Source organism: Akebia trifoliata, chromosome 12 (assembly GCF_017979445.1).
Source record: "Akebia trifoliata isolate Shusen 1 chromosome 12, ASM1797944v1, whole genome shotgun sequence".
NCBI lineage: Eukaryota > Viridiplantae > Streptophyta > Magnoliopsida > Ranunculales > Lardizabalaceae > Akebia > Akebia trifoliata.
In genome coordinates this window covers 1,741,466-1,812,760 of record NC_141386.1, presented here as the reverse complement: position 1 = coordinate 1,812,760, position 71,295 = coordinate 1,741,466, and the positions used below count along the sequence as shown (strand labels likewise).

Here is a 71,295-nt window from a genome sequence, read left to right as displayed (position 1 = left end):
AACATATGTAAAAACTTTCGTTTTTTATAAAATTTTAAAATATGGGTTAGAAATTTTGGATTGAGCTGATTTTTTGTGAGGATGATCTCTATGATGGGAAGATCATCCAAAAAAAAAAAAAAGCAGTCCAATCTGAAACTTCTAACTCCATTAAAAGTGATTTAGAATGTGGACCGTCGATTTTTTACCAATTTTTATCACTAATTTGTAAATCACTTTTGATGGATTTAGAAGTTTCTGATTGAGCTGATTTTTTGTGAGGATGATCTTTTCATCATAGTGACCATCCTTGCAAAAAATCAGCTCAATCCAAAACCTCTAACTCTTATTTTGAAAAACGAAAGTTTTTTCATATGTTTTCTCATATGGCCCTTGAACCGCCCCCATATATATATATATATATATATATATGGGAAATGTTCAGCGCAAAACATTTTGACAAACATTTTGGCGCCGTCCGATTTAACGAAAATGAACGGATCAGATTCTATTTCACTGTTTTAACGTATAACTTATCCGTTTTCAATTAATTACAGCGCCATCCTTATACTTTCCATTATTTAGTGTTACCTCCCTCTCTCATTAAACTAAAAAAAACAGAGAGTGAGACTCTCCATTCTCTCTCTCTCTCAAACCCTCTCTCTCTCTCTCTCTCACCCTCGCTCGACCTCTCTCATTCTCGCAAACCCTCGCTCGACCTCTCTCTCGCGAACTCTCTTGGTTTGATCTCGTTCTCGTTCTCACCAACGATAGAACTCTCTCTCTCTCACTCTCTCATTCTCAATCGTCTGTCCGATCTCACTCTGTCGAACCCTTTCTCCTCTGTCGAACCCTCTCATTCTCACTCTCGAGTCTCGACAGTACCTCACTCTCTCATTCTCACTCTCAAGTCTCGACAGTACCTCACTCTCTCAGATGAACGGATCGAACGAAATAAGGTTCTATTAGACAGAACTGAACCCTTTCTCCTCTGTCGAACCCTCTCTCATTTTCCATATACCTCCATTGATCATCTCCAACATTTTCACGATCCTATTCAGTTTCCTCACTATCTTCTTTTCCAGACACAGCTTTACTTGACCAATGCTTTTTCATTATATCCATATTAGGGGCGTCTTCAAAGCCGGCTTGGGTCTGCTTCGTTTAGGATTCTTAATATGGCCACTTTTTCTGGCATAAGCATCTTGATCACTGCCTTCATCAATGTCGTTATCAATTTCAAGAACATGTTTGCCATTCTCTTCTGGATTATGACCGAGATGCTTTCAATTCAAATGGATGTTCAGCTTTTATACATGAATGTAGGCTTTCTTGCACCCTTCGTAAGGACAGGAGAAAGGAAATTAAGAGGAAGCTGACCCATTAGCCACTGTCGAAGGTTTTGGAGCAATGGCTAACATCGAAGGTTTTGGAGCAGTGGCTAATGTCGAAGGTTTTGGAGCAGCAGCTAACTAACTTAAACATTTTGAAAGAGGAGAGCGACGTCGCACTAATTACGTTAAAAATGAGGGACGACGCTGTAATTAATTTAAACATTTTATAAAACAATCAAATTGAATCTGATCCGTTCATCTGCGTTAAATCTGACGGTTTAAAATTGTTTGCCAAAATGTTTGTCAAAATGTTTTGCGCTGAACGCCTCCCTATATATATATATATATATATATATATATATATATATATGGGAAATGTTCAGCAACAAACATTTTGACAAACATTTTGGCAAAACATTTTTCAATATGGGTTGCAGGTTTTGGAATGGGCTGATTTTTGGTGAGGATGATCTCTATGGTGAGGAGATCATCATCACCAAAAATCAGCCCATTCCAAAACTTCTAACCGATCAAAAATGGTTTATAAAAAATGGACGGTCCACGATTTTTCAACCTGTAAACATGGGGCTAGAAGTTTTGGAATGGGCTGATTTTTGGTGAGGATGATCTCCTCACCGTAGAGATCATCCTCACCAAAAATCAGCTCATTCCAAAACCTCTAACCCATGTTTTGAAAAATGTTTTGCCAAAATGTTTGTCAAAATGTTTGTTGCTGAAAGGGACCCTATATATATATATATATATATAGGGTAGCGTTCAAGGACAAACTTTTTAGCAAAACATTTTTCAAAACATGGGTTAGAGGTTTTGGAATGGGCTGATTTTTGGTGAGGATGATCTCTACAGTGAGGAGATCATCCTCACCACAAATCAGCCCATTCCAAAACTTCTACCCCCAGTCTTCAAGTTGAAAAATCATGGACCGTCCATTTTTTGTAAATCATTTTTGATGGGTTAGAAGTTTTGGAATGGGCTGATTTTTGGTGATGATGATCTCCTCACCGTAGAGATCATCCTCACCAAAAATCAGCCCATTCCAAAACCTCTAACCCATGTTTTGAAAAATATTTTGCCAAAATGTTTGTTGCTGAACATTTCACTATATATATTATATATATATATATAGGGAGGCGTTCGGAGCCATCTGTTTTAACAGTTGTTTTAACAAAAGAAGCTCCATCGTTGGATTTAGAGGCGTTGGACGGTCGAGATTGAATTAAATAGTATTTACGTTTAACTTATAAATTTATAGACTTTTTACAGCGCCATCCCTCATTTGTGAGCTTATTAGTGCCACCTCCCTGGTACAATTACAACTTGATAGTGAAAAAGAACAGAGAGTTCGTTCTCGTCTATTCTCTCTAACAGCTGAAACCCTCAAACCTCTCTCTCTCTCTCTCTCTCTATCTCTCTCTCTCTCTCTCTCTCGCTCGCTCGCTCCGCTGAAACCCTCGATCCATTTGAAGAAAAACATTGGTAGGGGAGGTTAATAAGAAATATTACATTCTCAAATGTGTACATGGAAAATACTCGGAAAGGAATACGGATTGCTGGGGATGTTGGAGACCATCCGGATGACAAATTTGATCCGAATGCTCTACCTGTCGTTAAGGGTGTTATAATTCGAAATGTGTGGGGTGAGAAGGTTCAGCAACCGGGCTCGATACAAGGGCTGAAGAACTCACCTTTTACGGGGATTTGTCTCTCCAATATTAAGCTTCACGGTGTGGCTGGACCGGTAACATCTTCTCCATGGAAGTGTTCTGATGTTAGTGGTACTGCTCTTGAAATGAACCCATGGCCATGCTCAGAATTGACAAGCTCTAATGGGTCTGGTTCTTGTTCTATTTCTTTTAAGGTTTGTTGTGTATTCTTTTGAACCATGTTCATGGTGTGATAAACAGTTTGAAATTATCTTTAATTTTTATTTTTTAATTATTAATTATTACGTCAGAGAGAGGTAGGTTCGAGGGTTTCAGCTGTTAAGAGAACAGACGAGAACTCTCTGTTCTTTTTCACTCTGAGGTTGTAATTGTGCCAGGGAGGTGGCACTAATAAGTCCAAAAATGAGGGATGGCGCTGTAAAAAGTCCATAAATTTATAAGTCTCTGTTCTTTTTCACTCTTAGGTTGTAATTGTGCCAGGGAGGTGGCACTAATAAGCCCAAAAATGAGGGATGGCACTGTAAAAAGTCCATAAATTTATAAGTTAAACGTATATGCTATTTAATTCAATCTCGACCGTCAAACGCCTCTAAATCCAACGATGGAGCTTCTTTTGTTAAAACAACTGTTAAAACAGATGGCTCCGAACGCCTCCCATATATATATATAGGGTCCCTTTCAGCAACAAACATTTTGGCAAAACATTTTTCAAAACATGGGTTAGAGGTTTTGGAATGGGCTGATTTTTGGTGAGGATGATCTCTACGGTGAGGAGATCATCCTCACCAAAAATCAGCCCATTCCAAAACTTTTAGCCCCATGTTTACAAGTTGAAAAATCGTGGACCGTCCATTTTTTGTAAACCATTTTTGATGGGTTAGAAGTTTTGGAATGGGCTGATTTTTGGTGATGATGATCTCCTCACCGTAGAGATCATCCTCACCAAAAATCAGCCCATTCCAAAACCTCTAACCCATATTTTGAAAAATGTTTTGCCAAAATGTTTGTCAAAATGTTTGTGCTGAACATTTCCCATATATATATATAGATATATATATATATATATATATTCCCGATCTTTCTCAATTTTGCCACTTTTTTCAAAATTTCCGCTTGCCAAATTTTTCTGAAGCCTAACTTGGTCACATTGATCAAACCCAATCTAGTTCCATGAAAAAATTTCATAGAACAACATCAAACTCTTGGTACAAAGGAAAATAACAAATTCAAGTCTAGACTCAATCCCAAACTGGCAATGATCCGGATTTGACCTGGCATCCGATCTATTCCGATAATATAAAAGAAGCATACAAAACTAGATATTTATTTATTTTATTAGATTTGAGTTGAACAATTCATATCCAAAAAAAATTTCGGAGAGCGGATTCAGTTAAACCCCAATCCAATCCGATAAAAATTGGATCCGGAGTTAATAATATTTTTCTTTAAAAAGAAAAATTATACTTTAATACCTCTCCCTTTCACTACCATATTTATTTTTTATTTCCATGTTTTAAGCAAAACCTAACTGTTCGATGCATCACCATCGGAAGACTTCTCCACCACCATCGAGGGGTTTCTGTAAAACATTGGAAATGATGGATCGAGGACGAGGTCAAAAATATTCTGAAGGTAAATAATTTGAGGATGATAAATTTTAATGATGATGATGTTTTTTGATAGAAAAATGAGTTAAGGGTTTTGTATAGGACAAAGTCTAGACTCTTCCTAGCCTTACATGCGGCATGAGTTGCAAGGACAAGAAGGATTGTGTTCCAAGTTAGCTCAACCTGAGGTACCTAAGTGCTATCCATCTTAGTTTGGCTAAGCCGAACTAGTTAATTATTAGAGTAATAGAGCCCAACTATCCCTCCAATTGGATTGTGAAGGCATCCAAAGAATCCAGGAATGATTGATCGTGTTAATCAAGTTCTTTACTAAAGAAACAAATTCCTATTTTGCAAGGGCGTTCCTTTAAAACATCGAGAATCCCTTTGAATAAGGGAAGGGGTGACTTGCCTTTGTGAGGATGGTTAAGGAAAGAAAATAGCTTATAAAAGGAAAAGAGACCATGAAGGAAAGGACTTTTCCGAGTGCTTCAATTAAATAAAAATTTATTTTTTCAACTTTGATTATAATTGTTTGTTAGATACTAATGGCCTAACTCAGTGAGAGAAGATGGATTCACCATTAAAATTTGCGTTGACATGTTTGAAGTAAATTCAGAAAAATACCTCTACAGGTTTACCGCAAGATAGTAAATATGATGGATTGTACACTAAATTGAATAAGTTAAAATTAGTTGTTGACAGATTTTTAGGCAGAGAAATCAAGGTTTTAAGTTGAGCTTAAAGGATAAGGCATTTAGGTCATTTAATGTTATTCTTGTTAAGAAAACAAATGTAATAAATAAAATAAAAAAAAATTGAAAAATCAAATACAAAATGCAATCACACAAAGAAATACAGAGATTTTACATGATTTCCTTTAGATTGAGAAAAAAACTAGTAGTTACAAATTACTCTTTCACCAAAAAACGATAAATATAAATACCTCAAAAAAAATTAATTAGGATTTTACATAATATTACTGAAATTACGACTATCTCGAACAAAGCACAACAATTATCTCATACAAAACTTGTGCAAGATATACATTTCATAAGTTTGAAAACAATGGAGTATATGCAAATTACCCTAAAAAAATGTTATCATACCTAATTTATTTCCAAGAAGAATTTTACAGAACTACATCGATTTTTTTTTTTTTTCTTTTTTCAAGCTGTAATTTAACCCGAATGCAAAGTTGTTTGGCAATGTGTAAAACCAACTGAGACTAAGCCCATTGACATCAAAATCTTGGTAGAAAATAAAATAGCAAATTCAACTTTATACTCAGTCATCCGCATTAACTGATATGGGATTAATCCTATTAGACAGAGATTGAGAGAGTGATCTAGTTGAAATCCTGATTTCACTTTAATTTGAGTCATCTTCCAAAATAATCAGTTAAGCTTTTACTTCAATTTGATTGGTACGATACTTGTGTTTTTGTGCTGTTGTGAATACTGGAAAACTAAATTTCTTTGATCTCTTCCTGTTTTATCAAAGAAAAATACTCATAATTTTGTTAATATAAATACCACAAATTACTATCCTTAATTAAAAAGTTATAAATAAATAAAAAAATTAACTAAATATAGAAGTTATAAAAAAAAATATATTTTTGAGAAAAATATTTTTTTTACTAAAAGAATCTTCTAAAATTACTAAAAGAATCTTCTAAAAATCTTGTTACAATGTAGTTATTTAGTTTCATTTTACATTTATAGTTATTTAGTTTCATCTAATAACTGATGTATCCAATTAACTGGATCCGACCAATTATGGAGTAACCTTTTTATTGGAATAAATTAGACATGGGTCGAATATTTTTTATTGGAATGGTCGAATATAGAATCAAATTGATAAGAAGAGGAACCGTTAAATTATATCTAATGGGTACTTGTAGACTTATTGGAAAATTATTTATTTTATATTTCTTTTTATGGTATATATATTATTTAATGAAACAATATCTTGGTTTTCTCCAATATCCAATTAAGTGGACTAATTGAAAAGAAAAAAAAAAAAAAAGAAATAAATTTAATAAATAAGATATAAAAAATGGTGTTAAATTAAAAGAAGATGTTCTTGTCATTGGGCGAGGAGTTGTAAAGCCAAAATAAAAAATTTATAACAAAGACACAATCATGTTTTCCTTTATCATGCAATATACATTGTGACTCTACTTCGTATGAAACATGATAAATACAGTGTTAAAATGCGTGATACTCACACAACAATGTGGGGCTGTTAAAGGATCAGATCCTGGTCAGGATTTATTTGGGACCAATCCGATAAGGACTGGATCAGATCTGGAACTAATCAGATATACCATCGGATTGAGTTTTTTAGGATCTGAATGATTATATGATAGAAAGATGGACAAATAATGATCATTAACCAAAATATATGATATAATTGACATACTTTTCACATGTTATCCAATCAGGACATGATTGATCCAGAACCAAATCTGATAAGTCGTCAAATTGAATCCTTTTTCGAACCGGAATCTTGGTAGTAGATAACGAAATTATCAAATCGGAATGATTTGGATTTTTTATTAGATCCAAGGGTTGTGTTGTGTAAATGTCTTGTATTCTTTCGGCTGTACAAAGAGTTGCAGGGTTGAGGAGTAGTGCCTTGTCCAAGGAGCTAGGGTCGGAGTTGTTGACTCAAATTTTTTAGGGTTACGAAAATGGTAATTATGTAATATTTTCTTAAAGATTTTTTCTATTTTTTAAGGGTTTCAATTTTTGGAGAAATAGAAGTGCGTTTTAATAACACCCGATTTTATACATAGAGATTAATAAGACTATAAAATTAGAGAGAAAATAATACTTGTTCTTGATCTGATCCGTGGATATAGGTACATTGTCAAATCACGTAAACCCTTGTATTTTGTGCGATTTTTTCATCTTTGCCCTAAGAGGCCCGAATACAAATAGTCACGCATGCACCACTTGTATCAACCATTGTCCAACATGGCATACTTCATTTTTCCATATCGCAAATGATCATCTTATCTACTACATTTTTTGCTTGTATATTAGAAATGTTTTTGGATAATCGATCCAAAAGGTAAATGCTTGTGTTTTATGTGCGATTGTCTATTCTTTGTTGTTTCATCATTTTCACATACAATTAACCACATTTTTTTGAATTAGGAATTCATTGTTTCATGGAGTTTTGAACAATTGACCTACCCTTTCTGAGGAGATTATCAAGACTCGACTTGCCACTAGGCGAACTCGTAATCAATTGGTGGCAAGCCGAGATAGTTTTGAATTAGCGAGTTCCACAAATACAAAATTGAATATCTACCATTTTTAAATTTTAATTTTAACAAAAAGCATGCCTTCTGTAATTCCTAATATACAACTTGTTATTTGAATTTTATCAATTGGTGGCGAGATAGTTTTAAAATCATGTTACGAAAAGTATTGCTCCGTCGTTGAATTAGCGAGTTCCACAAATACAAAATTGAATATCTACCATTTTTAAGTTTTAATTTTAACAAAAGACATGCCTTCCGTAATTCCTAATATACAACTTCTTGTTTGAATTTTGTCGTCTAATAAATTTATAAGGATATTTTTTCAGGACGATTTAAATCTTCTAAATTATGATTATATCTTTATCTGTTTCAGTCACCCTTACAAATAGTTTGAATGGATAGCATTACCATTGAAAAATTAATTATCTTAAAAGAGATGGAAAACGTTGAACCTCGCACTTCATATAGTGTCTACGTGACACTACCGTATTTCTTTCGAAACAAGGTCGTACGGTGCAAGGAGGTCAAATCCACTTGCAAGCTTGTAATAATGATCGTACACACCAAACATAACTAGCAAACAAGTAAACGAGACAACACGAGGTAGAGTCCTGATTACACAGGGTAACACATTACAAAAATATAAAGGTGCGTTACAAAGCAATAGATGATCTTATGACACACGGGACTTCCACGGAATTGGGCTTGAGGGCTTCAGTTAACGTGGGTGTAGGCCGGGGATTGGGAAGCACTAGACACCCTTCCTACAAAGAGTACGCTAAGTCTTTCCTTGGTTTCCAGAAGAAAACATCAAAAGTGGAGGTCGATCATACTCCATTATTACAGAAATGCCATTAAGCTAACAGATATGCCCTGGCACAGGCTGACATGTACCTCTAAGCTAACAGATATGCCTTGGTATGGGGGCTGACATGACTTCATATTGAACCTTACAAACTGTTACATGGGTGCTCCCGGGTAGCTCTGGGGTGAGCTTACACCTAACTCTAGGCGACAGATGTTATGGCCATTACAGACTCCCCCACTTATTCTGCAAACGTCCTTGTCGCATTGACCTGGCAAACTCTTCAATCTTCTGCTTGAAAGGTTGTAAGTTCTCTGCACTCTCCTGTGTAGCTTCAAATTCTGGCATGTTCTCCTGTGTGACGAAGTACTCCACGTGTTGCTGCTGCTATTGTTGACCTGAACTGCTGCTGAATTGACGTCTTCGATAACTTTATTAACAACACGTTTTTGCTGAATAGCTGAATGAGAAGATGTACGTGTTGGAATGTTGTGCGTGGGATCTCCTAGATCTGCATGGTACGGCTTGAGATTTCTTGCATAGATGACAGAGTAAATACTGCGTAACCTGTACGGTAACCAGAGTTTAGTAAACCTGTACGTCCTTGGACTATGTCTCCTGTAACCTGAAACAATAGTGTAAGAAGTTAAACCATGTCGGCCTGTGATAACTTCAAAAGTACTCTTGTTGGAGGAAGAGTTCTTCTGAAAGTTGAAATTGAACAAATTTGCCCAATTCTCATGATCGACATTGACAAGATGCCTAAAATACTTCAACGCAAAATAGAATATCTCCATTGGCCAATCTGCTTGAAGATGTCCTCTGATTGAAAAGTCAAACTGGAATCCAAGTAATCTGCACAGTTCGTCCCATAACTTCCCTGTTACACATTTTTGTAGAATGTTAAATACATCGATATACGTGCAATATAGAAAAGAGTTTGATTAGAAATCCCACACAAAATATCTTACTTGATCTTGATACTTTTTATATTATGTTAGTGAAATTCTGTTGGAGTTGGATTTGGGAAATCTGTACGTGTGTGGATTCAATATCTTGGTTTACTCCAATATCCAGGATTAAGTGAAAAAAATAATAATAAGAAATAAATTTAATAAATAAGATATAAAAAATGGTGTGAAATTAAAAGAAGATGTTATTGTCATTGTGGGGAGAGTCGTAAAGCCAAAAATAAAAATTTTATAAAAAAGACACAAGCATTTTTAACTGTTAGTTGTTTCATTTATCATGAATTATACAGTCTGACTCTACTTCGTGTGAAACATGATAAAATACAGTGTTAAAATGCATGATACTCTCACACAACAATGTAGGGCTGTTAACGGATTAGGTCCTGGTCAGGATTGATTTGGGACCAATCCGATAAGGACTGGATCAGATATGGAAATAATCAGATATACCATAGGATTGAGTTTTGTCGGATCTCAATAATTATATGATAGAAAGCTGAACAAATAATGATCATTAACCAAAAGATATGATGTAATTTACATACTTTTCACATTTTATCCAATCAGGACATGATTGATCCAGAACCAATTTGATAGCTCGTCAAATTGAATCATTTTTCGAACCTGAATCTTGTAGTAGATAACGAAATTATCAGACTGGAATGATTTGGATTTTGGATTAGATCCAAGGGTTGTGTTGTGTAAATGTCTTGTATTCTTTCGATTATACGAAGAGTTGTAGGGTGCTAGGAGCGGAGTAGTTGATCCAAATTTTTTAAGATTACGAAAAGGGTAATTATGTAATATTTTCTTAAGATTTTTTATTTTTATTTTTTAGGGGGTTTCAATTTTTGGGGAGATAGAATCGCGTTTTAACACCACCATATTTTATACATAGAGATTAATAGGACTGTAAAATTAGAGAGAAAATAGTAATTATTCTTAATCTAATATGTGGACATAGGTACATTGCCAAACTGTTTTGTGTGATTTTGTCATCTTTGCTTGCCCAACATGACATACTTCCTTTACGTATATCAAATGATCATCTTATTTACTATATTTTTTGCTTGTATATTAAAAATGTTTTTGGATTATGGATTCGAAAGGTAAATCCTTGTGTTTTATGTGCTATTGTTTGTTCTTTGCTGTTTCATCATTTTCACATACAATTAACCACATTTCATAATCATGCTACGAAAAGTATTGCACGTCGTTGAATTAGCAAGTTCGACACAAGTATAAAATTGAATGTCTACAATTTTTAAATTTTAATTTTAACAAAAGACATGTCTTCTGCAATTGCAAGTTTGTTAATCGTAGTATGCATCTCTTGTAATTTGAACTTTGACTGGCCTTGACAGATGGAGGGGGTTGGGGGGCAAAACGTGCTTTATAACATCAGTGCTCCCTAGGAGCATCAAGTGCCCTTTTGAAATTTCAACATCAATCCAACAGTGCAAATGGGTATATCTCTCATCTATAAAGCTGAGAGACCAAAAGCCAAAAAGAGATCCAAATGGGTCTTATCCCTTACATCTTTTTTGCGCTCAAAAGCTGTGAAACCAAAAAAGACTCATTGAGAGTCTGCTAGGACATGTGATTTCAATTGAATCCAAAAAACAAAAAAAAAAAGTTCAAAAGCTTTACAGCCCATCATACTTTAAACTTTGAATGAATCTGTCTTGTAGGAGTTAAGGCTGCCAATAGTTGGCATTGGGTTGGTAACATGGAGCCAAACTTTAACACAATGGGTGAATATGCCATCAATTCGGGTAAGGGTATCCGAGCGGTCAAAAAAACCTACTTAAAATAGAGAGATACTATTGGCACCCCAACTTTTACTTATTACACCTCAATTTCTTAAATTATTTACCATCCTAATTAAATATTAAAACTCCCATCCTTCAAACATTACAAAGCACTCAAATTATAATCTCAACGGTACAAAACATTATAAAACTCATTCAAACAATTTCATTAATCGCTTAAACAATTATGATTAGAAAATTATGATTAGGCTCATATAAAATCCTAAACCCAAAAAAGAGAAATCTAGTACACAACAAAAATAAATAAATAAAATAAGAGAGAGAGACAGAGAGAGAGCTTCTATGGGCACCCCAACTTTTACTTATACTCAACATTCATTTAATTTCAACTGGAGTGTAATAAGTAAAAGTTAGGGTGCCAATAGCAGCTCTTTTAAAATTAAGAGAAACTAAAACAGCAAAGATGGTACATATATTTAGTTAATGATACTCTTACATTGCCTTTGCAATATTTCTACAACATGAAAGTAGAAAGCAAACTCATACATCCCTCCTAGAAGAGAGAAGAAAATATTAAGGTTGTAAGCTACAATCATTGCCATGAGAAAGAAAAACCAACATATCAAATGAAAGACCTTGTTATCTCTTTTCCTTATTTCATTGCAGAGTCAAGTGGGGTGTTTTCTTGCTTGTTATTACCAACTGAGAAGAACCAAACAGAACTCAATATCAATTCAAAGTTAATGTCAGAATGAAAAGAAAAATATGCGAAGAGATGAAAAGTAACTCACGTCGTAATGTAGAAAGTTCGGAGCTCTTCAAAACTCGAAGCCTCTTAACCATGGAGGCAAACATACTGCAAAATATGTTAAAAATCAAAAACATTGATCTATATCATTATTTAAATTGATTTTTTAAAAGTAGTTCATGAAAGGCTTACAATGTAGAACTACAAGAGATTTGGAGGCAAAGTGGTGTTGTGGAGTCTGAGGTATTTTCGTAATTTCATTGATATTATGTAAAACCCTAATTAGGTGTCCTAGGGTATTTATATTTCTTGTTTTTGGTGAAAGGGTGTAATATGATAACTACGAGTTTTCTCTTCATAGTGGAATCGGTGTGATCCATGGATGTACCTTAATCTTGAGGGAACCATATAAAAATCTGTGCTTCTGTGTGTGATTTGTGTTTTGTTTTCGATTCAGTTCTTGGTTCGATTGTTCCTGTTTTCCCAACAACTGGCAACATGTTTTTATGCATCTTTAATTTAAAATGACATACTTTTGGCTCAAATATAAAATAATAAAACAAACAAATATTTGATCAACAATTAGAAAAATATGAATAAAAAAGGAACCTCAAATAAATTCAACCAAATGAAATTATTATAAGGTTTTTAAAACGCTCAGTTATGAATCTTTGAATATAATATGGGGTTAAAAAATAGGTTTATAGTGGGAAGATGCTTACTCCCATGGAACATCCCCAACTAGCATTCTGTCTCCTTCATTATCCTCATAAACCAAGGTATATTCTCCATTACCATCTAATAAACCTGTAATTTCCTCAACTTCCGCTATCTTGTTATGATTTCCAATAGCAGGAGAATCTCTTTGAGCTAAACAAATACATAAAAAATAAACACATTAGATTAATAAAAACCCAATCTTTGTTATTGAATCTATTTGCTATTAATGACATTAAAAATTTCACATAAAAGTATAAAAAAACAAGAGACAAGTAAGTAATCCCACACAAAACAAAATTAACAAACAGATCAAAAGAACAGAACCCAAAAATCCAATTGGGTAATTCTATATTAATGTTTTCAAATCTAAAAAAATTAAGAAGAGAACCTGCAAGAAGACCTCTGAAGAGCTCATCCACAGCAGAGGAGAGTTTTTCATAACTATCATAGACTTTGAGGTCAACTTTTCTTCCAATAGGTACTCCATCCATATTGATCTTTATAAGCAAACTTTTGTTGGCTTCTTTGGGTGTAATTTCATTCTCTGATTGGGAAGCTAGTTTTGAAGAGCTGTTGCTTGCAAGATTTTTCCTGGATGATCGAATTGGAGGCCAACCCACAATAGGAGCAGAAGCAACTCTGTTTTTTTTTTTTTTAGTAGAAAAGAAAACAAACCCAAGTTATAAAAATGCTCACAAATCTAATAGGGAAACCAAACCCAAACAGCCTTCACAATGACAGAAAGCATGGTAAAATAAATTCTAAAACAGTGAATAATAAGTTCAAATAGTTTCAAAAAAGAAATTTGAACTAAAACAGAGAAACCCAACCATAATTTATCAAAAAACACAACAAAAGTAAGGGTTGAGTACCTTTTATGAGAGCTATTGTTCACAGAAGATGGAGAACATGCCTTCTTCTCTGGGTTGTTCTTCAACTCTACTTTGGTGCTACATGTATGTGAGGATTCATTTTGCATAACAGCCACGCTTTGTGTGATAGATTGGAAATGAAAAGGAGATTGAGATGAAGTACCAGAACACCATGGAGAGGAGAAAGCAGTACCCATTGTTTGTTTCTCCAACAATGAAAGCTCTTGATTCTGGTTTCCATTGTTGTTCCCAAGAGAGAGAGGAGACTTGTATCTTACTCTGTTGTTATAGTTGTTGTTTATGATGTTTTTTTCATTTGTAAACCAGTTTTCTCCTGGTGGAGCCAACCTCAGCTCAAGATTTTTCTCCTCTGCAACTCCAAATCTTCCTTCATCTCCTCTCACAACCCATTGTTGTCTGTCTTTATGAATCAAATCAAACATATGGGCACAAGCCTCTCTGTTACTTGAATCTCCCTCCATTAAAAACCACACTATAGTTCAACTTCAACTCTCCAAAAAAACAAAATGAAAAGAACTAACTTCACTAAAACAAGCAAGAGAAATGGAAGAAACCCAAACTCAAAATAAAAGGGAAAAATTCCAACAGGAATGAGCCAAATGGAACTGAAAGAGAAAACCCAGATCACAAACCTTGTATAGAGATCCAAAACATCAAACCCCACTTGTTAAAATCACCGAAAAAAAGTTGCTTTTTAAGCTCAAAAACAAAATATCCAGACAGAAAGACAATCCTAAGGACTAGTAATTAGGAATTTCCCACCTACAACCTTCACAACTCATCAAAATCCTCAAAACCCAAACACATTTCAACGGCTCGAGACAATCTATCCCAAGAAAGTAATAAAGTTTAGAAAGAGATAGAGACAAAAGATAGTGACAGGTTCTCTGCACTGTCTTTTACGGGGCAGACCTCAAATTGATTTACTCCCCTAAAAGATGAAATAACTCCTTCTAAACCTTACTTTTCCAACATACTTGTAAAATTTCGCTCTTCAAAGTATTTATTTTTAAAAATAAAATCATACTTTATTTGAAAGGATTTATTGGAAATTATAGAAAGAATGCGGATTTTATAATTCAATCTGAACCGGTGACTCAAAAATTCACCGATGTCGCATGGGCAAAGAATCGTAGATTCTTTCACTCGGGATACACAATCGTCCTGTCATCTGTAATTATATATCCTAAGGGTGTAGTTGTGTATTCTGAGTTAGTGTCAAAGAAAAACATTAAACCTAAGGTATTGGACACTATTAAAATGGGTAAATTTGTATTACCCTCTTGTCGAATAGATGAAATTAGGATCATCCCCACAAAATTGAATGCGTTCTGCCCCCATAAACTTTCGTTGACCTAGTCAAGTTGTTATCTAAATAGTTTCTCCATTAATAGAAATCGTTAAAAGTTCAAAATACCCTCGAATATATAAAATGATAAAAATATTTTATTTAAAAGTTCAATCAATTGACCATCTCATTCATCTTCTTCCTCACTATTCTTTACTGTTGAAACAAATGGGAGATGAAATCCGAACTCTTTCAAAACTTTTATCTTCGATAACAATTGTAAATGGGTGGATTCTAAGAATGTTTTCATCATTTTCAAATAAAAAATAAATAACTCAATACTTCGGATCAACACTCAAGTTGTTGGTTAAATTAAGAAGAAATAAAAATTAGTAAAATCTCCCTTCTGTAAGTATACATGTGTTAGTATTATCCCCTCCCCTCACACGGGCAGAATAAACAAGCTATTTTTATATTTTTTTCAAACAAAATGAAGTTAATGGGCTCAAAAAAATCGAAATAACTCATATGAACCTTCTTGCCTTCACCATTGTATCAAAAGTTGTGTCTTGAAAAAGATCAACCTCAACACTTATTTATAATTAGGATTAGACTCATCTAAATCCTAAATCTAACATATAAAAATCTAAGGAGAGAGTTTCAAATGGCACTCTTATTTATTCTTAATCATAGATTTTTTTTTTTTTTTTTATAGGGGTGTAACAACTAAATGTCTGGGTGGAACCTTTACTTATTCTTAATCATTGATTTATTTTAATTGGGGTGTAACAGCTAAATGTCAGGGTGCAACTTTTACTTATTCTTAATCATTGATTTATTTTAATTTGGGTGCAACAAGTAAAGTTGGGGGTGCTAATAGTAAATTTATTAAAATACTAGAATTTGCTTATATCAACTGTCATGGGCATTCTCTTTGGGGTTAATAGTGTAGAAGAGGAAAAACAATTAAGTTGAAAGAGTATTATTTGAAAAGGGGTTAGTTGAAGGGATTTTTTTTTTTTTTTTTAAAAGTAGGGATAGAAGAGGAAAGGTATTAAAATTGGAGGAGTGTTTGTGAAAAAGGCAAAAAGGAAAAGATAATAAAATTAAAAATTGTGATCTAGATTCAAAAAAGTAATAAAGTAGGTGACATATTTTTGAAATGGAAATCGATAAAAGATAATAAAATTGAATGTTTCTCTATTGATTCATAGTAAGATTAGATCATAACCCTTTTTTTTTATCATAGGGAGGGCAAAGATTAAGATAAAGAAGGTAAAGGGGACAACCCTCTTGTTTATTATATAGATTTAAAAGATAATAATACTAAAAAGAAATTATAATTATCTTATTTATTTTACTAAAGATAAAAAGAATAAATGATGTGTCATTTGTATATTAAAAATCTAAAATCATGTTGATAAAAAAAATCTAGAAACAAGGTAGGTTTTCTTCTTCTTTTCACAATCAAATTGTCAGATAACAAACAAAAACACAACAAACAAGAATTTTTATATTTTTGTTTTCCACAAAAGTATTAGATATAGTTGAATATCTATGATCAAGTTTTCATCAAAAAATAAAAGAAAACATTTGATCTACCTATCGAAAATTCAATTCAGTTGAGTTAATTTGGCTAAATTTAGTGTCGAATCAACAAGTTTTAAAACTATGCTCTGAATCAGACTCAATGTTGTAATGACTAGACTAAGAATTGACTAGTTCAAATTTAATTGGACTTCAAACCTTCAATCCATCCCAACCTATTTCTTTTTTTATTCTTTTGGAATCGGGCTTTGGTTATATCTTTTGTATAATTTATGTTCATTTATTTTTTACTTTAAGGAAAAAATACTTAATAAATCCTACAGGAAGTACTATAGATACGAAATTGGCCAAGTAATTGTAGTTGGTGTAGTTTACAGAATCCAAATTGTCGAGACCAATCATTTAAATTGTTGATCTCCAAAATTCACGTTCAAATATTGAGATTAATGATTTATAACCATTAATCTCGATGGATATAAAATATTGATCTCAATGATTGGAGCAAACGTTGTTCATAGTTATATCAATTCTTGAATCATTCATCTCAATAATTGATAGGAGGGTGAGGGGGCATTAACAAAGAAAAAAAAAAAAGTTACTAATTGGACTACCCAAGAATTGGGTATTTAGAAAGAAATCCCTCCTTCAAGGTTGGTAAAGTAATTTTCCCTATTTGTGAATAGTTAAGAGAGAGACACAACGATGAGAGAGACAGTGGGAAGATTCGTATAATCCATCCAGTATACAGGCGCAGGCCTGCTGCAATGAAAACATGTGCAGATCCCATGATCTTGTCCGCACTCTCTCTCTCTATCAATGCCTCGTCCGTACAATGATTTCCTCGTCAATAAATCGGATGATGGGCAAATCGCTTAAAATTACATGACTAAAATACCCTCATCATTTGTAGAATTGACATTCTTTCCCCCTTGATAAATAGATAAGTTTAATTTCTTACCGTGAACATACTCTTTTAAAATATATATAAAAAAAAAAACCCTAGTAATAAAAATTATTTGATAATTCATTCATAGGCCATAGGAAAGAAGAGTAGTTAAGGAATATTATTGTAATATGATTTTAGAAAATGTTTAATGAATCATCTTGATATTATTTATGAACGAGACAAAATTAAATTATCGAATTTCTAATTTAATTGTTCTTATTTTTTTCTTCTTATTTTTTTTCAATTGTTATTGTCACGTCCGATTGAAATAATATGATGACTTGAATGAATTATATTAGTATCGATTATGCGTGAGCATAACTCAAAAATCAATCTGGTATTAACTTAATCATAGATATTTGTATCACATGATTCGATTTGATCTGAAAAATTCTGATAAGAAAAAAAACTAGAAAACCCTAAGTTAAATGGGTTGTTATAAGGATAGGAAGAAAGTATTTCCAACGGAGAAAAATTCTTCAACGCCCATATTTCATAATTAATGACGAAAATCAAGAAAATAATTAACAAATTTCAAAAATAAGAAAAAAATCACAAATATGGATAAAAATGTCCTTTAGTAAAAATGGAACATCATACTCATTTAAGTTCAGATATGAATTTTCATCTACAAAATTAAGATTTAATTTTTAACATCGAAGATTTTTTAATAGATATCACATTAATACCTAGATAAAATTAAGATCAAGATCAAGAGATTTAGAGAAAATCTTATTGTAAATCTTGAGGAGTTGGTGATTAGAAGTGATGATCGAGATAGAATCATTTTTCATAAGATTGAAAATCAATGAAAATAAAATAAATGAGTAACACATGCCAGAGAAGGGTAGTATAGTCAGTTTGCGTAACCTACTACATTTAGTGGCAGGGACTTGTAAGAAAAAAGTCGGCGAGTTTTATTTGGACACTAGGGTTATATTAACCGTTGTTGGTTATGTCAGCCTGTCAGGTGTTACGGATTAATTAGGTGTGCTTGCTTGTCATTGGGAAACAGAATCAACAATAGATCAAATCCCATGGAGAATCAACACGTGTCTCCTACTACTCTTATTGTGGGGACACGGCTTAGGACGACCGAACATGGCCCACAATTTATTGTCTCAGATGAATCTCCTTAGATATTTTTGAAGAGTTGAAATATCTTGATCAACAGACGTCACTTAATTCAGTGTCTCGCGTGGTACACTATCAAACGATATTGACGGTTGGGCGGATGAGTATGTCTACGAGGGAATAAGTGTTTGTTGACTCCTTTTGGAGAAAATAAAAGGAATATTGATTGAACATTTGAACAAGACCACTCTCTATCCCAATTGATGCGCATGCGCACTTTTGTCATTTTCATTGGTGGGTCCTACCTCTCTTTCTCTAAAAGATATGATCCCTTATTAGCCTTAATTGACTTAATATTAAATCTCAATTAATCCATTATTAATATCCTCATTCTCTGCCACGTGGCATAGAGAGACATATCCCTCTTATGGCACCTCCAACTCATTTCGAAAACTCTAAAGTTAGATAAAGAGACATCAGCCTAACTCCAATCGGTCTCTAAATCATTGTTCACACATCTACATATAAATATCTTGAGAAATTTTAGAAAATATCTCTGAATCATTTTTAAATACTTATTTGTCCAATTTTTTAATAGTAAATGTGATTTTAGATCTTCTCTCTTCGTGGATATGTTTTAAATATTATTTTTGTGCATTTTCAAATAAATGAACATTGTTTTAAAGATTTTAAAGGATAAATGATATTTTAAAGAATTATTGATTGGAGTTCAAATTAGTTTGGAGGTGAATATCTTCTCTAAATTTGTAGAAGATACCATCTTAAAAGGAGAAATTTAGAAACATGAGTTAGAATTTGCTCTTAAAAGTTTAATAGAAAAATAATATAATAATGCTTATTCAATTGAAAGCATATCTCTAGTGCAAGTTTCTACTATCATTTGTCTATGCAGAAATATCTTAATTTAGATAGGGTTTTCTTAACATGCACTCTAAGGGCACACAATAAAGTGCATTAAATGAACTTGAAAAATTAAAATTGTATCGAAAATGCCCTCAAATATTTTATTTTTATTTTATCAAAATACCCCAAATATTGATATATTTATTGCATTTTAATGTGTGCATTAATAAAATCCATTTATATAATAAGATACAACAATAGATCTCACTTCTCTGTCTTACTCATTATATCTCACAAAGAATGTATCTTGAGGACATAATTTTTGTTGTATTTTTCTCTTCTTCCACTTTTTAAGGATACCCAAATTTCATTGTTTTACATTTTCTATTCCTTTTCTTTGAATTATCCATTCAAATTTAAATATTCTCCTAATTTTATTTTATATATATATATATATATATATATATATATAATATATATATATATATATATATATATATATATATACTTACTCTTAATTCCAAAAAGAATTGTATTTCTAGTATAATAATACAACACAAACATTTATAAAATCTAAATGAAGGCACACTTCAATGTAAGATGAATGGTTGCCCTTCTATCTTATTTTATGTGTTGGCTTCCTTCTACCCATGCGCCGCTTTCCAAAATCTCTTCCCAGTGATGTCTTTTCTTTTCTTTTTTAATTTATTATTGGACACAAGTGACGGGCAAAAGATTTGATGGCTCTTAATCCCAAATGATTGTATGAGATTTGGAGTCCACGTTTTCCCCCACTATTAATAGGGTGTTTTAGAAATACAACCCCATAAATTTGGTGATATTAGAATTGTCCACTTCGAAATACAATATTAGGTTTACCCCTCTTGACTTAAGTTAAGATTATTTTTTCTTGACAACTCAAGGGTAAAATTTTGATTTTTATCAAAATACTCTTCAAATATGTAAATTATTAAATCAAAATTTCATCAAGAAGACTTACAATCAAGGAGGTAAATATAATCTTGTATTTTGAAAGGAGATAAATCTAATTCCATAAATATTGAAAAGATCATAAAGTGCTGTGCCTCCCTTGTATGAGAGAAGTTGGAGATATCTTTTGTTAGGGTTTTCTGAGGATACAAAATACATAGACCATGGACTGTGTACATGTGACACAAATCCCCATGAAAAAATCAGCCTCACAATGCATACAAGGAATTGTTTGCCTCCTCCCTATTGCAAATGAAAGAATGATCCAAAGTTGAGAAAACCACGATTTCAAAAGGACTCAAGATCAATATGGCATCCTGTTCCTATAATGAAGGTGAAGTGTCTGCCTGGCATGTTTTTGTCAAAGTTTGGAACAACAAGGCTCTTAAACAAGTCGAGCATGGAGCCTGATGTGTTTGAAATCCAACAAAAATGTACCACATACACACCTAACGTTGTTATAGGAACGGGACACCGTCCTGGATCACGACCCTTTCAAAAGAAGTAAGAAAGGCTGATGAGAGCCCCATGATACATGGAAAACATGTTTGAGAAGACCACAAAAAATCCCCAATAGCATGTGACCATCCTACTAAGCAACCAATGCACATGCAATCCTTATTGGTTGGATTCTATGAGATAGACATCAATTGATGGTACCCAACGGAGATTAGTTGAGATGGTAAGAAGCGATTGGGTTTGCTTTGCAGGTCGTGACTTCAAGTCTCTACATGACTTCCACATAAATGTGGTTATTTATTTATCGTAACACATAAATTTGGGTTTCCAAATTTTTTTTTATATTAATTGATGTTAATTGTTATTAATTTGCCATGTGCCTATCATATGCAATTCTATTTGAACAAAGTCAATGTTGTGCAAATATTAAAAACTAACTTGAGCGTTAGAATGTTGTTAACAAACAAAAACACTCATCAGAGTAAACATATTCAGAGAAAAAATTTCATTAGTACCAAAATTCACATCATATATCTTGAAACGTTGGAAAAAAAAAAAATCTTACATCACAAATTGAATGAAAAGTTTGACCACAATCTCAGATGAAGAGAATCCATATCAGCTGAAAATAGTGGTTGAAGACATCCTTTCACCCTCCACTTATCAATAAATCAGATTTCTTCAATGTATATCACAAATATCTGGAATCGGGCATGGACCATAGACAATAAATATTTCGATAGATTTGGACAAATAAAATTTATATACAAAAGAGGAGAATTTTTCTCAAAGTAACTTAAAAGAAAAAAAAAATCAATTAAAAGGGAAAGATTGTAATATGAACGGAAAGGGAAAGATTCATTTAATTTCGGTAGGGTATATTAATTCAGTTTTGAAGGCTATCCCATTGATGACTAATTGAGATTCGAAGGCACTAAAGTAAAGAATACGTGGACAACCCTTGTCCTTCTCTTCCACCTACCCATCAAATCCAATCAGAGACAAATATTAGAAGATGAACTTTATTTGAAGGAAAATATCGTTTCCACTCTCTCCATCATAAAAAGAAATGAGATGATAGAAGATTCTTATGGTTAAGGATTCTTTAAAATAAAAAAATTGTCATTAAAAGATATTCATTGATCCTAGAAAATAAGTAATAGTCTTTAGGAAATCTATGTTTTTTCTAGTTATCCGAACTAGGGATGTTAAGGGGTCGGCTCCACATGTACCCATAATCAGAACCTAAATAAAATTTCGATTTTAATTCTTATTGCTTTCGGCTCAGAGTATGAGATCCTTGGACCCATAACCGACCCTATAAATATCCAATGCCCATTAGGTACTCACTAAGTAGATAATATATTTTTTTTCTAATGAGAAAAAAAAAATGAGTATCAATAATAAACAATTATTTATAAATATAAACATTTAACTTGTAATTCCTCAATAGAAAATTATGATAAATGATAAAATTTTCAAGCAAATCAAACTTTTGATAATAAAATTGTTGAAAATTATAGTATGAACGCTTTATCTAACGTTAAAATTATATAAAAATATGAAAAAGGAATGGAAGTTCATCTAGAGAAAAGGTAAAAATCAATGACTTTACATTTTCTGTATATTTTAATTTTACTTCAACTACATTTACATCAAGATATCTTGAAGAATTTAATTAGAACATTAATTTTATTATAATGTTACAAATGTATATGATGGGTACTCTTAAGGAAATTTTATATTTTAATTTTACTTTTACTTCAACTACATTTACGTTGCGATATGTCCAAGAATTTAATTAGAACACTAATTTTATTATAATGTTATAAATGTATCCGATAGGTACCCCAAGGAGACCAAATTCTTATCGGAATTTACATGTATTTCAACAATACATATTTCACAGACATATTCTGACCAGCCCGAACTTACCCAAATACTTGCAAGCCAGCTTGGGCTAGGATTTTGAGGCCCAATTAGCAATAAGCCATTCACAGCCCAACCCATTGTCTGCTCTAGTAAGATAGCACAACTTTGTCATTATAAGAGATTGAATAATATACTCCACACCTTCTGTGCCACATGCCACACTTTCAGACCCATTGAATCACCTATGGCCCATTCTCCTGATGCACCCACCCACACCCACCAGCCCACATACACTCTACACCTAATATACTCCACCTTCTGTGCCACATACCACACTTTCAGACCCCTTGAATCACCTATGGCCCATTCTCCAGATGCACCCACCCACACCCACCAGCCCACATACACTCTACACCTAATATACTCCACCTTCTGTGCCACATACCACACTTTCAGACCCCTTGAATCACCTATGGCCCATTCTCCAGATGCACCCACCCACACCCATCACCCCACATACACCCCATGGCCCCTGCCGCATGCCCGCACACATACAAATGGATCCAAACAGTATTAGTGATGACTGTAACCAATCTACAGACACCATGAATGTGGAAAGGAAAACCCAACATTTTTATAATAGGAACAAAATTTAACCAATTGCACAGTGCCAACCTAAGTTACCAGATTCGGTCCTCTAATATTGAACCACAAACCAGTATAAAGAGAGAGAATTCATGTTAGTGAAATTTGAAAAACCAAAGTATCAACAGATTTGTGAATCCAATCCTTGCGGTTTGCTGCGTTTTTTCACCAAGTCCAGTGAACTTAATGTAACATTAGGACAAACAGAAATGTGAAGGTACAGCGTACTTGAAAAATACAATTACTTCTCTTCATATCTGATATATACATAAAAGAGAGAACCAAAGAGACACTCTATTATGTCTTACGTGTTTTCCTTCTCCACAGACATCTTCAATCCTAACTTTGCTTCTTTTTATTAGAGCAGGTCATCATCAATGAAGAATCTAGGTTTTTTTCTTCTTTTTTGCATGTCTTCTCTATGGTTATAGTTTTTATTAATAAGACACTTTAATTTGTAAGGCAGATTTCTAAATATGATACTTTTCTGTATGTATATATATATATATATATATAGAGAGAGAGAGAGAGAGAGAGAGAGAGAGTTTCATTTTGTTATTTCAATATGCAATAAGTATATAAAATTTTCTAATAATTATTTATATATTTCATATTTAGAGCATGGATCATAATATGTATTTTCCTTGAGTGGTGAACCCCAAACCCGAATTCGAATGGTTTGCTAGACTGGATTGCTACAATCATCTGATCAAGTCAATTGGGGGCAGACATGCACCCCATCATGCTAAATATGCCAATCCATGACTCTATTCACCAATCAGACTTTAGACTCCTAATTAATGGATGATTGAAGAGTTGAAAAACAGAAGATTAATTCATCCAAAACTCATAACGAAGTTTCCTCAATTACCCAAAATAAAAAAAAACTGACATGTGCAGAGGGCAATGATACATTGAATGCAGAAAACTAAGATTAGAGAATGACTTACACTGAAAATTAATTTAATGATCTAAATCCCCAACATAGAAGTCATCAATCATGTCAAAGACCCGGGTAGCATGTTGTGGCCTGCCATGCACAAGAAAAATTGCCGAGAAACATATATATTAATAGTAGAAAAACAGTTCAGCATAGTTGTCAAACTAAAGGCAACATGCAGCTATATATAAAACAAATTGAATGGATGATTTGTCTGTCCTCTCCACACACACTATACCACAAATAGAAATAAGAGAAAAGCTAAGAGAAGAAAGGTTTCATTTCTCGGACCTACTCAAAGTAATATACTTCTTATCGGGAAATGAGTAATGTGGGGGAAATCCATCTAAACAGATAAAAACACATACCCAAAAAATCCTTCAGTTGAATCATCCCCAGCATGCAATAGGATGGCATCACCGCCTGGGTGTTCCTCGACATATGGAGTAACGTCATAGACCTACAATTGACAAACAACCATAATAATTAATGGGACTTTTAGTGTTTAATGGAAGCATCAGATTGGTCATTGAGGAAAGTGATGCAACCTTGTCTTTGATGATGATCCAACAATCAGTCCTCTTGTTATGCAAAGAGATTTCAGCTCTAGTGTATAGCCTTGATGCCTGAGTGCAAATAAGGAACATATAAAGGGGGGGAAAATGAAATTGTGAAACAAATTTTTAATTGAACAAATACCATGACATAGCTGAAATATAGATGTCACTAGAATTTGCCTGAGCCGTTTGGGATTAAGAGGATAAAAGAGAAAAAATAATAAAGTTGGAAGGGTATTATTAAAAAGTCTTTAGGGTTAAGAGGGTAAAAGAGGAGAAATAATAAAGTTGGAGAGGTATTATTAAGAAAGAAGGGGAGAAGAAGAAAGAGAATAAAGTTAGGGGTATTTTGGGAAAGAGGAAGAAGAGAAGGTAAACATGGCCTCAAGATATGTTGTTTATTAGGGTATAAATCTTGAGACTGAGAGTGGGACCCACTGTTGTGTTTTATTATATATATGTTTGTGTGTTTACTGGGGAGGGGAGGGATGGGGGGGATTACGTCCACTCTGCACCATGCTTTCGTACTTTTCAATGGAAAGGAATATATTAGAAGTACTAATTGTGCCTATGTTCTGTTTTTCCAAATGATAATTTAATAGTACAAGATGATCAAAGGATTCAAAATTGCAAAAAGAAAAAAAAAATCTCCAAAATATTGGAGGGATAAATAAGGTCATTTGAACATACATGATGAAGAGGTAATCAAGGAAATAAGGAGCTAATAAGGCTAGCTTATCGGAACTCTATAAAAGAAACACCACTTGAACTCTCATGCACTTTGTGTACTCAAAATAATTTTGGGATGTTTGGTTCAAAGAAGATAACTAATCAAAGTTCAATGATCTCTTAGCTGTGCAAGTGTAATAGTTTTGAACAATGTGACAAATAAAAATGTCCTATAGACTAGGAGATGTGATAGCTCTGTGGCTAATTACAATATAATGACCCATATTTTGAATAGTATATTTAGAGTACAGGCTAATTTGCTCCAGCGTATCCCGTTGATGAGGAACATATTGGAATCACTACAGCCCCAAAATAATTTGTCTGATAACCCTAGCACTGTTTAGTAACTAGTAAAAGAAGAAATTCATCGAAGGCAGAGGCTGATTTGGATGATAACCATTTAGAGGTGGCAAAGCATACATGATGAAATAACTAAGACGTCGTTGTTTCTTACTACAGTTTCCTTGCGCGAGAATCTTTGATTTCTCATTCTTGCCATATTTCTCAATCCTGCATAAGACAAGTATGTCTATTTGTATCAAACTTGTCTTTTTCCCCCCACACGTGCAAGTAAACCACTCATTTACCATTAAATTCAAAATGTAGAAATTCCCATCATCTTGACCATTCTCACTGACATTTTCTAAGTTATCGTACTCAAGTAGAAATAATGGTTAACCATATTTGACACTTACCTTCTTTATAGGTAAAACATTTCTTCTTCAACCAACCATTTGTTAAGGAGACTTCAACAAACAATGAGGTGGTAGAATCCTCCCATATGAAGACTTCTTTTAGTCTTTCATCCAATCCCATAAATTTATGCATTGAATGAAGACTTCTTCAAGTCTTTCATCCAATCCCATAAAATCAAGCACCAATCCTTCTGATTCATCAACTTTTGTAGTTGTAATAATCTTGGTTACGCCCTTTAGTTTCTTCTTGTCGATTTCCAATTCCATGTTTTTTATTGTAATATCCTGCACTAGAAACAGAACCTCCACTAGCTTTGTTTCCATTCGATCCATCTCCCTGAATAAATCCCTTGGAGTTAAATCGATTTTGGACATTTCCTTTCTTGTTTTGGTTCCAATTATTCTTATTTTGGTTCCACCTTTTTGACCCATGTATGCCATATGGCCGATCCCTCCTGTTCCATGTCTCTGAGTGCGAGCTTCATGACTTTGAAGCATGGGAAGTATCTCATGATATGAAAGAACGTGTGTCTTTAACATAGTGGTCACAAAGGTTTCATAACCAAGTCCAAGACCTTGAAGTAACCAGAATACTCTATTCTGATTTGGGACAAATTTGCCAATGGCAATGAGATTGTCACAAATAGCTTTGAATTTTCGAATGTAATCGGTTAAAGAATCTGTACCCTTTTGCAACATTGTCATTTGTTGCATGAGTGTGAACTCTTGTTCCTTCGAGTCTTGTGCAAAAGCATTCTCAAGGGTCTTCCAAACGTCGGCAGCGATGTCGAGTCCAACAACAAGGCCTAGTACATCTTCAGAGAGTATACCGGTGATCCACCCTTTGAGTAGGTGATCAGATCGCTTCCATGAAGCAAACTTTGGATTGGGTATGTCCTTTACATCGGTAACAGTGCCTTCAGGTGAAGGAATCACAGGGTATGGGCATGGGTAGTCTCTATTGAGAAATCCCTACATTTCTTGGTTTTTAGTCAAAGTTTCGATCTACATCTTCCACAGCAGGTAGTTCGAGTGATTCAGCCGAATTGTAATGAAGTTACCAACATTCAGTGTTGGTGGATGAGGGTAGGTTGAAGCTTGAGAAGAAGCCATTAATGGTGATTGTCTTTCTCTCTCTAAAATCTCACCGAAGAGCTCTGATACCATAAATTTTTTTAGAGTTTTGAAAATATCTTTAACTCAAGGTAATATTGGAGAGAGCGTATATTGAGTATATATATATATATATATATAGACAATTACAGAAGGTTGGACTTATGGATAAGTTTCCTTAATTTTAAGATAACCTTCTAATTACAAAAAAATAAATTAAAAACAGATTAATGAAAGTCAACAATAGTTGCTGAATTGGAAGGATTGATGCTTGATTTTATGGGATTGGATGAAAAACTAGAAGAAGTCTTCATATGAGAGGATTCTGCCACCTCATTTCGAGATGGCCTTGGGTATAGAGGTACACTCCTTTCGAGATGGCAATTTCTTATCCCAAGCTAAATATTCTTGTGCTTCTATGTTTGATGATGAACCATTTTCTAATCCCACATTCTACAGAAGTATAGTTGGTGGTCTCCAGTACCTCATTTTTATACGTCCTGACTTGTCATATAATGTGAACTTTGTGTGTCAGTTCATGTATGATCCCAAAATTGACCATTTTAAAGTAGACAAACGTATTTTGCGATATGCAAGTGGGACTCTTCACCTTGGAATGCGTATTCTTGCCGTTAGTACATTGGATTTATATGCCTTCTCCGATGCCGATTGGGCGGGTTGTCCTACAACTCATCACTCTACAATGGGTTATTGCACATTTTTGGGGAGCAACTGTTTGTCATGGAGTGCCAAGAAACAAACAACTATAGCATGCTCAACTGCTAAAAGTGAGCACTGCTCGATGACCTCTACCACCGATGAACTTATGTGGCGTTCCTATGTGCTTCGAGACATTGGAGTTGTTCTTTCACGATTGCCTATTCTTTTATGTAACAACATTAGTGCTCTTCACATGACTATAAATCCGGTCTTTCATGGTCAAACCAAACATAACGAGCTTGACTACCATTATGTCTGCGAGAAGGTGGCTCTTGGTAGTCTAATCACACAATTTACTCCTTCTACTCAATAGATTGCAAGTATATTTATTAAACCGTTAGGCCGATCTCAATTTGTTACATTACAAGTCAAATTGGGCCTTTGGCTTAACCCATGGCCTAGTTTGAGGGGGTTTGGTAAAGAGACTTTAACCAACAATGAGGTGGCATTATCATCCCATATGAAAACTTCTAGTCTTTTATCCAATCTCATAAAATTAGGCACCAAATGAAGACTTCTTTAAGTCTTTAATCCAATCCCATAAAATTAGACACTAATCCTTCTAATTCAGCAACTACTATTGACTTTTATTAATTTATTTCATTGAAATTAGAAGGTTATCTTAACATTAAGAAAACCTATCCAAAAGTCCAACTTTCCGAAATTTTCTATATATACTCAATCTACGCTCTCTCTAATCTCACCTTGAGTTAGAGATATTTTAAAAACTCTAAAAATTTTTACCATTATAAAAAATGAGGTATTAAGAGTATGTTATTTGAAAGAATAAATCTTTGATCAAGTTCAACTAAGACTACGGTTGCAACTTCCTTGTGTGCCACATATAAAACTAAGCCATTTCTTTCTTCTTCTCCTTTAATTTTTATAAAATAAAAAAATCCATAAAGTTATTTGATGGTATTCATGGTTTCTATCTTGATTGTTTTTGATAATGAGTTTCCCTTACTAAAAATTCCCATGCGCCCTTGGGTTTGCAGTAAAACTTATTCAAAGAAGTAATTATCATACCTTACTGTTAGAAACAAGATTTTTCTCAACGATTTTCGATTTACCTGCATAGAATACATAGATTGACACAGATCAAATATACATTATTAATGAATAAGCTATCCATTACTCTAAAAAAAACAATTACCAGGTTTATGTGCTCGTGAGATCAAGAAAAAGGCTCCCATTAAGACACCCAAAACCAATGTTGCTAAAACTAACAACATATCTTAAGTTGAGCTCTTTGCGCTGGTTGAACAGAACCACCATGACAGATAAAATGGGGATAAAACACATTGAGAGTTAGAACTATTTTCAAGATAATAATAACTATATAGCTTACAACTGGATAGAGAGTGTAGATCTTGTGAAACTAAAGCTCAATAAGTAATCAGAAATACTTACACGCACACACATATAAACACACAGATCTTTCAATTGGATATAGATAGCAGATCTTGTGAAACTAAAGCTCGATAATAATCAGAAATACTTCCACACACACACACAGATTGCTAGAGAAAGAAAGCGGGATCAAAATCTCTGTTTTGTAATTGAAATTGAGACCAGAGAAGGATTTCTATGTCTAAATTTGCAGAAAATTACTCCAATGGATGAGATAATCTCCTGAAGAATATCTTTGTAAGATATTGTAGAGAACTAGCTTGAATAACCATCTCTCATAATCGAAATACTGTTGAAATGATGAGCAGAACAAGAACATCAGAGAAGATCATGAAATTTTTTTTGGTTCAACTATCTTGACTTCTGAGAAAAAGACCAGAATACCCTTAAATTCAATCTGGTACCGTACAATTTTTTAAGTATCTAATTTTATACTTTTAAAAGCCCTGTGTCACAGTACAGAGACCATGAGTAGGTGGTGTCTGTTGTGGCACTTTGAAAAGCCCCATGTTACAGTATAGTACAGTAAAGAGAGAGAGCGAGAGAGGGAAACCCTAGATGTGTGAAAGAGAGAGAACGAGGGGCTTACATGTGATTCTCGAAGATCTAAAACGTGATGATGGGTGAAGAGATGCTCCAACTCTTCAATGCTCTTGCCGTGGAAACTAGAGAGCTCTCTATCTTTTTATGTTATTTAGACATCCCTCCCATGTTTAATGAATGTTAGAGACACCACCCTTTTTACAACTCAATTATTCGTATCTTTGATTGACGAGAACGATTTGTCTCGGACGATTCAACTCGTTTTGCAATAGATAAATTATTTAAATCGGTTTAGATAATATATGCTAGAGTTTTTAGGTCAATCCTAATTGAGTTTGGAGTATTTTTGAAAAATTTTAAGATTAAAATAATAAAAGATGAAAAATAAGATAATAGGTTAAAATAAATATAAGAGAAAATATAACAAAATTATAAAGAGTGAAGTGTAAAAAAATAAATAAAATAGATCTTATTAAACTATAGCTTGAGAGAAGGGCTAAGAGCATAAAAGTGAAAAAAAAAAATTAAAATGATATTATTAAAGAATTTTAAAGTTAAAAGTATAAAAATAAAAAGTTAAAAGTTAAAGATAAAAGAGAAAAATATAATAAAATTAGATGAGTGAAAATAAAATTGAGGGAATAAAAAGAAAAAACAATAAAGTGATTAAAGTGAATTTCATACAAAAATTTGTGTTTCACAACTATACTAATAAATTTGTATTTTATTATATAAATTTAGGATTAGAATCAGGAAACAACTATTTGTTATAATTTTTTTTTTTACATTGCTCAAATGTCATCCACTTTACAAAATTCAAAGGTATCCGATAGTATTAGAAAAGGCATTGAAAAACTGGACATCATTCAAGTGATGGTGTAAAAAATGTTGTAACCAATAGTTGTCCATCAATCTCGATCCATATATTTATACGAAAATAATTATAAGTTTTTATAATAAAATAAAATAGATTAGTGGATGTTTAATCATAAAATCATATTTTATTTAGATAATAAATAATTATTTTAATTAAATATAGAAAATACCAATTAACTCAAACGAGTTTTCTTGACTCAATCTAGTTTTTCAAAATATCATTTGAGTCATCGTGTTTGTATCAAGATTTTGCACATGTGAGACACCTAGTTTTTTTGTCTCGTTCATGGATGATACCAAGACGAATCATCTCGATCTTGAACTATATGTAAAATCGTTCTTCTCTAAGTCTTTTTAATAAATTAATGGAAAAAGGCCCAAGCACCATCATCGCCCTCTTTATGGGTTATCTAGACATCCTCCCCACGTTTTAATGAATAGTAGAGATACCCTTGTAGCCATGCTTCCCTCGTAGGTTTTTTTTTAATAAATTAATAATAGAAAAAGACCTAAATGCCCTTATCTTCAACCTCTAGTCAAATGTATTTGAATTTTCTTTTCCAAAATCACTCACCTTCAAACTCTATTGTATATATTTTTAATATACTCACCCTTTTCTTCAACCTAGCATTGACCCTTTTAAGAAATTTTATGCTTTTTAAAAATCTTATTTTATTTTCTTTCTTAAAACCAACCACCTTCTTTTAACTTCTGTAATAAATTAAAATTATTCTATTCAACTTTATCTTTAATTCATCATTCTTTATATGATTTTATTATTTTATATTTCAACAAAAATATTATTTTTCCTTGAGATTTAAAGGTTGAAGTAGATAGAATCTTAAGGTTGAAGATAATGGTTAAAAAATTTGTAAAAAGATTTTAAAAAGAAAAATCAAGTTTTTTATTTTTTTTTTATTGTTTTTGAGGTTGAAGGTGAGGGCACTTTGGTCTTTTTCTTTTAGTCTATTAAGAAGACTAAGGTTAAGGTTAAGGAGGCATAGTATCTCCAAAATAAAGGCTTTGAATCGTTTGAGTCATATTGGAATCGTTGTGTCACGAGACGAGACGAAAAGCCGAGTTTGAAAACCATGTGCTCTCAAGTCTCAAGTCTCAACTCAAATTCTTCTTCGCCAAAGCTGTGAGTCTGAAATCTGAAAAACCTTCAAACAGCATCTATGGCGGACGAGAGATTAAGCATTTACAGAGCTTCAAGGACTATAAAGAAGAAAGAGAACTCACTTTATAACGCTCTTCGATCGATCTACGAGGACTCAATCTTCGTTGGAGAGATCTCAGAGCTTTGGCCAGATCTTCCTCTCCTCGCTAATCTTCGGTGTGGTCTCTGGTACTCTCGAAAATTCGAATCCACTTGTTATTTCAAATCCACTGATGGCCACAACAACAATTGGTCCTTCAACACTTCTCGCCTCAATCTCCATGTCGCTCACATCGCAGGTAAAGCCTCTCTCTCTCTCTCTCACACACACACACACACACAAAGTTTTAACCCTAATTTTTATTTGCTTATGTAATTCTAACGAGTTTTGGGGAAGCTTGTGATCTGGTTGTGAAATTTGAAGAATTGGGTTCTTTTTAGTTTGATGGATAGGTCAGAAGGGACTTGGGAGGGGTGAATCATTGAGAGAAATGGAGAGAAGAGAAGAGAAAATAAATGAGTTTCTCTCCATTTCTCTTGTTTGGTTTGTTAAGTATGGAGAGAAGAGAAAAGAATTGGAGAGAAAAAAAGGTGAGTTTTCTCTCTCTTCAAAAATGGAGAGAAACCCTTTTTAAATATTTTATAATTCCAACTCTGCCCCTTTTTAAGATATTTTAAAATTTCAAAAGTTGTCCCAAGTTCTCTCCTGTCAATCCAAAAAATGGTGGGTGTGTCATTGTTGATTATACAGGGAGACCTAATTTCTGTTTTGTTTATTGTAATTCTAATGAGTTTTGAGGAAAATTTTGTGTTGGTTGTGAAACTTGAAGAATTTGGTGCTTTGAATTTGATGGATAGGACAGAAGGGAGGGTGTGTCATCGTTGATTCTACAAGGAGAGGGAAGCGATTTCCAGACAGTATGTCAAAAACAATACCAATATGGACATGTGTGTTGAATCGGGCTATTGTCAATTATACGAGCAAAATGCAGAATGATGCTCATATGGAGTTGGTGAGTGTTCAGTAATTTTCACCAAGTTTTGATTAAATAATATATATATTTTTTTTTGGCTGTAATTTTCACAATATCTCTCTGTGCAGAAATTACAGAAGTGTATTTTGTTCTCTGTCTTCTAGACCTCTTAAATTAGGATCAAAATGTTAAATTTTGCCCGTGTTAAGGGCAACCATCTTAGTAAGGGCACCCACGAACTTATTTCTATGATTTGAGCACCCCAATATATTTCAACCCCCCCCCCCCCCTTTTTTTTTGTCGACATGTTCATGTCGTCATTGACCAAGCATTGTCAACATGAACATGTTGACATAGGCCAAAAAATCTTTTGGAGGCATGTTGACATAGGTGGGGTGCTTTAATCATGGTAAAACTTAAGTTTTCAATAGTTCATGGGTGCCCTTATTAATATGGTGGGCGCCTCTAACTGCAGCCTTTGACATATCCATTCATGACTACATGGTGCATCGATATATGCAACATTCCTGCTTTACTGTTTTATCATATCAATGTCAATAAGTTTTCACAAAGAAAATATTGACTTTTTATGTATAAGGATCACCTTTTCTTTTTACAGGACTCAAATACTTCACAAGACTCAGCCGATACAAAAAATCTCGCTCTTAATTGGGATTGTTCCTTGCATCTTCCTTTGTGGGTCTCCAAAACTGAGAAAGCATCCATTGAGAATCGCTTAGAAGAATGGACGAAACAGTTGGAAGATAGTGGTGCTGATATTGGTTCTGTTGCATCCTCCTTAGCAAAGCCCCTACGCCCACTATGGATTTCACAAAAAACAGTCATCTGGTTAAATGAAGTACCCGACTTCAATTCTTGGGATTTCACACCCATCATCCTTGTCTCTGCATCGTCCTCAAGTGGTATCTTTAAGCAGAGAACTACCTCAGAGTTCAGTTGGCATTATATATCAGGAGCAGGAGACGATGAAGAAAGCTGGGCGAGAGGATTATCACCTAAACTTTTCTGGAATCATTGCTACGATCTTATAAACTTGGGGCCTGAGTTGTGTAACCAAAAGGTAGCTGATATTGTTGAAAAGGACAGAGTCTATCGTGCTCAAAGGGGAGAGAATTCTCCTCAAGTCACCATCAAGTCTCAGAAGTTGTTAGTAAACAATCACCTAATTTTCCCGGAAGGCCAGTTTTTGGAGTCTGAGGTTTCAAATGAAACAGATATAAGGTCTGTGGGTGAGCATTGTTTGATGTCTTGGCTAGGTTCCACTAATCTTGCAGTGGGCACAACTCAACTTGGTATGCAAGTTTTAATCAAATACTTGTTTTTGGTAGAATATTGTTGTTTTTTATTCCTAGACCTTTGCTTTCTTAGTTTCCTAGATGATATGCTTTGTTTTTTAGCTGCTTTTGGCACCCCAACTTTTACTCATTACACCCCAATTTCTTAAATTATTATCACAACCTAATAAATGATCAAAACACACCATTCAAACATTACAAAAGTTTGGTTCAAGTTATTACCTCAATGTTACAAAGCATTATAACACATTCAAACAACTTTAACAGTTGTTTACCATTACGATTAGGCTCATATAAAATTCAAAATCTAAACAAAAAAAAGAGACGAGTTTCTATAGCATTACTGTTCTTTTTAAAAAAATTGAAACTGTTAACTTTTATCTTCTTTCCATATAATAACATATTGTAATCGGTTCAATAAAGCGTCTGTTTTTCCTCTTTGATAAATGAATAAATGGATTTTCTAACCCATTGAATGCTAGTGAGACTCACGCAAGTTAAAAAGAAGGCCTACACTCTTCCTCTTTGATGGAAACCTGTCTATGCATGAGCTCTCTAAATTACCATAACACCTCACATGGATTCCCTATAGCATTCCTCTTTCTATTTGAGTAATTTCTCATAGAAAACCCCCTATAGTTTTTTTTATATTAGTTAGTAAGATTAATTTTTCCTTATTCAAGTGATTTAATAAAGGAATGAACTTCTATTGTAGTAATTTACAAATAGAGTCTTCGCACATTTTGTTACAGTTCACGAGCATGTGTCGGGGCACATTGTTGTGCATGTGCCTTGTATTCTGTTGGTGGGTATGACATGGATGTCGGGCCTGTTGAGCTGACCTAGGAATGCAGGGGGCAGTGCCGTCTTTAGGGTTACGGAAAGGGCAAATTAGTCATGCTTTTCTTAAGGGTACGTATGTCATTTGTACAGATATATACTTACCGTAAAACCCGAATTAGGGTTAGAATGAGTGTGGCTTAGTTTTTCTAAGGGGGAGAGGGAGATTGTAACCTGTTTTTTCAGTGTAAGGAATCTCTCTACAGCTGTGGATGTAGGCAATCTTGCCGAACCACATAAATCTTGTGTTCTTGCTTTATTTATTTATTTATTTTTGTTTATTTCTTTGGTGATTGCTATCATGGTTCTTAACAAACATGTTTTATGGTTTTTCTGTGTGGTCTGGTCATTCCTATAGTTTACTATAAGTGAATGGAAAACAATCCTGGACAATCATTAGCTACATGACTTAGCTCTTTCCTATGCTGGTTGTGTCCCTTTTATAGTTGATTTACATTTCTCTTTGTACTCTTGTGCCCTTTATAAAGTTCACCTTTGCTTTTATCATTTTCTGATGCAGCTGCAAATGTACCTAATGATATTGACTGCATAGTGAATTGTGATAGTGAGGTAGCCTCTGTTTGTCTACCAAATGTCGGCACTTACTTGCATCTACCAATTGTGGTGCGTTTGATTCTTTCTTTCTTCTTGCAATTTCAATGATTTGTCTGCTATGGTTTGAGATATCTATTATGTGCAACAGAACTCAAAATTTGATCGGTTTTCCTTGCAAAGTTATCTCCCTTCCGCACTTAACTTTGCAAGGTTGAATTTGAGCAAAGGGAAGAGAATGTTAGTTTGCTGTCGTTCTGGTAAGCAAGCGATCCTTTTTTATGTCACCGTGACTTTGGGTGTGACAATTTCAAATAGATGGAATATTCCTAGAAGTATAGATTTTGAATGTTCAGTGATCCATCTTTTTGGCTTTTGTTTGCAGGGGAAGATATTAGTATATGTGTGTGTCTTGCTATCTTGACATACTTATTTGATGATGGAGGTACTCTTCCTTGTTCTTTGCTTATGTGCACAGAACCATAGATCTTTTTCTTCGGATACACAAGGAAAAAAGATCTATGGTTCCGTACACACATCCACGTCAACGAAGTGAATTTCAAGTGGTTTTTTTCAAGTCAGTTTATCATTAGCTATACTATTAGAGTCATGATAAACTTACTTGATAAAAGCCACTCGAAATTCACATGCTGGCATGGCATGTGCATAGAACCATATATCTTTTTCTTCGGGATACACAAGGAAAAAGATCTATGGTTCCGTGCACACATCCATGTCGGCGAGTGGATTTCAAGTTGTTTTTTTCAAGCCAGTTTATCATTAGTTATACTATTATAATAATGAGAGAAGGGAAAGTATTATTGATCGAAATCCACATTAAATAATTTTTTTAAATGGTTAAAAATAACCTTCAATAGACCCATTATTGCATTCAAACTGTTCTGTCTATAATTATATAAAATTATTTTTATCTTTTAAAATTTTCTTGATAATGTGAAACTAAAAGATACCACGGTTTTGAAGAGTCTTATTTGTTGGAGCCTTTGGAAGAGAAACCACCAGTCTTTGAAGGGAAAGAGCAATCGCTTTCAAAAGTGTTGATTAGCATCATTGGCTGCAAATAATGTATTTGTGTGTGTGTGTATGTGTTTAGTGTTTTTTTCTTTAATAAGATTTATTAGCGTCATTGTGTTTTTCTTTAATAGAATTTTTATTATTCTTTTCAGGGGAAAAAAACGAGAGTATGAAATGGTAGCAAATTGCAGCTCATTTATATATGTATCTAACCTGTTTTTGACAATTCTCTAGGTTGTTTTGATGATGGAAAGTCCTTCAAGGAGACATGTATTACTAAATTGGAGATGCGACGAAGACTTGTATTTATCTGCAAATTTGCAGTACATGCCCGACCATCTAGAGGAAATCTGAAGCAAATTTTTAATTTTCTTAACAGAGATAGAATTAATTCGGTTTTGGAGTAGTTATATTCCTGTTTGTGTCGTGGAATAAACTAAGTAGCTGGAATATCTGAGGCACTACTTCAAATTTCACTGGAGGTGTTGGGGGGGTAACTCTTTCAAGGATGCAATAATGGTGATTCTTCGTTATCTGACACAATGCATAAAACAATCCTTGAACAACCACCACAATATAGTTCGAAATCATTACAATTATTTTAAGAGTACATGTATATCGCATCTCTTTTTAATTATTTAGAAGGGGAGGTTTTTGGTTTTTGTTTTTTTTTTTTGACTTTTTTGTTTCCTTTACCATCAAGATCATCCTCACAAAAAAAATCAGCTCATTCCAAAACTTCTAGCTCATTTACTGAAAAATGTTTGGCTCTCTTTACAACATCCGAACACTTACAATAATTTTTGTAATTTTTTGAACTTGGAACATGGTCAAGGAGATGGAATCAACTCAATAGAATTAGGCATACCATGACTTGAGAAAAACAAACTTACGGATTGATACACTACCAATTCCCACATCCCTATGGACGATGAATGGTAGGGGAGCCATATAGACCCATTGTGAACCATGTACAATGCACAGGGGAGAGCGTTATACAAGTGGTAAGTCTGGATTATCTTTCTCATTGTGAGTTGGTGTTTGGTGTCACCTGTTCAGTGAATTTCTCTTTTGTTTGGGCGGAAATCCCCTTTCTTTTCTTACAGGTTTGAAGATTCTTTGGAAATTCACCCCTTCACAATCTATTGGGGCTTGTGGAAAGAAAGAAACGGATCAACGTCCAATGGGAAGGAAAGGGAAGGAAAGTTCGGTGCATAAATTAATTCTTTAGCATTCTTGGTTAATCTTGTCTGCCTTTCCACTTTCACCATCTCAATTATGGACAGAGAAGTTGAAAACTCAAAATTACTTATGCCCAGATGCAGCGGGTGAGCCAAGTTAAATAGTTGAATCTATCTTTACTGAAATAGAAGGGAAAAAAGTAATTAAGCTTACACTATCTAGTGTTGGGAAAAAAAATTAAACCCAGTAGCTATGATGAACAATGTGTTGAACTGCCCAGAACGAGAGAAGTCGAGGTGGCTGCATTGAAGAAATAGCTCTGTTGGACCTTTCTCGATGAATAAACTTTTTTTCATTATATCTTTTATCAAGAATGTGCTCTCGAGATAATCCAAAAACTTGTGGGTGTTGAGGGGAGCAACCAAAAATTAATTTTAAGGTCGCACTCGAACTAACCTTTCACAGAAATTCTTTCTCCAAAATTGATTCTGCTCATCTCCGCAAGAATCCCATGGCTTGATAGACATTATTGAGAGTAGCTTCCGCTATACTAGAAGCTTTTGTAGCTCCCTCCACCAAAACTCTATCCAAGTAACTTGGATCGGACATGATTTCCTTATAGTGAACCTTCAAAAATGTAAAATAAATTATGATGTGGATCCCAAAATCAGTAATAACAGATGATTATAAAATTAAAAAAAACAGTGGTAGAGTGTGTAGTGCTATCAATGCATTAGTTAGATGCACCCAAGTTTTCCTTGTAAAATCATATATGTACATACACATAAGCGAACTTATATAAGCATGCAGTACAAGTTAGATACATGCACCAAAATGTAAATTGTAACCTAAATAAACATATAGATGCATGCATACATACTGTTAGAGATGCACACACAACATACAAGTACCTAGACACATACATAAATTGAAATAATATTAGGGGTTTACCAATACCAATTTGACTGACTAGGGATTGAATCACACATGTTTTGGTGTTGGTCATGTCATAAACCAGAACCAAGTGTGCGTCATCCAAGACTTATCAAGCTTGGTCAGATCAATATTGAGTTGTACCCATTTTGATGTAGACCAAGTTGAACATCCAGCCAAGATTTAGTTCCTTGATGCACACATGTACTCTCAGATCAGTGAAGCAAATGTGCATTATTATAGGTTATTTGCATTCAAAACTATGATGAAAACCATGATTCTTCAACTTGTAGACCAGTTTTGATGGGGTTAGAAGTTTCAGAAATGGGCTGATTTTTTATGGAGATCAGCCCATTCTGAAACTTATAACCCATATAGGACAAAACGTTGGCTACCAACATTGGTTCTTTTCATTGGCTGTTTAACCTGGCCTATATATATAAATACAGGTTCATTAACACAGCAAACAGAGAGTGCCTATCATGGCACCATGAATCCATTTACCTGAATGGGACTTAGATGATTGATCAAAGCATCTGTAAGAAGGGGTTTGAATGTGCCCCAGTTCATATCTTGGCATTCTATAGCGACTTCCTGTAGCAGAGAAATGTTGGTACAAAATGCTCAGTTTATAGACATATAAAAGCTCTAACGAATGCGATGAACAAATAAACGATAAAAGCTTAAAATCGCAAAGTATGTAAACGTCTATAAGTACCCAAACTGATTAAATTGGGGAACCTGTATGATCAAAAATCAACCAAGACTGATATGGGTCCAATACTCTAATCAACAAGGTGGCACAACTGATTAAGAACTGCTGGCATAAAAGTGCGTAAGTTTCTTTTAAGTTTTAAATGTTCCAGAAATCCACAATTTGCAAGGTAAAATCCAAAAGTTGTTTCTTCAGGATATCATTTCACCAAAGGACAAGATTAAGACCCTTTTCTATTTGTATTTTAAAAAAAAAAACAGTTTTAGCAAAAAATATTTCTCAATTTTCCTTCCTTACAACCAACGAAGTTTTCTCACAGGTGAAACATTTCCTCAAATCCTCAACTTACGACTGTCACTAGATAGTAATTGTGTATTAACCACCACATGCATCTAACACATTTTGTCAATAATACCTGGTTTCACATGTAAAAGACAAGTTACAAGAGTCTATTAGTCCTACATTGGTGCTTTTTTGTGTTTCTGGGCATTACAAAGAGCAGACCACAAATTAGCTAGTTTTTGGATGTGCCACATGTAGGGCATAAGGCATACAACAGTCTCAGTTTTATTTTGATAAGAGTTGTGATTTTCTGACGCCCCCTCTGACACACGCCCCCATAAGCCCCTGACATGCTATGGGCTACAACCATAGATTTTTCCATCAGGATACACAACTGTACATCCCCATAACTATGTGCAGTTGTGTATCTTGAGGAAAAGAATCTATGGTTCTAGCACATGCCACGTCAGGGGGTGTCAGAAAATCATTATTCTTTGATAAAGGATGCCAGGTTTCCTATAGTATTTTATTCCTTCCTCACCATCTCTTTAGGTAAGAACAACTTATTTTTAGGCTCAATCCCTAAAATTCCATGTTTTCCTATCAGAAGACCCTTATGATAAATTTATGCTCAGCTACCCCTTCCGTTCAACCAGAAGATCCTTAATTTAAAAATTAAAATCACTCTTTTTCAATGGTATCATCTGATGTATAAGATAATTAGTATGCGATACAGGCAAGACATGGGTGAGACTGTGAATTACAAGTCAGCTTTCCTCAATCCCTGTTGGTACTGAGATGTATCAGGCAAAAAGACTTGGTAGCGGCCAAGACTTGAAACCATGGCATGACCTGAAAGCTACGATATCAACCCTTATAGGTTAAGCATTACTACCTCATCTAGGGTTAGACACATTGCAAAGCAACTTTGAGGTCCTGGGTTTAAGTCTAGCTTACCCATCAAAAAAGTACTACCTCATCTAACAGATTCTGAATATGAAACTATTGAAGTTTTACAAAAAAGAATTGAAAATAAGAATTAGATATGCACTCCTTCATGAAACTCTTTTTCTGTTTCTGCGGACACAGACATGGATACACTGTGATATATAAAATGAATGACCAAAGAAAATATTACAAAGATTGACAGCTAGATATACAAATAGCCCAAATCACGAGTGTATGAGCATAGGAGTAATCCCTATGATAATGCACAAGATGAAGATGATCAGTGCTAATTGCTAAAAACAACATAATTTTTGGTACCTCCTTTGTCTTTCCTGTAATAAGCTGATAAACTGAAAGAAGGTTGTTGCATTCAGGTCTGTCAGGATTGTCAAATTCCAAGCTAGATGACACAAGGTACAAAAGAGTCAAGCTTGTATAGAAAATTGATCATATTAATTACAGGGTACATAGGAAAATCTTATGTGAGAAAGAAAACTGTATCAAATTCTGCACAAGTGCCATGTGAAGTATCATAAAAGAAACCTCAAGACAAAAAATAGAGTGACTACTGACCCAGGAAATGAATCAGTTTTGCAACGTTTTATCTTGTTTGCTAGTACCTGCAAAATCAACATGTAGACACAGACCAAGTTGAAGACGTGGAGCAAAAGAAACCATTGGTCCTAAAGCCAGTAAATTTAATTAAACGATTGGTCCTAAAAGGCAATGAGACGGATTCGTCATTACAATAATGCACTAAAGAAGTTAGTACAGATAATTTGTAATTACATTTACAAACGTGCATATTGTAATTACATTTACTTAGATATGTAAACCGGGTTTAAATTGAGAGCTGCTATTGGCACTCCAACTTTTACTTATCACACCCTAATTCTTAAATTATTTATCACTCTAATTAAAGATTGAAACACACCATTCAAACAACACAAAAGATCAGTTCAAGTTATTACCTCAACATTATAACACATTCAAACAACTTCAACAGTTCTTTACAATTAGGATTAGACTCATATAAAATCTAAATCAAACAAATAGATATCAAAACAGAGAGTTTCTATTGGCACCCCAACTTTCACTTCTCAGCCATTGCTTATTTTTTATTTATGGTGTAATAAGTAAAAGTCGGGGTGCCAATAGCAGTTCTCTTTAAATTTCAGCCAACTAGTGAACTGACTAGTCCAATACAGGGGGATTGGGGGCATAGAACACAAATCTATTATACAAGCAACCTAGCAGAGTCACATATACTTACAAATAAATGATAACATCACTTGGTTGACTCATTGTTGAATGGACACCAACTTATCTCATTTTTTCCATAGACCAAGGTGAAACTCGGTTTTTCGTTCATGAGTTTAGCAAGCAAGATGAGAGCATTGTGGCAAGTGTAGCAATCATTTCTCCACTAACTCACACACATTTGTACCTCCAAAGCATGCATCATTGGTTCATACATTCACTAAATGCCTCTGAAGTTACAGAGGTTTTCTATAATAGAGACATGCAAGGACAAGGAGGTGCCTTACATCTTTCGGGTCAAGTAGATTGATGCGGGACAGGTCAGACGCAGCAGACTTGGACATCTATAGATAAGAACCGACAGAAAGAGTCAGTAGATAACAAATAAATCCCATGATATGAAATAATATGTTAAGAAGAAAAATTGGCTGATTTTATGAATTCAAAAAAAAAAAAAAAAAAAATCAGAGTTAGTAGGTGCAGAATAGGTATAACCATTCTAACATATAATGTCCTGTCTTTATTTATTTACTTATGAATAAAGATATTTTATTAAATCATCAAAAGAAACGGGTTGAGATGACCCCACAAGGGCATTAGAACACACACATCCCATCTAACTAAAAAAAATCCTCAAAGAAGACTCCCTTGAACTTAGGGCTTAGAATGGGTCGGGTTTGGGCCCAATATGTGTCTACTCATATCCATATCCAGATTTTTAATTCGGATTCCAAACCCAGATCCGGATTGCATCCTATTAGCTCAAACCATGTCCGATTTTTATTTTTTTTCATTAAACCCATATCTGGATCCGATCCAACTGAATTAATTGATTTGGGTCAGATAATTTCAAATTATTACAAAGTAATTATAAAAAAATGAGGCTTAAATGTGATTTGAACTCAAGACCTCTCCCTTTTTGAAAAGAAGCTTTGACCACTACACCTAATACTCATTTGTTGATGAATGATAGACTAAAAAATATAAAAATATAACATACAACATACAAAATAATATATCATTCAGATATAAACGGATATATGGATGGGTCCATATCCAACTCTGGTCAAGGGACATCAACCCATATCCGACCCATATTTTAATTCGGATATGCTTGAAGAAACTAAATCTGCTTAAAATCGGATTCAGATCACTCGAATTTCGGATAAAATCCGACCCATTTTAAGCCCTACTTGAACTCCTTGAAAAGCTCGGCCTAAAAAAGAGTAGCCCCCAACAACAAAATTGAAAATTCCATGGTACCTTGGAAAGACCATCCGTAAGAGACATCACTCGGGCTCCAGTGGGTGGAATAAAGGGTTCAGGAACCTAAAGCAGTAGATGGATTAGAGTATGAGTCCCTCAAGTTTTATCATGATTCTTCAAGCCAAGTGAATCATATCAATCAGGTGTCAAGTAATGGAATCCACCTTAAAAATTGCACCACCCCGCCTGTTGCCAGAAGAACATATGAAGTCAACGGTCAAACCCATAATGCAAAGAAAGAGGCATACAAGAGTGAAACGTGAAAGATGGATAATGGTCAAACCCAACTGGAGAATTTCATTTTTACCCTCCCATTTTCTTCCACTTTTTTCCTCCATATAAATAATTTACACGCTCGGCCAGCTCTCGGGTTAGCTCCAGATGTTGTTTCTGATCCTCACCAACTGGGACCAGGTCAGACTGCAAATTCACACTGTAACTAGTAAGAATCAAGTGCTTGTGCAGTTACAAGCATCAAGTAATTTTCTAAGGATTGAACATATTTTTTTTTTCTCAAAACAAAAGGTCTGGAGTAATTGTAAGATTTTATGGAATCATGTTTCCTTTTAATGTAGTGAAGCTTGAACAAAAGATCACCTGATATAAAAGAATATCAGAAGCCATCAAAACGGGATAGGTCAGAAGTGCAACTCCAATATTCTCATCCCCCTACAAAATGATATGAAAGCACCAGTGCTGTGATTTTCTCAAGGAAATTAATGTAATATAGAACCAGGAGCAAATTCAATGTGCATGAGCCAATTTTAGATCAATATTCAAGGGTTCAGTAAAAAAAAAAAAAAGTGGTCTGTTTAAACATGCTTCAACCATACATTATGAAAGTTACATCTAGAATGCAATTCATTCATGTTTCTACTTCCTTCCTTCCAATAGAAAAATAATAAGAAAATTCAATGGCTGCACTTGATAGGGGAAAACTACGACAACATTGACTATAGCCTGACATGGGTAAGGGAACAACTGACAGGGCCAACACAGAGGGTCTTAAATCAGATGGACAGTCTAGATTCACCACATCAGCTCTCCATAATAAAAGGAAACCCCACCGGTTCAGCGAAGGTGGGTTGGTCTGACTTTTATTGGCTGAAATAGCCTGTAATGCATTTAATCGCTTTGGCCAGAGTAAAAATGACCTTGGCCATATATATAGGAGATTATCCTCACAAGTTAAACAAAAAATCAGGCTTCAACTCATCTCTGTACGGGCCCAAAAGCCCACATGAAAACCATTAGTATATCCTGACCATATATTCTTTGGGACTTTCCGAAATGATGGGACAAAAGTATAGATTAAAGTGGGGAGGGGGGATTGGTGAGTCCCAACCCCAACCCACGTGCGTGTGTGAGGAAAATAGAATACCTTATAGTAAACCCAACGGGGACCCTAGATTTCCTCACTAAGAAATATATGCATGAGCTCTAAAACTAAAACGAAAAGAAATGTATAAAAGGTATTAAAAAAAAACATCACTAGAGCAGTCACACAGCCACAACGCACCGCCTTGCGAGATTTCTCTTTAAATTGGATCATTTTATTCAGCCAGCCAATCGGCGTGGCAGAACTCAGCAGCCACATCAGTTCTACATGGGCGCGCACATGAGATTGCACAAAGACGGAAGCCTACAGGAACAATTTGAAATGAGAATGCAATTTTCTGATAGAACATAACAAGTACAAGTACCCATTTTGAGATGGCATACAATAGAAATACAAAGAGCTACCCTAGACCTTGGAGGTGTCCACACCACATGCCAGATAAATTGCTGCTGTATCCCTGGTTGCTTTGGATAGTTGTTGTGTTTCATATGGTAGAGTTATCTGTGGATGATGAAAATCAGAGAGGTCGTAGATACTTCAAGATAAACACAAAAAAGTAAAAGAAAATAAGTAACAACTTCAATAATGCCGATTGAGAGCTGGATCAATTTTTAAATATGAGGGTGTGGGGCATATGCCTCATGATGCCTTTTTTCCATTTTAGATGAATTTTAAAAATAAAATCAATAATATAATAAATTTAGTAAATATGAGTAGTTTGACAAAAATGAAAAAGCATTGATCCACTTCCAATTTCGAAAGTTTTTTTTATTTACTTCTGTCGATGTCACTTAATAGATTACTATTGTCGAACTAAGTGTTAAGAATGAACAAAACATATATATGAGTGGGCTAGTGGGATTTCTTGGCTATCGTGTAGTTGTAGAGCTTGGAGGAGTATTCTCAGTGCATCCTTGGATTTCTAAACAAAATTTGTTAGAAAGTGGGTAAAGATGATAGAGTTTGTTTTTGGGAGGACAATGGTGTCAAAAAGTTCCTTTTAAAAATGATTTTCAGACTTTCTTGAGAGGATTTATCTGGTAACATTTGGATTGGGAGAAATCTGAATGATTGAGAGATTAACTCTATATACAAGCATGTTACCAGTATCAAATGGTTCTTTCATTATTGAATGAAGATAATAGAAAGAGGCCTACAAGAAAAACGGAATATTCGTCATAAGGTCCGTTTATTCTGTTATGACTATTTTCCACTTGAAAAACAATTCTCAGACTCATTTGTTTGAGGATCCAATGTCACTATCTATGGCCCTTGCTTGTTTTTCTCCTTCACTTGTATCACTTTCTAAGACAAAATCTTTATAGTCAATCACTTGATTGCCCGAAATTGGACTATTATTGAATTTCAGTTTATGTGAAATAATCAACGAATCCATGCAACACCTCTTGTTGCATTGCGTTGCATCCTTGCTAGAGAGATTTGGGGGCTGGTCTTCTCCCAATTGAAGTGTTCAGTTTTTGTCGACCGCTACTTTTTCTTGTAAAGGGTGTATGTTGGAGGATAATTATCTCAACATACTGGGGTGTTTGGATGCAATGAACCGAGAGGATCTTCACCCGCAAAGAAGTGCACATTATTGTTCTTCAATTAAATAGCTCATGCATACGTTGTAGTTGATTCATGGAGATTTTAGAAGGTTGTTATTTGAGGACTTTGTAAGTGGGTTCTCATTGTCAATGGTGTGGGTAGAGTTATGTATTTGTGAGTGTTTTAATGTCTCATTTCAAAGGTGCTCACTTGATATGCATATGTTGATAGTAGCATAATTTAGGTTGTCGTAGCTTAAAAATCAAATCTTCAATTTCTGTTTTCTAATCCCCTCAATAACAATAGGCTATTCTAAATTAACCAAAAACAACAAAGGAAAAAAAAAAAAAAAAAGTGTAGTACGCATGAAGCATTTGCCTTTCCTAATTTTCATTGGATGAGCCATGTCCCTCATGAGCTTTTACACATTTTTAATAATACATAAGAGGTCCTCAGGAAGCCCAACCAAGGAGAGCGTTAAGATTATAGCCAAAATTGCCTTTTAAAACACTTTAACCAAACTTTAAGCGTGGAACTCTTTTCATTGTTAATCTGATTTGGAAAACAAAATGAAATTGCGTCATAACACCTTAATATCTATTGGACAGTCCAGAATAGTAAAGTTTACTTCAAGTTAGATAAATAAATGACACAACTCAAATTGAAATAAATGACGGAATATAAAAATAAAAACCTAATAATATACGAAACATACCGCATGTAGGTCCACAATGAAGAATAGTGTTTCATAAGTATTCTGCATGGAGAGAATCAAAGAATGGATTATCGTATGATGTCGAAATAAAAAAAGCAAGACTTTTAAGCTGCAAGACTGATAAATTAGTGCTGTTCACTTCAGGCTGATATATTCTAGCAACGCAAAATTTTCCAAATTCATAACACCCTTTGTGGAATTGGGATTGGGCTTGCATCCGTAGCTCAGTTGATTAACATTCAAATTGGATTTATTATGATACCAACTTGAACAAAATAAATATAAAGGCATATGAGGACCAACATTATAAACTATTATCTAACAGAAGTAAATAAAGAAATGTGCAAGATATTTGTGAAGAAGACCTCATTATGGAAAAAAAAAAAAAGAAAAGAGAACTATTCAACCTGAAGAAGAATCCAGTTTTTAATCGCACCAAGATAATTTCCAAGGTGTATGGATCCTGTTGGTTGAACTCCAGAAACAATCCTCTTCCTGTAAAATCAAAGATTTCAAAGTAACAGTAAGACAACACAACAAAAAAATTCAATTACACTATGGGTATATCTATCCAAACTTCTTTTTTTGATAGTCAAGCAGGTTAGTGGTTAGTAATTAGTGGGTAAAAAAATGGGTTTTGAACACAGTTTAGTGGTTATCAACTGTAACAGCAACAGACTTTGAGAACTAAGCAAGTTGGCCCATTCACCAATTATCAAGAAAGGGGTTTCTCTTCACTTCAATCCAATCAGATAGTAAGAAATTTAAGAACACCGTTTCTAAAATACATAAGTATGATTTTTGATTTTTTGAGACTAGGATTAGGAATTTGATTTTGAGTTTGAATTATATTGGTTTATTTAAGATTTATAATTTAAATAAATAAGCATTATATGTACATTTGAAAATTAATCAGTAATATTAATATAATCCTTTGGATTTAGAATCTGCCATTTTTTTTTTCTCTATTTAAATTAAAAATCAGATCTTTGAAGAGAATAGTACACAATGTGTAAATTTCAGGAAAGAATTAAAATTGATCGAAGGTGGAAACACTTACTTTACAGAACTCAAAGTAGAATTCTCAGAAGTTTTGTTTGTTTGCGAGAGCGGAAGAGTACAGCGGCATCGAAAACCAGTGTTGCCGAATCGATTTGGGAAACTTTGAGGATAAGTTCGTAACGGATTTTTCAAGTATCGGGTTGCAATTCCACCGCTTGATCTGCTCGTAATTATTCAAACAAACAAAAAAATTAAAAATTTTAAAATAAAAGATGTGAGAGAGAGAGAGAGAGAGAGAGAGAGAAATCACATTGAAGAGGCGAAAGGAGGAGAAGTGTTGGAGAGGATGAGAAACTGAGAGAGAGCTGAGCGTCCCATATTTTTCCTTCAATCCGAAGCGAAGGAGAGAGAGAGAGAGAGAGAGATTATAAAAGCTGAACGATTTAACACTCACAGGGCCACAGCAAGCTATACACGACGATAATCTAATCTGCCTATTTTTAGGGTAATTATAAAAGCACCCCTACGAATTAATAAGGGCACCCCACACTATTGCCAATTTATTTGTCTAATATGTGTTAAAAGTTTTGAAATGAGCTGATTTGAACATTCTCACCAAAAATCGTCGCATTCCAAAACGTCTTAACCTAATTAAAATTGATTTTGAAAAAAGAAAAGAGATAATTTACAATTCTTAAACTTATTTTAATGGAGTTAGAAATTTTAGAATTGACTGTTTTTTGGTGAGGATAATCTCTCATCAAACAAATTATCTTCACCAAAAATCAGTTCATTTCAAAACTTTTAACCCATGTAAAACAAATTGGCTATGGCGTGGGTTGATCTTATTAATTTGTGGGGTGTTTTTATAAATACCTTATTTTTGCAATTAGGATGTGAGTTGCCCTTATTAATTCGTGGGGTGTTTTTATAATTGCATTGTGATATCATAATAAACTTAATTATTATTTATCGAAAGGAGATTATTAACCGTGGTGATACGCCCTTATTATAGGTTGCTGTGTACTTTTTGATCTATCCGAGTTTGGCATATAGTAAGGAATGGCTATCTATGGGTCAGGTTTAGATCTGATTGGCATAAAACTGGTATCAATCCTATAAAAAATTTATTGGATCCGGACTGATCAGATCAGTTATTTTAAGCTTCAATAATATAATACGAGCTGTAATGATCAGAAATCAATATTTTGACATCTAAATGATATAAAATAAAATGTTTAAACACATAATCTCTGATGATCAAATCCGTTACAGATCAGGATCTGATTGATCCAAAACCAATCAGATAAGTTATCAAATTTGGTCTGATAAAAATTCATATTCTTGATCCAGACTTGGAGTAATTGAACGGGATTTTGATCTGATTAAATCCAATGACAATAATACAATGAGAACGTTTATGGCAACTTAATTCAAATTAATCAGGACATCTTGTTCTTTAAATTTCCCATTTCATAATAGATGTTTTCTCTCGAGACACACAACTGTACATATATGTATAATTGTGTATCCTGAGACCATATCAGGGAGCGAGCATCAAGACGTATGTCAGAGAGAAAACAAAAAATTATATATAAACATAACAAAGATGGTGATGTTAGGATGGTCAAGTGGAAATTTTAAGAATAATGAAATTAGAAATAGAGATGTTCATGACACTGTTAAGTCTTAAAATAAAAGAAAATCCATTGAGAACAGTTTAAGAGAAATGTAGAAGTTGAAGATTTATCTTCCACAGCTCTATCAGTGTGACAAGTCTTCAACTTGGAACCGTATTCTACATGACTTGTCAACGTTGACATCCGAGGTTTCTCTATCTTCCATAGGTCAATCAGTGTAACAAGTCTTCAACACGGAAACTTCCATAGTCAATCAGTTTAACAAGTCTTCCACACGGAATGGTGTTCTGCATCTGTCACGTAACATAATCCTTTTGTCCCACCAATCCTTTACTCTCTTAAGTCATTTTCCTCTGCTGTGCCAATTCCCAACTCCCCCTATACGAGGAGTTAATTGTGTAAGACGACTTTGGGAACCCCGTTAAAAAGCATACTTGACAATAAAAGCTCTCTACAAAAGTGGCTTAAGAGGTTTCGGGTGTTGGGTTAAATGGATTACATATGCCACTCAAGGACAGAGGAAACGACCCTCCGAAGCTCACAAGCTACCAAATCGTAATAACCAAAAAGAGGCATTTTGTTGCTAGATCTAACTACTCATTTAGTAAAACCCCTTATTACAGTTAGGAAGAGAAATACTTGTCTGGATTGTCTTTAAAATTGAATTACAAGAGGGCAAGTATATACACCAAAAACGACAAAAAGAAAAAAAAAAAACCATAAACAAAATATCAACCTTACTACTTGCTTCAAACTGCAGGGATTGCGTTACTATCGCTCTTGCTCAAATCTGGTCCACTAACCGGTTGGTTAGCATGGAACGCCGACTGCCTCGAAGGAGCTCCAACCAATTTCTTGGACAGCGGTGATGGTTCTATACGGCCAGACACAGTTGTTTCCAAAGTAAGCTTAGACATACCCACAAGTTCATCTACATTAACGGGATCCTTAGAAAGGATTGGGGTTGGCTTTAGGACTTGATGATGAGAAATCTCGTTCCCCTTCTCTTCTTCGGCTGGGGATAGATTTGGCGGCCACATTCGAAATGGGTATGGGAAGGACATATATGTCGGGAAAAATGCAGGCATGAATGGTGTGACTTCGTTATACGTTGTGGTTTCTTCGGCTTCTGTAGGGGTCTCATTGGAGTTGGTTTCCATAGGTTCACATTCGTGGTTGGGAGAGAGGGGGAATGGAGGTAATGGATTTAAATTATCGATTTCACCTGCTTGGGAAGAATGGAGCACGAATGGTTCTTCTACCACGGATGCTGGGTCGATCGACTGAAATAAAAATACAAACAACAGGAGAAAAAAATTGATTAAGAAAACTGCTATTGGCACCCCAACTTTTACTTATTATACCCTAATTTCCCACACCCCAATTAAAGAATAAAACACTCTCTTCGAACATTTAAAAGGTTTGGCTCAAATTATAATCTCAACATTACAAGACATTATAACATTTAAACAATTTCAGTAGTTGTTTACCATTATGATTAGGCTCATATAAAATCCTAAACTCAAAAAAAATATAGAAATCTAGTGAAAAAACAAGAGCGCTTCTATTGGCACCCCAACTTTTACTTATTCTCAATCATTCATTTACCTTTTTTATTTTTAATTGGGGTATAATAAGTAAAAGTTGGAGTGCCAATAGCAGCTCTCTCGATTAATCACCAAATATTTATTATAAATGAACTATTATGGTCACAGTACCATCAAATTCCACGAAAATGAAAATACAAGATGTAAGACGCACCATGTCTGGGGCCATGTCAAATAGGCTGGAGCGTCTCTTTCTTCGGGTAGCATTACTCTGCCTGATGAAATACTTCTGGGCATGGCTGGCTACCTGGGTAGGAGTCCTTGAGATGACAAAATTACGGGCAATCCCACGCCAATCTCCTTTCCCCAACTTCTGGAGACCCTTTAAGAACAATCGGTGCTCTTCTTCCGTCCATGGGATGCCTAAAACCAAATCAAATTGACAATGAGTGGAAATGCAATCGTTATTTATGAGAAGGTTTGTAGTCCTCACAAGTCAAATGTACGGGCGTGAAATAAATTCTAATTACCACTTGTCTTGTAACGAGGAGGGTTTCTTCAAAATTTTAAAGTGCCTTGCTCGCTTCAAAGTCATACTCTGAATTGAGAGATTCAACCTCACAAAGTAATCTAAATCTCAACTTCAACCAAGAATGACAAAACTGGTAACTGAAAATGACTAGTTTTGCAACAAGTTTAGCAACAACCTCACATGGCATTCCTAAACTCAGCTTAAAGCTCACAAAGAAGTGCTACTGTTTTTTTCTTTACATATGAAACAAAGACATTCTATTTAAAATTTACCTTGTCACTCACATGTCAATCAAACACACGGAAATACTATTTTTCGAAGAAAATAAAATCTTAATCTTTTTTTTTTTTTTTTTGGGGGGGGGGGGGGGGGGGGGGGGGTGGTTTATGACGTTTTGATCTATTTCATCTTTAACTAATACATTCTTATCTGACTAAAGTAGATTAAAAATTTATCTCTAATTTGCATATGAGATTGAAGCCAAAGAAGATGATACCCAAACACTACAACTGCTATTTAAATAAATAAATAAAAATCCAGAAACTAATTTACTATGAAATGAAAACAGCTTCTCATCATAAGCAATGTTAGATGTCATAACTAATAATACCAGAAATAATGAAATTCCTTGTGAAACAAAAAATAAATAATATAACAAAGCAGAAAACAAAACAGAGAAATCCATTATATATAACCAAACAATTATAAAATATTTATGATTAATAAAACAACTGAGAACAATTAGGAAATATCCAAGCACCTAAGAATGCTGGAACTGAGCCAACTATATCAGATTAAATTTGGCTGAAACTAAGTTTCATAGCTTCGCATTCGTTAGGTGTTGGTACTTTCACGGCTTATGGGGAACATCTCTCTTCATAAATTCTCTAGATCTCCAATTTTTACCTCAACCCTCCAAAAAAAGAGCTTTTTTAAGTAATTTTTTTTGGGGGTGAAGAAAACGGCAATCGAAACAGCCCCTTATGAGTATCCGATCCAGGAAATTTAAAGATTTTTCATTCCTAGAAAGCCCACTGGTCTCCTAAAATACCAAATTAAACCCTTCAAAATAAACAAAAAATCCTAAACTTAGAACGTAAGACGACAGAAGAGTCATCAACAGAAGTACAGAACCTCCCCACAAATAAAAAAAACATCAAAACCTAATTAACAAAACTCAAAAAATCCAAAAATAAAATTTCAGGATTCAGGAATACCTTTCTTTCGATCGCCGCGGTAATTAGAAGAGCAAGAAGTGTGCGCAGGATCATCAGAAACGTAACCTTCAGCAACAGGTCTCGAATCTCGAAGATGATCAGAAGGAGGGGAACTAGGGTTTGGAGAAGCCGCAGCAGATGAAGACGAGTGGTAGTGAGCCGAGGAGAGATTCCCCATACTCGCACTCTTCTTCATAGACGACCCATCTGTGAGTCGAACCCCAAAAAGCTTCACACCTCCTCTCGTTGGACACGTTCGCGAATTGTGTCCATTGTTGCTGCAATGAGAGCATCTCCGAGTCATCTCACCTCCACCACACCACAACCACAACAACGCTGTAACTCGTTTCGCAATCTTACAGAATCGATCAAATGGTCAACGAAATCAGATAGTGGTCAACAGAATCAATGGACGTGGATCCAAGATGGAGTTGCAGAGACAGAGATCTAGAGAGAGAGAGACAAAAAAAACAGTTTTTTTTTATGGGGAGGAGACGGAAGAAGAGCAGAGAAGGTTTGCATATTTGGGCAAAAATGTTTTCGCTTTAATAGGTGTTTAATTTTGACTATTTTGGGTGAAACAAGGCTTTGATTTTGGAGAATTTACGGATTAGGGTAGACTAGGACACGTGGTGGTCTTTAGTTTATTTATCAAATTGGAGAAAGAAAAAGGAGTCTTCGATGGGGAGGAGATAATGTCCAGGTGTTGGCGTTTACTTGTTTGAGCATTCACATTAGAGAGAATGGTATATTATGCAAACGGGAGTATTGAAAAAATATACACTGATCATCAAAATCGTTGATCACAGATCAAGTAATTGATAAAAGCTATGATCTGATCTAGGTCAAAGGATTTCTCATTTATTGGTTCAGAGATGGATTGATGTGATCTTGATTTCATTTTTGAACTTTTGAAGAATTGGTCTAAAGCTCTAGAAACTTTGGATCTAGATAATACAAAACCCGAAACCGATCCATTATAGGATGGGGAATCTAAGTTCTGATATGTGATAATGATTAGGTTTGATAACGTTTGTTTTGGATAAAATATTTTATAATTTAATAGATCCTCGTCGATTAAATATTCTATACAAATCTTGGCACATGCAAAGGCACGAATATGAAAAGGATTTATTTCTAATTTAAATTTAAAAATTAAATAAAGTAATCTTATGTGAGATCCAAATTTAACTTTCTTCACCCTCTCTCATTATAATAATAAGAGTCTTGGTGGAGTGACTTCAAGAATATACCTCATATCTCACTTTTCTTAATCCAAAAGTGTGTGGGAGGCATAGATGTTTTTTCACTTGTAAAAGAAAAAAAAACATCTATGATTCTTGTGAAGGATATTTCTCGTTAGGTACTAAGGGGTGATACGTGACACATAGGAATTCGAATTAGGCATGGAGATTTGAGTCAATTCCTCGAAGGGTAAGCTTAGTGACTCGGTCATAAACCAACTATAGGTTCGAGTCATAGTTGGTCAGAAAAATATTGGGTCAAAGACACATGATAAAGCCGTTCAATCAGCTCAAATCCCTAAAAAATCAGGGATTAAAAAAAAATTTGTTAAAATCTTGGTAAGAAAAAATCCTAATGAAAAAGAAACGTATGAGGATAGCGTATTGAGTAGATATGTTTTAAAATCATCAATTAAAATCTCCTTCTAAATTGGATAAGGGTAAAATCAGTAACAGGATTTAAAGGGATCCTAGAATTTCATCTCTATAAATAGATGGACAGAGATATAAAAAAGTATGACTTCTCCCCATTCTAATTTTTTACACAATCTTTATACTAAGATTCTAATTTGGACGTTGGAGAGGTTGTTGCAGACACACCCAAAGACACGAGGAGAGGAGATCGCGAGGCATCATCACAGATCTTAAGATAGCACAAGTTTTTACTTTTACAATTCTCACATACTTCCATAGGAAAGTGGATATAAGGTACATTCTTGAGGTCACTTCAACATTATTTTAATAATAAAGATATGAAATTTAATAATATTTTGTATGTCATTTAGATTGATTTAACTTTTTATTTTTATTTTTATAAATACAAGTGATTGATCTAATTTGGATATGGAATTAATAACTAATAATGAATCTCTTAGGAAAATCAATTTGAGAAAGACAATTTTTTCAATCACCAAAACCTTCACAATTAAAGTTGAATCACCTGAAAGTTTTTTCTTAAGAAAAATGTTGAATTAACTTTGTTGGACATTGCGTTAAACACTGTGCTGACATGGCAATGTGCATCGAAGCATAGATTTTTTTCCTTGTATCTCGAGAAAAAATATTTATAAGGCACACTGTCATGTCAATGCAATGTTGAACACAACGTCCAACAAAGTCAATTTAAAACGATTCCTTTCTTAAAACTATAGATCACCTTTTTATCCATAAAAGAGTGTCACCATTCAAATTCCTATAAGATTATTATCCACATTTGTTGAACCATAAAAAAAAACATCTACATTTATCTTTAAATAATAGTGGACTCAAGTCATCATTTACGATATCTGGGTCTGAGTGGATAATTTGCTCCCAAACTGGCTTAATACCGAGATTTGATAAAACCCGACAAAGGTTTTGATCCGAATGGTTTTGGTTCCGATCCTTATTGGATCAGTCCAAGGTCGATCCCAACTGATCCGGACCTGTTCCATCTTTGACCCGAGGAATGAGACAGCTAATGGTGTTTGATGGTACCGTGGTAGTCTGAACGAGGAACATGGAATAATTTTCAGATTGGATTATTAATTATTTGAGAAACGTGGAGAAATGTACGGCTAGGATAGGTAATCTTCAGACATGAAGTTTAGATAAAATTACGAAAATAGGACCTCGAAATGGAATTTGATACTTGTAGACTATAGGTTTGCTTTAGTAAAAGAGTCGTGATAATCTAACTCCTCCACGTGGCATATTCTAGAACCATATATTTCCTCGGGATACATATCACACATATTATTACCCTTAGTAAAATGACGGATATGTCCTTTAATGCCATGTAAATAAAGTTTGCCGCACAGTATAAAATGGTACTTTTAGATAGAAAGCATGAGAGCTAATGAAAACAAGCCACGTGGCTTCAAAGATGATCGTATACGAGATATCCTCAATGATTGGTCGATCTTTTCCATCGTCACGCGTTTCTCACTTATCTCCTCTTGATTGTGTGTGTTTTAAGGTCTTTAAATATGATGACATGTCACATCGGATTGAATCTCGTTTAAAGGTTAATTTGTGGACTCATATCTTATCTTATCTTAGACTAAACAGCTTGATTTTATATTAAATTAAACAATACTATAAGACAAATTATATGTTAATTATAATCCCAATTCCCAAACTGTCTCAACCCTAATAAGTTAAGTTTGACTACCTATAAGTTTAATTTTTCTAACCATCACAAGCTATGATTGCTAGGAATCCCTTTTCAAGGGAATTTGAATTATTTGGGAAAATAATACATTCTTGATGTAATTTTAATAAGAATTAAAATCTATCATGACTTTTAGATAAATGTGATTTTTATGCGTCCAAATGGTATTAAATTAGGTGTCCATTGACTACATTTAATTCAGTTCCCATTGGGTCAAGTCATATCTTATCTTAAGAGACTTTTATCATTCTTTTTGTATGGTTGTCCTTGAAGCATATACCTTCGCGAAAGGATAAGTCAATAAGATTCACTTATCTATATAATGATCTAATGGAATATTTTTCAAATTGATTAGAAACAATGGATATTTCTTTAAAAAAAACTTAAAAATAATAATATTAAAAAACTTGGTCGTACATTAGGCAAGTCAAGTATATTGTGAAACTCGATCAAATTCAACGAACCATTAATTGGGTCCAATTTTCAAAACACTAATGTAGTATGTGAGTTAAAATGGAATTTCAGACAAAAACACACATGACCTCAATTGCGTTAACACAAAATCCAACTGTCAGAATTGTGTATATCTTGAAATACTTATCTCGAAAAAAAATTCTTGATTGTTTGTTTTTGTGTTTATACTGTTGACTATCTGGTGCCATGCATATGTAGAGTAGAAAGTTTTAAATAATTTTTTAAAAAATCGTCATTTTAACCCTTAATAATTTATATCAAAACTCTTGACTTTTCTTTCCTACCCATTATTCAAATTTATTTGATAAAGGTAAAAATAATATTTTAATCAATTTAAAAGATGAAAGGATTGATAAAATTAAATAATTATTTAAATTATGTATAAAATAAATTGCAATCTTATTGACAAAACACAAGGTAAAAGAAGAATAATTTGAGGGAGTGGAATCAAGGTTCTTTTTTATATGGAGATATCATTCCTTTATAGTCTTTTATAGAAGACTATGGTCAAAAGAGATAAAATATGTTATCTTGAGTTTAAAAAATCCATATTTTATTTAAGAAATAAAGTAAGAAAAATCCAAACTTGTATAAACTTTATATGTGTTAGACCCTAAGGAGATAAAATATGTTATCTTGAGTTAGAAGAATCCATATTTTATTTAGGAAATAAAGTATAAAAATCCAAACTTGCATAAACTTTATATGTTAGACTCTAAGGAGATAAAATATGTTATCTTCTTGAGTGTAAGAGTTCCAGGAATCTTTGAGACTATTTTATAATTAAAAGACAAAAAAACAAAAAAAGAAAGATGATCTTATCTTTTCTTGGGATGACTAATTTTGCAAGCAAAGCTGATGGAGAGAAGAAGTATATGGAATGGAGATGTGTGACATCTTAACCGAATCTAATATCACTAATAAATGCCCAAAAGTCAAGAACCCACACATCGCTCAAGCTGCCCTCGCGATTGTGGGAATCCATCCTTATCAGCAAACGTGGAAAATGGTAGCTTTGACTGGATATCTGGTACATCGTACATGGTCGGTTGTAGTTGGCGTCTCCAATTTCGTTGCAAGCTTAGTACACGTTTGGAAGCGCTTCTCAACCCAAAAAAAAAAAAAAAAAAGATTTTCAGTTATAGTTTAATAAACAAGAATAATGACTTTCTGACTTCCCCCACCAACTCTCCTAACGTAGCATTTGCATAGAATTATAGATTAATTTTTCTTGGGATACACAACTGCACATATATATGGAGATGTGCAATTCTGTATCCCGAGAAAATCTATGATTCTTATGTACATGTCGTGTTAGGAGAGTATGACAGGAGTATGTTAAAGGGCGTAGGCAGATTATCAAGATGCATAGATAAAAAAATTGCTTTGCTTCTCGTTGTAGAAACATAAGATATGTATGAGTCCCATACAAATTGGGTGGAAAATTAAATTTCTCAAGAAAATGATGTTTTTAGGCATATAATTTTGGACTTTTCCTGAAATTTAGTTCTAATTTTCCAACCCATTAGTTGGAAGGAAAAAAGTGATTTTTTCATCTCCTAACGTTAATATCTCATGAATTGGATCTATCCCTGAAACTAAAATAAAAAAAATGCGAACTCTCTTTTTGATATTTTTCGGGGTGTAATCAAACATTGAAATTCAATTTTCCATAGAATTTATTTATCCACAAAATTCAGTTTTCATGACCATTTTTTCAAAAAATTCATATTTCCTTAAAAAACAAATTCTCGCCAATCATGTACAACTAAACAATTGAAAATCACATCTTCCAACAAAAATTATTTTCTTTCCGATCTTTCATGTACAAATCATACAAAGCCCTAATCTCTCAAGTTTGCAAACCAACTAAAGTTTAAAAATCTTACTTTGGAGTAAGGTTTCATTTAAGGTAAAAATGGAAACAATCCACTTGTCCTGAGAGGTTGGTTCAATGGGAATTTTGGACCGATAAGTGGTTAATGCCCGTAGGTCATGAGTTCAATACCCAATATGAGTATTAATTCCTTAGGGGACACCCTCACTTACCTAGTGCGTATGATGTGTGGGTGTTGCACATGACCCAGGACTAGTACTTGGACAAGACCATGGTCTATGGACTGGACAAAGCCTATGTACGGGTCTGCTCCATTGTCTACGAGGATACCCAATTATAAATAATAATAATAAAAATAAATAAAAATGGAAACAATTTCGAACAAATATTTTGATATAATCTTAAACATGCCAGAAATTCAATGTTCTAGCGTCCATGTTACATTTTGGTCTCAACTAAAATCACTATATTGAAACATTTTGAAATGGAATGAAACTTTGAGTTACATTTACATGGGAATCCAAAACTAACTTTATATGTTTGAAATTTATATTTAGAGGAGTAAGTTCTAGAAAGTTAAAATTCCTGCTATTCTTCTTATGAGTGATATATAGGATGAGATTAACTTCATGTTAGTGAACTATAGCAAGCTATGTTGGATTTATATGTTATGATTCATACTTTAAATATATTATGTAATTGGTTCATAAGATCACATACCAATTAAATGAGTGCGGATGTAGGGCCACTTTTAATAAAATTTGATTTTAATCAAGAGAGCGGTCAAACTATGGAATTTAAGGAGCCAAAGATATAACACAGACAAACTCTCTTAAATGGTTATATGCATGATTGGGTCAAGAAAAACTTTGAAGTTCTTGCATTAATCTAACGTTTGAGTCCAAAAGTAGACATTTGGATTTATGCACATTAATTTTTTTGACTCCCCCATGTCCACAGGTTGATCCGATCTTCTTCACTATGAGATATCAAAGAAGAATAATATAAGAAGAAAAACTCGAGTCTGAATCTCAAACCCAAACCCTGAGACCCTTGTACACCTCTCCCTTATCCCTCTCAAAGCCCCAAAAAACCCTAATAATAAAAAATGTCTTACATAATACTACTTATAACGTTTCGAGAAAGAAAAATAGCCTAACCATTAAACTAAAACATAATCTAATAACGGATATAAAAAAAATCAAAAAAGAGGAAACTTAGCATAACAATTCTATAGGTTTATGATAATGGCAAAAAATGGCCACTTTATTTTAATACTCAAAACAGGTCTATTTGCTACAATAATTCATGTTTTTAGACAAAAATGCCCTCTCCTACAAATTTTCTAATAAATCCTTAAAAATAATCTTCTAAATTGTAACTTTCTCCCTCCCAACATTTTATTCCTTCGAAATAGAGACATATTCATTATCTTTAACCAAAACCTACCAATAAATCATCAAAGTTCACCAAAGAGACTCTAGATTCGAGGAACAATAGTGAACATTGTAGCTACGCACTCTCGTGTTTGATTCATAATCTATTGAAGATTTCAACTAAATGTTATCAATCTTTGCTCTATTTTACTCTTTTTTTTTTTTATTTAAATTATTTATATATTCTTATAATCTCGATATAATAGTAGCAAACAAATTGATTTCATAGGATTTTTATGATTTTGTTCATAAAATTTACCTAGTGTCAAACCTTGATGTTGGAATGTATTGTCGAGACTCAACGTTATTTATTGTCGAACCTTGACAAAATTTTCTAACAAATATTTTTTAAGTGAAAAATGTCTACAATGTCGAACCTCAACAATAGGTACCGTCGAGCCTCGATGCTATAATAAATTTCAATGTTTATGAATAAAATTGTAAAAAAATTTGTGAAATCAATTTTCTTTTGCTATCATTTTCCATTTATATAATTATGAATAATAATATGTCAAAATTGTAAGAATATAAAAATTATTTAATTTTTTTTGAAAGAAATAGAGGAGAGATTGATAATCTTTGGTTGAAATCTTCAATAGATCGTGGATCAAACACAAGAATTTATTACTCAAATCTAGAGCCTTTTTTATGAACTCCAATGACTTTCTGGTAAAAAGAATGAATCTCTCTCTCTCAATGATAGAATTTGTTGGGAGGGAGGAAGTTATAATTTAAAATATTATTTTTCAAGGGTTTATTAGAGAAATAATAGGTGATAAAAAAAACATGAGTTATTGTAACAAATAGCCCTTTTGAGTATTAGAAAAAAATTGCCCCTTTTTCGTCATTGCTATAAACCTATGGAATGTCTATGCTAAATGTCCTAAAAAAAACATAAATAACATTTAAGAAGTCATAATGAGAAGAATCCTTAAATCCACAGCTAGAAAACTATTGCGTTCGAAATATCCATCGATTTTATGGACTGAAAATAGTTCACCCATGGCTTAGACCCATAGTTTAGACTTGTTGGAATTTCTCAAACCTACAGTCTTGGGATACAAAATTAGTTGAAAAAAAATGACTTAAAAGAAAGAAATTTACAAGACTTTCTCTCATAGAAAACAATTACAAATACCCTTTTCCTGTACATCCCACCCTAAAATGTGTTTTAAGTGGGTGTAGTGAGCACAAAAGGTGGGTGCAAATATCCTGGGCCAAGTAAAAATTATCCTTGAAAATCCGTGGACTCTCAAGCCTTGGTGCACTGCCCCTTGCAATTTCCCTATTAACTCTGTAGGCCAATAATATTAGGCTCCACAAATATATAACCATACACATAAACCCACTAAGGGCTTGCTGAGATGGTAAGGTTGACTGGTTTGGGTATGCTCCCAAGGTCACACCTTTGAATCCTATATGACCTCCACTAATATCGTTATATTTAACTGCTGTCATGTACAGAGTGATTAGTACACGTAGCCCGTCAAACTAAAAAAATAAAAATAAAATATAGATAAAAATACGCAATTATATTTTCCATTGTTGGAATAACAAATATACTACTTACCTACAAGAAATAAATAAGAGCGGTGCTGGGCGAACTTTGTTTTTCACTGCATTTCACACTGCAGTGATGTGGAGGTGTGCACATAACCATAACCATAGATACTTTTCACTGGTATCTCGAGGAAACACATCCATGGCCACCGCATCAATGCAGTGTGAAACACAGTGACAGACAGAGCCCCTCTTGGATTTTCCAGTAAATAAATATATAAACAAATGACTGCCGATACTGTACTCTAGGGATGCCTATCTAACTCCATATTTGGTTTGACAAATTCTTTTGGGCTAATGATAGTTTGACTCATTCTTTAGTGGATTACTCAAATTCAAACATCTTTATGGACTAGGTTAATGATCGGTTCCTTGGATGGGTTGCAATAAATGCTCTGACCTCCACAAAAAGATGGACCTAAACCCATTTATGAATTAGTGGGCCCTAATGAGTGTGCACTAATTGTAACATGACTCTAGCACAGATTCTTTATTAAAATAAAATAAAATAAAATAATAATAAGTGAAAGAAAATAATGATGGACAAATGTTAAGTGGCACCAGGAGTTCCCCCAAACACTTCAGTAGGGTGAGTTATATGAGAGTGAAAAACACCACAATGAAGTGAGTGGAGGAACTCTAGGGGGCACCAAACCTGACTTAATTTGTTGGCTTTGGATCCACAGTGATGAAGAGGGACAGTCCCCTTAGCTCTCTATTTATACATCCTCTTCTCTGTCTTACTAATGAACCTGGACGCTTTTACAGCCTTTGTTGAATGAACCTGGATGCTTTTACAGCCTTTGTAGGGGAGAATCATATATATGCTGTGGCCCTTGTTACCTATCTCTCTCTTGTGTTACTCATGTATGGTCCTGACTTTGCATGTCTCTTTCCTTCCATCCTTCATGAAACATCTCTCTCTCTCTCTCTCTCTCTCTCTCTCTCACACACACACATGGCAAAACCTTCTTTTGAAAAAATATCAATCAATACTTTACTAAAGTAGTGGTTGGAATCACTGATCTTAGCTTCCAATTTGGTGAAGGTTTGAACCATTGGCACCTAATATAATATTCAAAATATTTTGAAGTATACTGAAAACAATAAAGTATTCATCCGTTCTAAATATTTAATAAATAAATCTTAATTTTATTTAGGGTGAATTACCATTTCGTGAGTTGAATTTGAAGAATTTACGATTCTAGCTGACTATTAATTTTAATTACCAAAACGTGAATAGTAACAAATTTGGAGGTTTTAAAGTGACAATTTCATAGGCTTAAAACCTGTGAATTCGTTATCCGTTACGTTGTGGTAATTAAGATGAACAGTGAGCTGGAATCCTATATTCATCAAAAGTTGATCACTTTTCCTAAATATCCTTTTTTTATTTATAAAATATCAAGAAAACCTGGGAATATGTGTGTATCATAAAAATAAAAAAAAATGAAATTGTCAATGGTCTGAATTCATCACACAATTTTATATTTCTTATGAATGAAAGTCCATTTTAATTTTGAACTTAAAAAAAAAACAAATTGAGGGGCCTTTTATCTGCTCTATCTCAAGTCTTTGCTCTTTCCTTCTTGCATTAGGTAGCAATTGCACTAGAAGTCATTAACTTCTAGTGTTTCCGATTAGAAAACACCCTAAACGAGCACATTGTATGGTTAATAATTTTAGCAGAGTTTTAGTTTATAAGGGTGGAAGTCGTGTACTTTTGCCTTTGTTTCTTCCTTATTTATAGAAAGAGGGTTCTTGGTTGTAATGCATGTTGATTTAGATTTATTGTTACTAGGATCGATAGTAACATATGGCATCATAGAAGCTTCTTTGTTGTGCGGATCTCCACATATATGGTTACATGCATCCTTAGTTACTGTGAGTAGCATGATTGGTAGGGTATCCTCTTGTCAACTTGTGTTATGTGAAATGGGATGACCTTAGCAAATCATGGTGCACATGAGGTAGGGGGCGCTGTTGATTTCTTTGTCGTAATTAACCCTGATTATTTTATACAGATGATACTTTGGTTTTCCCCTTACTTCACGTCTGGTACCATGTTTGTGATGTGCTTCTCACGATAAAACCCTATTTTCCATGTGCAATCATACAAACTCTTAATGTCTCAAGCTTAGTCATCAAGTCGGAGTACGGATTTTAAATGGCCAAGGAAAACTTTGGAAAAAATAGAGAAAACAGGAAAAAAAGAATCGATAATATATATTAAAAATTATGAAAAAAATGTATACATAATGTAATGTATAATGCATTAGATATTTATTCCAAGTATATAATATATTTTTTTAGCAAAAAAATATTCTTAAACAACTATATATGATACATGTTCCCTCACATAATTATGTATTATCATCAAATCCTACATAAAATAATGAACCAAAGCACAAATAACTTTAAGGTCATTTAAATATATAATCATAAACCTGCAAAAAATGGATTATTTTTGTTTTAAAATTTTTATTTTTAAAAACATGTTTAACCGTAAAAAACACATTTAAACATAAATTTAGTCATGTTTAAAACAATAAAATGCATTTTTTTTTTAAAGTCAATTTTATTTTAATTTTAATTTCTAGAGGTATGAAACACGACTTAAATGAGATTTAAAAAATAAAAAAAAAAAAAAAAATAAAAAAACAGAGTTTTTTTTTGTTACTATGGTATCAACTATCAAGCATGCAAACTAAGCAAAGTTTAAAAATCTTAAATGGTGCAATATTTTAGTTAAGAGAAAAATCAAGATTGCCTAGAATGAAATATTTTGAGACAATCTGAAATACAATGTTTTAGTGTCAATGTTACATTTTTGTTTCAATTGAAATCAGTATGTTGCATTGTGTTGACCGCAAATTTCATGAATTTACCTCATAATTCGTGAAATAAGATGACAAATAATTTTATTAATTTTGATGAAAATGAGAGTACAAATCTCAATATTATCCTTTGATTAATAGTCAAGTGTAAAAAAAAAAAAAAAATAGTGGTGATGATGAGTGTGTGTGTAGCTCTTCTCTCTGGGCTTCGTGCGTGATCGATTGAGAATGTGACTTTAGACATATAGATGGTTGTTTTTTATGCTTGATTTTTTGTAGGGGTTTATACATATTTTCTTCTCTCTAAGTTTCGCATTTTATCGATTGAGAATGATTTCTTGACTTTCAGAGAATGACTTTTGGGCTTTATCTTCTCATGAATAACAATCCAAATCTCTCTTGAAGAGCTTTGATTTGTCTTTGGAGGAGGGTTTGAAAACTTCTTCTCTAAAGGGAGAGCTTTTGTATTCTTAGAGAAAGTGATTCCGGATATCTTATGAATGCCTAGGCTTTAGTATTTATAGAATCAGGTAAGAGTGACTTTTTAAATTTACCCTCAACTTAAAGGACTTTAGTAAAATGGTCTAAAGGTTAAAAAGTTTATCTTCCCAGTTCAGATTGTTATAAAGACTTCTTAATGGGTTTGACCTATCTTTGTAATTATAGGGCCCAATATCAAGTTGTTTAATATTTTATCAAACCTATTTAGTGGGTTTTGATCGTTTGATCTATGAAAATCTAAGTCCATGCCATAAAAAACAATTTTAACAAACGAGCCCAATTTAGGTGTAGGGCCAATTAGTAGCTATTAGGAACATTTTTTATATTTTATATATAAAAAAAGGCACTAGTGTAAATTTTTGAAAGAATTTAAGGGACTAGTGTAAATTTTTTTTGTATCTACACATCGAACACAAAATTCTAGCGAGTTAAAGTGACATTATATAGCCCCTACGAAAATCCATCAATCCCTTTAACGAATTGAGGAGCTCTTAGACACTCAAAAGGGTGCTAGAGACCATGTTAACTTGTGAATTTTTCACTAAAATTCGGGTGGAATAAAAATCTTTGGATACTCAAATTTGAGTATGGGCTTATTGAATATTGGAGAGAGTTTGCCATTTATTATCTGAGTACATGTGGGAGGCTCCAACTATCTTTGTGAAGGTTTCAATTGCCTCAAACTTGAACCCAATTTAATTTTGATTCATCAAAATTTCTTAAAGATGTATTGGTTATATTGGTTGCGGTGTTTGGGGCATAACTTTTAGCTTCTCATCTATCAAAAACACTTTCTAGTGTCAAAACCATGATCGATGCATGGGTAGCAACTTATAAATTTCCCTAAAAATCAGAACCTAAAGCCACTTGATGAACCCACTTTTGATTTCTTGCTTATGCGGGCAATTAAATAGGATGAAAATTATAACATTTCATAACAAAAAATATTTTCATTTTTAATTAATGAGAAAATACCATGTATTGTTCTAGAGTTAATTATGTCTGCTTTTAAGAGATTTCAATGGTCAAATTCTCTGTTTCTAATTATCTTTTGTAATTAATGTTGAATTAGGGGATACTTGTTCAACACAATTACAAAAAAGATAAGATCCAACCACATAACACAAAATCTATGTGGTTTGGCAAAACTGCCTACATTCACAGGTGGATCAAATCTTCTTCATTATTATGAGGAAAAATAAAGTTTTAATTCCAAACCCAAGTCTTGAAATCCTTAATACCCTCTACTTGTTTCTCTCAAAACCTACAAGGAAAAAACCTTAATAATAAAAACATCCCGCACAATACTATTTGTGGTGTTTCAAGAAAGAAAGATAACCTAAGTGTTAGATTTAAACATAACCTAATAGCGGATGAAAAATATATAAATAATATTAAGGAAGACATAATGAGGAGAATTCTTAAATCTGACGGCTAGAAAATCATGGCATGTGAAATATTCATCGGTTTTATGGACCCGAAATAGTTCATTCATGGCTTATTTGAGTGAGTTGATCAAACTCTGTTCCTCCCGATTGTAAGATATAAAAAACGATGGTGGAAAAATCCGACCGATGTTACTCTAGGATACCTGTATGACTCAATTTTCTTTATAGTTAAATGCATAGTGATAAAAATCAATCTGTGATTTTTCCATGATTTTAATAGTTGTCAATTAAATCATAATTTTTTTTTTCAAAAATTCGCAGAGTTTTTGAAAAAATCTTTGATTTAAAAAAAAATCATGATTAATCGTGATTTAATTGACAATTTTTTGAAAAAAATCATAGACTATTTTTTTTAGCATTTGTAAGTGTTAGCTTATGACTTAATATGTGAAATACATATTTTTTTAACATGTTTTTATTCTTAAAAAAATTATTTTAAAATTTAAATTTATCCAATGTTTTCCGGGCCTTATCGATCTTTTGCCAACTTTTTCCAAAGCTTTCTCTTGCCAAATTATTTCCGAACCCCAACTTTGTCACTACGGTTACTTGGCATGCACATTCTTATGGGTTTGGTGGATTACTCAAAGTTAGGCTGATTCGTAATTCTCAGACATTATATTCAAGCATATTTTCCCTATGAGTCCTGATAATATGACTCATTAGGTGGCATACTCAATCCACTCCCTGACATAGACAAGTTCGGGAACAGTAGATCTGTACGTCTTAGGATACACAACTCTCTTGGGATACACTTTTTTATGGGAAAGTGCAATTGTGTATCCCGAGACTTACAAATCTACAGTTCCCGAACTTGTTACGTCAGAGAGTCGATTGAGTATGCCACCAGGTGAGACATATTATCACGACTATTTCCCTATATATCATGGTCTTTTTGAGTGGCCCACTAGATGGGTTCCCCTAAATACTCTGATCCAATGTTCAACAATTACAATGGGCCTTATTTTGGTGTGTGGGTCCACCAAAAGCTAGACCTAAATCCATTTATGAAATACCTGGACCCAAATGAGTGTCAAGTGGCACATAACTGAAACATGAATCTATACAACTGCCCCTGGAGCACAGTTTCTTTATTTAAAAGAAAAGAGAAAAAGAAAGTGAAAGAAAATAATGTTGGGTGGCAACAGGAGTTCCCCCCAAACACTTCAGGAGGTTGAGTTATATATGAGTGAAAAACACCACAATGAAGTGAGTGGAGGAACTCTAGGGGGCACCTAACCTGACTTAATTTGTTGGCTTTGGGGATCCACAGTGAAGAGTTTCGTTCACTTTAGCTCTCTATTATATCTTCCCTTCTCTGTCTTACTAATGAACCTAGACACCTTTACAGCCTTTGTGGGCGTGAGAGAATCATATATATGCTGTGGGCCTGTGCTCTTAGCTATCTATCTGTGGGATTACACATGTATGGTCTTGAATTTACGTCTCTTTCCTTCTCCAGTCTATCCATCCTTGATGAAATCTCTCTCTCTCTCCCTAAAAATCTTCTTTTTGAAAAACTTCCCAAATAAAGGTATTAATATATACTTCAAAGTGCAAAGTATGGTACCAATACCTTTACCAAAGTAGAAGTTGGAATAACTGATAACTTGCAATTTGGTGAAGGTTTGAAACGTTGACACGTAATATAATATTCAAAATAACTAAAAATACATAAAAAAAATAAATTAAGGTATTCATTTTATTTATAAAATGTAAAGTCATAATAATCTAGGAATATGTTTATCATATAAAAATATGAAATTTCAATTGTCTAAAATGATCACATAATTTTATATTTATTGTGAATGAAAGTTAGTCTTAATTTTAAAACTAAAAAAAAATAAAATTGTGGGAACTTAATTTTGTCTTCTCAGTCTCAAGTCCTTGCTTCTTTCCTTCTTGGATCAGGTAGCAATGGCACTAGAACTCCTTCACACACTCCTAGGATCAAATTAGTAAGTAATTTTGTAGAGTTCTTTAGCTTATAAGGGTGGAAGTTGTGTACCTTTGCCTTTGTTCCTTATTTAGAGGAATAGGGTCATTGGTTGTAATGCATGTCGATTTAGATTTATAGTTATCATGAATTCGGGATAATAACATGTGTAGTTCTCAACATGTCAGATTGCATGCATTCTTGGTCCGTGTATAAGAGACACAATTGTTAATTAGGGTATCTTCTTGTCAGTTTGTGGAACATGGGATGGAGGATCTTAACAAATCATTATATGGATGAGATGATTTGATTTCTTGTCTTAACATTATTTTTCTTTCTTGATCTATAAGCTGGGGGTTAGAGGGCCCCTCCCTTTTATTAAATCAATCCTTCATCTTTACAAGTAAGATCATCATGAAGAATAATTTGAAGATCATGAGGTATGAGTAATTCATCCTCTATTACAAAAAAAAAAAAAAATCATTTCCATAAGAACCCAGATGAGCTAAGAAATTTGTTGCCCGGTTAGTTTCTCTCAAAGAAAACTCAAAGATGCAATAGATAAGTTCTTCTACAAGAATCTAAATTGAGTTAACCTCCTCCAAATATTTCCAAGAGCAATCGACCTCCTTGTTGATACTTTCTATTGAAAAAAGTGAATCCGAAGTCACCAACAATTACTGAAAATTCTTCATCTTTGCAAAGTTTAGAGCTTCTAGAATCGCCGAATTATTTATGCAGACAATACCTCAATTTTTCCCTTTGTTCCCATTTGGTACGGTATCCGTGACGTGCTTTTCACGATAAAACACAATTTTCAACTGTCACTTTCGCTTCTTGCTGTTGTGGGCATATTAATGAAATTCAGATTTGGTAATTATTTGATGGGATTTCAATTTGGTAGATTCAATAACTTCAGGAAAGTTTCGTAAAGATATTGGAAAATTTTCGGAGAATATACAAATGTTGTTTATGGATTTCTTATCCAAATTCATCACCTTCAACCTACTTAAAACACCTTATCATGTCCTTGACATTTGAATATTGAAGATAATAGAATTTTGAAGGTGGAGGGTAAAAAACCTACCATATTCCTCAACAAATCAACTAATAAATTATCAATTAATTCGTCCATTTGTCGATTGAATAAGCTAGTCCTTTATTTTGTAAAATTTTATGAAATTTTTAAGAAGTGAGGAGAATTCTGGGGCTGTGGTTAGGGGACATGTAGTTATTATGAATGAGGAAATCTGTGCGATTGCCCATAGAAAAGGGGTGGAAAAATAAATAATTCCCTTGGAAAATGATTTTTCGTCACATGATTTCGATTTTCCCTGGATTTCAATTCTCACCAAAGCGATTTTCACCATGGAAGAGAAAATATTTTCATACCCCATTGGTTGGTGATTAGGGTCTAGAAAGTCATTTTTAGAGCCCTAATTACATAAACTTTATTAGTAAATTACACATTAAATCTCCTCATTAGATATAATGCATAGTTAGTCCATATTTATCATCATTTTCAATTTAATTATGAAATTCAGAACTAATTATTGTTATTTACATGTAACAAGAATTATTCGCGAAGTTTCAAGGCAAATCAGGAAAATCTAAAGTTACCACTGTGTTCCAAGATCTAAACCAAGACCGTGGACCAAAAGTCAAGTCAATTGACCAAAATTTTACCGCGACGCCAAGGTCAACGATGACGGCGCGGTCAACGAAGAAGGTCAAGCTTTGAATTTCGTACTGAAGTTTAGCGATTAAACACCATTTCGTAATAGATTATTTTTAGTATTTTTTGTAAACACGGGATGTCTCCAAAATCCTAATTTTCATATAAAATCCTATCTGGTCTCTCGATAAATAGAAGATCAAACTAAGAATCTAGATTTTAGATAATTAGTTTAGTTTTTATTTTCCTTTTTTCTTAGTTTTATGAAAGTTGTAAGGAGGCTCTGCCGGTTTCAAGTCCAGAAGCAATAAAAATAATTTCTTTCTCTCATATCTTTTTCTTTCCATACTTATTTTATTTTATTTTTTCTTTATTGTTCTTGTGATGACTATTACTTAAACCTCCGATAAATTGGTTGATGAAGTTTGAGAAAGATTTGTCAATGTTTTACTGTTCTCGTAATGATTTAATAATTTTATTGTGATAACGTAAATATTTATTATTAGGTTGAATATTAAATATTTTCAAAATTTTGATGGTCTCTTTATTTGATAACTTCAAGAAGAACCATGCCCTACAGAGAATAGTTAATGTTTATCTAATAATCTTGGCCTAAACTGTTGCATACTTTTGATCTCGTTTATATTTTAATTGCTTGATTTTTCAATTCATAAACATTAGTTTTGTTTAGTGGATTGAAATAAATAGAGAACCAGAATTCACTGATAAAACTTGTGAATGTGGATCCAATTGATTTACGCTTCTCTTTCGTATTCTTAAGTTTTTATTTTAATAGTTTATTTTAGATAAATCATCTCTTGCAAACTGTTTCGAAATTACTTGTTAAAATTGAATTGGATTGAAAATAAAAAAAATATTTTGGATTAACGTTGTCTCTGTGGTTCAACCTTTTCTTGCCAAGGTTTTCTTTTGTTTATTATTTTATTATCATCTACAACAACGAACACTTGGGAAAAAAATAACATTAGGAAGTGAAATTTTTTTTTTCCAGTAATGAAGTGGAAAATATTTTTCTCTTAGGGTGTGAAAATGTGACAATTAAAAATTGTATTTTCCAAAGAAAATTATTTTCTTGTCCATTTTTCATACAAAATTTTATAGACTTTATAGCA

General features: G+C 33.6%; 5 protein-coding genes across 15 annotated transcripts; 1 reads left to right on the top strand and 4 right to left on the bottom strand.

Annotated features, from left to right (window-relative positions):
• Positions 1-11,896: 11,896 nt before the first annotated feature.
• Positions 11,897-14,471, bottom strand: LOC147388532 (auxin-responsive protein IAA18-like). The gene is made up of 5 exons (XM_086419951.1): positions 13,768-14,471; positions 13,284-13,534; positions 12,898-13,045; positions 12,219-12,283; positions 11,897-12,129 (listed from the first exon to the last, which is right to left on the bottom strand). Exons 1-5 carry the CDS (start codon positions 14,247-14,249, stop codon positions 12,080-12,082), a joined length of 996 nt encoding a protein of 331 aa, XP_086276077.1. The 5' UTR covers positions 14,250-14,471; the 3' UTR covers positions 11,897-12,079.
• Positions 14,472-21,700: 7,229 nt separating this feature from the next.
• Positions 21,701-32,444, bottom strand: CB5LP (cytochrome B5-like protein). Of its 5 annotated transcripts, none has more exons than XM_086418843.1 (8): positions 30,231-30,527; positions 29,642-29,930; positions 29,385-29,485; positions 29,258-29,301; positions 24,963-25,040; positions 24,783-24,874; positions 24,425-24,504; positions 21,701-21,935 (listed from the first exon to the last, which is right to left on the bottom strand). In XM_086418843.1, exons 3-7 carry the CDS (start codon positions 29,461-29,463, stop codon positions 24,438-24,440), a joined length of 360 nt encoding a protein of 119 aa, XP_086274969.1. In that variant the 5' UTR covers positions 29,464-29,485; positions 29,642-29,930; positions 30,231-30,527; the 3' UTR covers positions 21,701-21,935; positions 24,425-24,437. The 5 variants fall into 5 exon arrangements, with proteins under 5 accessions (XP_086274969.1, XP_086274970.1, XP_086274966.1 ...); XM_086418844.1 differs by lacking the exon at positions 21,701-21,935 and adding an exon at positions 22,754-23,361; XM_086418840.1 differs by lacking the exon at positions 21,701-21,935 and having other exon boundaries at positions 24,291-24,504; positions 30,231-30,522.
• Positions 32,104-37,598, top strand: LOC147388530 (initiator tRNA phosphoribosyl transferase family protein). Of its 5 annotated transcripts, XM_086418835.1 has the most exons (8): positions 32,104-32,518; positions 33,078-33,232; positions 33,792-34,506; positions 35,870-35,973; positions 36,053-36,161; positions 36,287-36,346; positions 36,886-36,987; positions 37,089-37,330. In XM_086418835.1, the coding sequence occupies exons 1-7, from the start codon at positions 32,239-32,241 to the stop codon at positions 36,984-36,986; spliced, it is 1,524 nt and encodes a 507-aa protein (XP_086274961.1). In that variant the 5' UTR covers positions 32,104-32,238; the 3' UTR covers position 36,987; positions 37,089-37,330. The 5 variants fall into 5 exon arrangements, with proteins under 5 accessions (XP_086274961.1, XP_086274962.1, XP_086274959.1 ...); XM_086418836.1 differs by lacking the exon at positions 36,886-36,987 and having other exon boundaries at positions 32,105-32,518; positions 37,089-37,197; XM_086418833.1 differs by lacking the exon at positions 36,886-36,987 and having other exon boundaries at positions 32,106-32,518; positions 37,171-37,598.
• Positions 37,599-38,227: 629 nt separating this feature from the next.
• Positions 38,228-48,579, bottom strand: OVA4 (Nucleotidylyl transferase superfamily protein). 2 transcript variants are annotated; one of them, XM_086418839.1, is made up of 16 exons: positions 48,437-48,579; positions 48,185-48,346; positions 47,532-47,619; positions 47,125-47,166; positions 45,273-45,362; positions 45,042-45,164; positions 44,120-44,191; positions 43,830-43,942; positions 43,687-43,708; positions 43,520-43,585; positions 42,544-42,600; positions 41,570-41,616; positions 41,315-41,396; positions 39,556-39,645; positions 38,575-38,745; positions 38,228-38,418 (listed from the first exon to the last, which is right to left on the bottom strand). In XM_086418839.1, the coding sequence occupies exons 1-15, from the start codon at positions 48,502-48,504 to the stop codon at positions 38,611-38,613; spliced, it is 1,257 nt and encodes a 418-aa protein (XP_086274965.1). In that variant the 5' UTR covers positions 48,505-48,579; the 3' UTR covers positions 38,228-38,418; positions 38,575-38,610. The 2 variants fall into 2 exon arrangements, with proteins under 2 accessions (XP_086274965.1, XP_086274964.1); XM_086418838.1 differs by having other exon boundaries at positions 38,228-38,745.
• Positions 48,580-49,698: 1,119 nt separating this feature from the next.
• Positions 49,699-53,585, bottom strand: LOC147388528 (transcription factor MYBS3-like). Of its 2 annotated transcripts, XM_086418943.1 has the most exons (4): positions 53,063-53,585; positions 51,528-51,736; positions 50,503-51,049; positions 49,699-50,144 (listed from the first exon to the last, which is right to left on the bottom strand). In XM_086418943.1, exons 1-3 carry the CDS (start codon positions 53,364-53,366, stop codon positions 50,516-50,518), a joined length of 1,047 nt encoding a protein of 348 aa, XP_086275069.1. In that variant the 5' UTR covers positions 53,367-53,585; the 3' UTR covers positions 49,699-50,144; positions 50,503-50,515. The 2 variants fall into 2 exon arrangements, with proteins under 2 accessions (XP_086275069.1, XP_086275068.1); XM_086418942.1 differs by having other exon boundaries at positions 49,699-51,049.
• Between the last annotated feature and the right edge of the window lie 17,710 nt (positions 53,586-71,295).

What these genes read in the sequence shown, in the direction of transcription:
- LOC147388528 (XM_086418942.1), bottom strand. Translation starts at nt 53,366, where the DNA reads ATGACTCGGAGATGCTCTCATTGCAGCAACAATGGACACAATTCGCGA. An exon ending in CCGCGGCGATCGAAAGAAAG is followed by an intron (nt 51,737 to 53,062) that starts GTATTCCTGAAT and finishes ATTTGGTTTTAG; the next exon opens with GCATCCCATGGACGGAAGAA. An exon ending in TTGACATGGCCCCAGACATG is followed by an intron (nt 51,050 to 51,527) that starts GTGCGTCTTACA and finishes TTTTTATTTCAG; the next exon opens with TCGATCGACCCAGCATCCGT.
- OVA4 (XM_086418838.1), bottom strand. Translation starts at nt 48,504, where the DNA reads ATGGGACGCTCAGCTCTCTCTCAGTTTCTCATCCTCTCCAACACTTCT. An exon ending in GGGGTGGTGCAATTTTTAAG is followed by an intron (nt 43,586 to 43,686) that starts GTGGATTCCATT and finishes CTACTGCTTTAG; the next exon opens with GTTCCTGAACCCTTTATTCC. An exon ending in ATCATCTAAGTCCCATTCAG is followed by an intron (nt 38,746 to 39,555) that starts GTAAATGGATTC and finishes ACATTTTTGAAG; the next exon opens with GTTCACTATAAGGAAATCAT.
- LOC147388532 (XM_086419951.1), bottom strand. Translation starts at nt 14,249, where the DNA reads ATGGAGGGAGATTCAAGTAACAGAGAGGCTTGTGCCCATATGTTTGAT. An exon ending in CTTCAGAGGTCTTCTTGCAG is followed by an intron (nt 13,046 to 13,283) that starts GTTCTCTTCTTA and finishes GTATTTGTTTAG; the next exon opens with CTCAAAGAGATTCTCCTGCT. An exon ending in GTTGGGGATGTTCCATGGGA is followed by an intron (nt 12,284 to 12,897) that starts GTAAGCATCTTC and finishes CATATTTTGCAG; the next exon opens with TATGTTTGCCTCCATGGTTA.
- LOC147388530 (XM_086418833.1), top strand. Translation starts at nt 32,239, where the DNA reads ATGGCGGACGAGAGATTAAGCATTTACAGAGCTTCAAGGACTATAAAG. An exon ending in CCATGTCGCTCACATCGCAG is followed by an intron (nt 32,519 to 33,077) that starts GTAAAGCCTCTC and finishes TTTGATGGATAG; the next exon opens with GACAGAAGGGAGGGTGTGTC. An exon ending in AGTGGGCACAACTCAACTTG is followed by an intron (nt 34,507 to 35,869) that starts GTATGCAAGTTT and finishes TTTCTGATGCAG; the next exon opens with CTGCAAATGTACCTAATGAT.
- CB5LP (XM_086418842.1), bottom strand. Translation starts at nt 29,463, where the DNA reads ATGTTGTTAGTTTTAGCAACATTGGTTTTGGGTGTCTTAATGGGAGCC. An exon ending in CTCACGAGCACATAAACCTG is followed by an intron (nt 29,302 to 29,384) that starts GTAATTGTTTTT and finishes TATTCTATGCAG; the next exon opens with GTAAATCGAAAATCGTTGAG. An exon ending in GGATCATCATCAAAGACAAG is followed by an intron (nt 24,875 to 24,962) that starts GTTGCATCACTT and finishes TGTCAATTGTAG; the next exon opens with GTCTATGACGTTACTCCATA.